Source organism: Protopterus annectens, chromosome 1.part2 (genome assembly GCF_019279795.1).
Source record: "Protopterus annectens isolate FY-2018-M chromosome 1.part2, PAN1.0, whole genome shotgun sequence".
Classification (NCBI taxonomy): domain Eukaryota; kingdom Metazoa; phylum Chordata; order Ceratodontiformes; family Protopteridae; genus Protopterus; species Protopterus annectens.
The window spans coordinates 1,082,956,753-1,083,028,841 of NC_056727.1; positions in this window are offsets into that span (position 1 = coordinate 1,082,956,753).

Here is a 72,089-nt window from a genome sequence, read left to right on the forward strand (position 1 = left end):
TTCTGAGGTGCAGCATGTACATTAATTCCGGGTTGGACATGGCTTTTATACGTCAGGCACAGATCGCCTCTGAACAGGCGGTATGCCACTGAGTAGAGCTGGAGTTTCTTTAACCGGGCAGCATATGGCATCTGTTTGAGCCCTTTGATCCTCTTGGTGAGGTACTTTTGGGGTCTTTCCAGTTGCTGCAGGTGTCTGGTAAGGTACATCCCAAAAGGGGCATTGTACTCAATTATGGGCCTGATGAGGGATGAGTAAAGAGGCACGATGACCTCCCCTGATCTAGATGTGAATCCCTTCATGATTAGGTGGGTTATATAAAATGTTTTTCTAACCACTTTGGCCACGTGGTTGTCAAATGAGAGATTGCTATCAACTTGGGTCCCCAGGTCCCTAATTACTTCTTCTGTACTTAATGGATTACCACCTATGTGGTAATTTGTGGGCACTTTGTTTTTGCCAAAGGGGATGACTAATACACTTTTTGGCATTTAGCTTGAGGCCATGGCTCTGGCACCAGTTGTCTGTTTCTATGAGGCCCTTTTGGAGGATGCTTGTGTCGGCTGGAGAGTCGATTATGGTGCCTAGTTTGCAGTCATCTGCGAACTTGGTCAGCCACAGTCCTTCCGTGTTGGCCTGTACCTCCGAGAAATATATACCGAACAAAAGAGGTCCCAGGACTGAGCCTTGTGGGACACCACTTGTAACTGGTTTGGAGTCTTGACATGGCTCCAGCAATTCTAACCATGTGGGTTCTGTCCTTGAGCCAGTTTGCAATCCATCTAGTGACATAGGGGTTTATATTTAAGCTGGTGAGCTTATCTATAATGCCCGAGTGGGGTATTGTATCGAAGGCTTTTGCGAGGTCCAGGTAGGCTGTGTGGACCACCTTCCCCTTGTCAATGGCCTTGGTGACTGTTTCAAAGAAATCAGCCAGGTTTAAGAGGCAGGATCTGCCCTTAACAAAGCCGAACTGGGTAGGATCCAGTGTTTGTAGGTCCCCAATATCTTTATTTATGAGGTCCATGATGATTCTTTCCATAGCTTTGCAGACCAAGCTAGTCAGGCTTATGGGGCGATAGTTTCCAGGATCCGTTGAGGCACCGCCTTTATGGAGAGGGACCACTGTTGCTGTACGCCACTCTTTGGGCACATATCCTGTAGTAAGGCTGAGACTGAACACTAGTTTTATGTTTGGGTTTAGCTCTTCTTGGAGTTTATGTAGGACGCAGCCCGGAACACCATATATTGATGCTGTGTTTTTTGCTTTGGAGAGGGCGGCTCTTACCTGAGCATCTGAGATGTCAGGGGGGCAGCACTCTGCTGGGATAGATATTTGCCCTTTTGGTGGGGAGGGGGGGGGAGAAGTTTGCGCTGAACCTGTCAGCTAGGATGTTGGCAATGTCTGTGGGTTCGGTGTATTTTTTGTCATTTTGGACTAATTCTGAGCATATCTGGGAATTACCACCCAGGTTCCTAACATAACTAAAGAAAGCCTTGTGATGATCCTTAGTGTCCTGTGCAATCTTTCTCTCGAAGCTGGCCTTAGACAATTTTATGTGTGCCCGTAGTTTTTTGCTAATACTGATCAGTGATGCCTTCCCTTTTTGGGATTTTGCTCTATCATTTAGTAGCTTCCTCCTTCTATTGTATAGTTTGTTTATGGCTGGGGTCCACCAGACAGGACGTCTGCCTTTGGAGGATTGGGTCTTGGTTTTATTTGGGATCGCATGATCCATGCATTCCTGAAGGTGTTCATAGAATGCGTTTATAAAGGATTCTGCGGTCTGGGACGTATTTTCCACAGGCCCGGGGGCTTTGAAGGATTCCACCTCAGTTTTGAGGAGTGTGAAATTTGCTTTAGAGAAGTTTTTCACTGTGGTTTTCTGGGCAGGGGGTGGGGTCGGGATGTGAATATCCAGTGAGATTAGTTTATGGTCTGATCTTACCAGTGAGGGATACACTTCAGGTCTGGAGCATAGAGTCCCCATGTTGGTGATGATCAGGTCCAGTATGTTTTCCCTCTTGTGGGAGTGGTAACAAGTTGTTCCATAGCATTTGAGTTTATAAATTCTAGGAACCTTTGGGCTAGGGTGTTGGAGCTAGAGTAATGCTCCCAGTCTATGTTTGGGTAGTTGAAGTCACCCAATATAATGGTGTTTGGAGAGACCTTCATATTTTCCAGTGTTCTCAGGAAGGCCGAGTGGGGTTCCTGGGTTTGGGAGGGTGGTCTGTAGCAGGCTATAAACTGGAAGGCAGTTTTACCCACTGTTAGTTGCACATGGATAGTCTCTGATGCTTCGTGCTTTGCCACCAACCTGGAGGTGTGGGTATCTTTGATGAATATCGATACTCCCCCTCCTTTTGTGGTTCGGTCCAAGTTTTGGGGCCGAAAAGCATGGTATGAGGTATAACCTGGTAGTGCTGGGATGCTCTCGGGAGCCCTGAACCAGGTTTCTGTTACTGCACAGATATCGATGTTCTCCATGCTAAGGAGAGTTTCGAGTGCGTGCTCTTTCTTGAGGTTTAGACTTCTGGTGTTGAGTAGCATTACTCTTAGTTTCTTATCCCTTGTGATACCTATGGAGGTGGGTTTGTCTTTTGAGCCTTGCCTAAAAAAGGCACTATGGGGGTAGCAAGAGCCTTTGCCAATATCCGAAAGCCCAGGGGTGACAGGTGCAAGCCGTCCCTAGTGAAGCATCGTGGCTTGTCGAGCATATCATCCCAAGCTGACAGGCATTGGATCCCCTTTGAATGACACCAGTACTTAAGCCAATTGTTGAAATTGATCATCTTGTCTTCATATTGTGGCATCATTCTTGGTGAGGGTAAGATGCTACTCAAGGTCAGGGTCATACCGGCCTGGGCTACATGCTCAGAGAGCTCCTTTATGTCTCTTTTCATGTAGTCCAGGGAGGTGCGTCTCAGGTCATTCACACCAGCATGGACAATGACTGAGTCATATTTGTACTTGCCTTGGAGTGACCTGAGTGCTTGTGTTATGTGGCGGATCCTAGCGCCCGACAGGCTGCTCACCGTGACCCTCTCCTTGTTCAACCTGGTGAGCGGGACGTCAGTGTGCCTGACGATAGAGTCACCTATTACAAGTGTATCAGGTGTGTTGTTTAGTCTTAAGGGCTGTGACTGTTTGGCACACTGGCTTTGTGAGATATGTGTTGCACGTGTTTTGTTTTGGGGTAGCGGCTGCTTGGGTGTCTGCTTTGGAGGTCTCTGCTGCTTCGGCAGATCTTTATTTAGAGCCTCCAAGTATGTTTTTGTGTGATTATGTGTTTGGTTTGCTGTCATGGTAGGTCTATGTGAGACTGGAATTGTAGTGAGTGTGGTTTCCTTCTCCTCCTGACTAGTTATGCCAGTACTGAGTTGAGAGAGCTTAGCCTCCAGTTTGGCTATATGGTTGCATCTCTCACATGTGTTGGAATTTGTTGGGAGGAGGAGAGGGTTGTCTGTGTACATGAGGCAGTTGTAACATTGCCTCAGGATTCCCAGATTCACCAGCTGGACTGGAGAGGAGATTGACAACTGACCTTTGGACATGCTAGAATAATATTGGGAATTCCTTAATAATTGAAAACCAGGGCCAGTGGGGAGTGAGGGTGTAGTGCTTTTAATTTTTAGTGCTGACTTATATAATTGCTTTAGTGAGCAAGTGCCAGGTAACTTAAGTGCAGTGTGTTACAGGTAACTTAAATGCAAAAACGACAAACAGTAACTTTCTTTCAAGTGAAACAAGGAAATAAGTACAGTAAGCAATGCAGATATCACTAGTGATCCACAGAAGCACTGAGAAGCCACGTATTAGGTGGAATTAGCATTCCAGGGAAATAACAAGCAAACAAACAACAAGCATATAAACAAAGCTAGATTCAGCAGGCCTGGATCTAGTCTATGCTACAGCAAACAAGGTGTACCAATTTCAGTAAGATACTGTTAAAATATTCAGGCACTATAAACCTTTAACCAGAAATTCCCAGCTCAGAAGGGCAGAGTCCAGCCTCTTCTCCCACAAGAGTGCAGACCACAAACCTTCTTAATGTAAAATAACTGGCCTGAAGCCCAAGTGCTTAAACCAGAACTAATACACTTTAAGAATAACAGACACTGGGCTCTCAATCAGCAGTTCCCAACTTAGAAGGATGAAAGCTACCTGCCCTGCCACCACAGTGCATGCCACAAACCTTCCTAATGTAAAACAACTGGTCTGAAGCCCAAGTGCTTAATCCAAAAGACTTAGAATGATAGCTACACTTTAATCAAGTTATTACCAAGCAGTAATAAATACAATTGAATACTTTAGAGAATGCCTGGATTAGTGCTCAAGTTACACAAACAAAGCTAGATCCAGCAGGCCCAAATCCAGTGTATTCCACAGCAAACAAGGCGCACCAACTTCCGTAAGAAGCAGTTCAGATATGCATGCACTATAAGCCTTCAACCAGAAATTCCCAGCTTAGAAGGGCAAAGTCCAGCCTCTCCTCCCACAAGAGTGCAGACCACAAACCCTCTTAATGTAAAATAACTGGCCTGAAAGCCCAAGTGCTTAAACCAGAATTAATACACTTTTAGAATAACAGACACTGAGCCCTCAATCAGCAATTCCCAACCTAGAAGGATGTAAGCTACCTGTTCTACCACTACAGTGCAGACCACAAACCCTCTCAGTGCAAAACAACTGGTCCGAAGCCCAAGTGTTTAAACCAAAAGGCTTAGAATGAGTTACACCAAGCAGTAATAAATACAATTGAGTACTTTTAAGATGATGCAAAAGTAAAAAAAGTAGGTAGAAACACAAGTACAGTAAAAGCAGATGAATTTTTTTTTTCTGAACAAGTGCTGAGATCAAAGAAACAGATTTGAGTGCTGAAACTAGAAAACTGGCTAGTTATAAGAAAAAAAAACTAGGCTAGAAGGCTTCCCTCCAACACTGAAGGGCTTGGGGGCTCAGAAGCCTACAAATAGTCTATACCACTTAACAGGAAAGGCAGGAAACCAGCTTAAATTTTTTTTTCTGTTTCCCAGATGCTCTCTTTGTACACAGTAGGAGTGCCTGAAATCAGAATATGATCTCACTGCACTCAGTTGAGTGAGCAAATGAGATGGGCCCAGAAGGAGTATCCAAACACAAATTTACAAGAGGGGTGGGCAGTTGCAAGGCCACTAAGATTAACACCAAAACAAAAACAGGGAGGGTGGGTGGGACTAACTGAAGAGCAGAGTGAAAACTTCCAGTTCAGCTAATATTCCTTCCACACAGTTAAAATCAATTTAAATACTGTATTTTTTGGAAAAAAAGAGAGCAGATAAAGGTACTTAAATTCTCTTATACGTCCAGTTGAATATAGCAAGTTCTTAGCCAGCCAAAGCTGAGGTTTTTAAGCAGAAAATATTTCACACTGTACCACTTAAATAGGCAAGGACAGGAAATCAAAGAATGTGACTACCCCCACACCTGTAATTACTAGCAAATAACAAAATTCAGCAAACACTGACTAACTTCCAGTTCAGCTAATATTCCTTCCACACAGTTAAAATCAATTTAAATACTGTATTTTTTGAAAAAAAAGAGCAGGTAAAGGTACTTAAATTCTCTTATACGTCCAGTTGAATATAGCAAGTCCTTAGCCGGCCAAAGCTGAGGTTTTTAAGCAGAAAATATTCTACACTGTACCACTTAAATAGGCAAGGACAGGAAATCAAAGAATGTGACTACCCCCACACCTGTAATTACTAGCAAATAACAAAATTCAGCAAACACTGACTAACTTCCAGTTCAGCTAATATTCCTTCCACACAGTTAAAATCAATTTAAATACTGTATTTTTTTGAAAAAAAAAAGCAGATAAAGATACTTAAATTCTCTTATACGTCCAGTTGAATATAGCAAGTTCTTAGCCGGCCTGAGGTTTTTAAGCAGAAAATATTTCACACTGTACCACTTAAATAGGCAAGGACAGGAAATCAAAGAATGTGACTACCCCCACACCTGTAATTACTAGCAAATAACAAAATTCAGCAAACACTGACTAACTTCCAGTTCAGCTAATATTCCTTCCACACAGTTAAAATCAATTTAAATACTGTATTTTTTTGAAAAAAAAAAAAGAGCAGATAAAGGTACTTAAATTCTCTTATACGTCCAGTTGAATATAGCAAGTTCTTAGCCGGCCAAAGCTGAGGTTTTTAAGCAGAAAATATTTCACACTGTACCACTTAAATAGGCAAGGACAGGAAATCAAAGAATGTGACTACCCCCACACCTGTAATTACTAGCAAATAACAAAATTCAGCAAACACTGACTAACTTCCAGTTCAGCTAATATTCCTTCCACACAGTTAAAATCAATTTAAATACTGTATTTTTTGAAAAAAAGAGCAGATAAAGGTACTTAAATTCTCTTATACGTCCAGTTGAATATAGCAAGTTCTTAGCCGGCCAAAGCTGAGGTTTTTAAGCGAGACACACACCTATGTTGGATAGTTTTCTAAGAAGAAGAGGGTGGGAGATAGTATCAAAGGCTTTGGGCAGACTGAGGAATAGGGAGGAGGCAAGATTTCTGGCATCACAAGCCCAATTGATAGAGTCATAGAAGAAAATTAGAGTTGTAGTGGTGCTATGTCCTGGTCTAAAACCATGCTGGGTGGGTGATATTTTGTTACTGTCAAGTAGGTAGTTAAGGAGTTGGCTGTGGAAACATTTTTCGAGGATTTTAGAGACGAGAAAGAATGGCAATGGGACGAAAGTTGGAGATGTCTATATTATTTCGTCTTTTGTGGAGTGGGAGGATAAATGCTTTTTTCCAAATGAAGGGAATATAGGACTCTTGGACGATCCTATTAAGGAGTATGCTGACAGGGTATGAAATGTAATTAGCTGATTTTTGTAGGAAGTCTGGAGGGAAGTTGTCAGGGGCATTAGTACATGGTATTAACTTCAGAAGCAGTTTCTTTACTATGGCTGTGGGAATAGGAGCTAGACAAAAGTTGTGTGTATCAGGTGGGGAGGTATTAGTAGCAGGAGTGTTGGGTTGATTAGAATTAGTTTATGGGAAGTTAGTAGTGAGATTAGCTATAATGTCAAAATAATTGTTGAAAAGTGAGGCAATTTCCATGGGTTTTTTTTATCTGGGTTTGGACAGGGGTTAGTTTTTGATCCTGGGTGTTGAAGGTTGTTGATGGAGCTCCAGAAGTATTTAGAGTTAAGTTTGTGTTGGTTTTGTAAGTATGGTAGTCTTTTTTTTTTTTTTTTTATCTTTAGTGACTTGGCGCTTTTACTTGGTTTCGGAGGTGTTTGAAGGTTATGAGGTCAGAGGGCTTTTTGTGCTTTTGCCAAAGTTTCCAGGCTTTATCCCTGGTGGCCATGTTCAATTTGGTATCTTTAGAGAACCATGTGGTATGGATATATTTTACACTTTTAGTCGGAGGGTGCAAGGCTATCCAAAATATTAAGGAATGAGGAATTGAAGTATTGTACTGTGTTGTCTAGAGGGAGAGTTTTTAAGGGTTCTCAGTTAATGCTTTGTTAATCTAGTAAATAACTGCCAATAAAGCAATATATGGAACTAAAGTCTTTTTTTCATATTTTATTGGTTTCATTGCATATGCACCATATGAGAAGCATTTTACTACTCCAGTGTACATACTTAGTGCTTGTATCAGCATTGCCATTATTACCGAGTTTATGGTATTATTTCTGTAATACACAATTGTTGAATGTTTGTTAAAATGTGTTGCAGATCCAGAACACTATCTTCTTCTTCTTTCGGCTTTTTCCCGGTTAGGGGTCGCCACAGCGGATCATCTGTCCGCTCATGATTAGCGGTGGAGTTTTACAGTGTCAAGTTGCCAGCCCGGCGCCCAACCTTCCACAGAAAGCACACACACACACACTCACACCTAGGGCCAATTTAGAGTGTCCAATTCACCTACTGCATGTCTTTGGGATATGGGAGGAAACCGGAGCACCCGGAGGAAACCCACGCAACCACAGGGAGGACATGCAGACTCCGCACAGAAGGCACCCCAGCCGAGGATCGAACTGGAGAACCTCTTGCTGTGAGGCGGCAACGCTAACCGCTGCACCACCGTGGCCGCCCCAGATCCAGAACACTATAATTCAGCTAAAAACAGCAGCAGAGCAGAGTACCGTGGTGACTTGAATATTCACCTAATGCATACTGCATGTTACTGCATTCTTGAGCCTGTGCTGGGATTGTATAATAGTGTAGGCGCTGTTACAATAAAAACAGTATCTGAGGATTTTAAGCTAATGCAGAGATCAGAACTGCACACATCCTGCTGAAAGGAAGATCATATAATGACTGGCCTATCACTCCTTTAACAAGGGTTATGGTTTAAGGGTAGGTGCTTTTAAGGTGTAAATGGCAACTTGTACAGGTAAGAGGAAAAGAGGAAGGCCTAAGATAACTGGTGCCCAGTTGCCTTGTACATTCTGTGACTCTCTGTAATGGGATAACTGTGGATGTAAAAGACAATGAAGCTATATTATTGAGTAGTAGTTCCAGTAAGTTTCCCAAATTACAGGTGAATAAAGTCCCCAAGCGTTAAGTTCAGTGGATGGGGACTCTAGTTTAATTATGCCTTGTGGTTTATGGATTTCATGGGGGAGGTTGTGTAGTTGGCTACGATACAATAAGAGATTTTATTGGTACTAACTAGAACATGGCGTAGCTCATTTTTCTAGTCTTGATGGTCTTGAAGTGATAGGATTTCATCAAAATATGGGACACACCACTAGCTGTACCACAGTCATTCCCAGACTTATGTCTGAAGGAGTAATAGGCTGTGAATCATGATATGAAGGTTATCATCACTGCACTGGATCCTTGTTTCAGTCATGATGCAAATATGGATATTTTTTAATGTTGTGAAGGCTTGTGAGGAGTGCAATTTGCGTAGCACTACCTTTGTATAGTCCTGATTTTGTCTGACTAGGCTGGTATATGGAGAAAACTGACAATATCTAAAACAAGGCACTATGGGGTGGAGAAAGTTTTGACCAATATATAAAAATCCTAAAAAAAGACACAGGCCATCTCTGGCAAAACAAGTATAACTGTCAAGCTTCTTCTAAGTTTACACAAACCAGACCCCCTGGAATGATACCAGTAACTAAGTGAATTGTTGGAGTCAATTATCTTCTGTTTATATTGTGGCATGATTAGATGGTAGGATGCTGCTCAAGACTATTTTTATGCCAATTTCAGGTAGATATTTGGAGAGCTCCACCATGTCGGTTTTCTTATAATCCGAGGATGTGTTCTCAAATCATTTACTCCCACATTAACAACAACCATATCATATGTATACCTGGGATGAGGAGACTTGAGTGCTCAGTGACCTGTTCAATCCTGGCACCTGACAGTCATTTCACCATTTCCCTTTCCCTTCTCAGTCTAGTAAGTGAGTCATCTGTGTGTCTTACTATGGAATCATCAATGACTAAGATTACCATGCGTAGTGGGACACCCAGGTAGCTTTAGGGGCCTTGGAATGCAAACTGAGTGCCAATTTATTTCAGTGTTAACGTTGGATGATGATGTTACCTGCAGCTGTCGTTTAAGTGTGATGCTGAGGAATTTATGGTACATCCTACATATTTGAGGCCTTTGTGCTGTAGGGAAAGATTTCTTCAGTACCTGAATGTAAGAAGTTGTTGTTGACAAGTGGCATGCTGGAGTGAGGTGGGTATTTACTACTGTACTCGACTCTGATGCAAGGACTGAAGTGAAAGCACTACAGGCAGCACAGTGGGAATTTCAACAGGTGTCAATAACGCTTATAGTGATTTCAACTTCAAATTTTTATCACTCAAAGAATTAGGTCCACAAGTTCACAGGAGGTACTAGGCTAATGGTCCTAGGGTCTTTACAAGCCATGTAATAACCCAAGTATCCTTATTGCCATAGTTAAATGGTTGTTAGCATCAACTGCTTCTGTCCATGAGGGACATAGGTGCCAGCCCCAGAGTGAATTTACAGTCACCCATCCAGTTGTCAAGGTTGTGCTTGAATAGTGTCATTGAGGAGCTCTGCTTCATATGGAGTAAGAGCTTATTCCAGAGGAGCAGCAATCGCTGGGAGATGCATTTCTCTCTCCAGCATATTCGTTAATGTCACAGGGGCTAGGGTGAGATTCCTGGAGTGAATTATTTTTGTCCCATTTGATTTATATATGTGCAGTATTTCCATTAGGGCAGGGCCCAAGACTGCTCTGTAGACCAGACACAGGTTGCCTGTCAGCAGCCTGTATGATGCAGAATACAGTGACAGTGCTTTCAGTCCTTCCATGCATGTCATGTTTTGGAGGCCCTGCATTCTCTTGGTTAGAAACCTCTGTGGTCTCTCCAGTAGCTGCAGGTGTCTGGTGAGGTACATACAGAAGGAAGCATTGTACTCAATTCGTGGTCTGATAAGGGTCGAGAACAGAGAGGCTGTAACCTCTCTGGTCTTGGATACAGTGCCCTTATTTATGAGATGCACCATGTAGAATGCTTTTCTTACCGCTATGGACATACGGTAATTGACGTTTAGATTGCTATCAACCTGTGTTCCCAAGTCTCACACTACTAAGTTTGAGCATAGAGGGGTGCTGTCTATATCATAATTAGCAGGGGCTACATTGCCAAAGGGGATAGTGAGACATTTTTTGCACTGAGTTTTAGTCCGTAAGTTTGGCACCAATCATATGTCTGAGTCAGCCCTTTCTGTAATATGTTAACATCACGGGGGACTCCTTGATCACACTCAGTTTACAGTCATCTGTAAACTTGGTAAGCCGCAGGCCATCTACCTTTGCCTGGACTTCAGAGAAATAGATTCCAAACAGTAGAGGGCCTAGCACAGATCCTTGTGGTATCCCCCACTGGTAATTGGTGTACTGATGGAGGTGGACTCCCCCAACTTTGACAGTGTGCATTCTGTCAGTGAGCCAGTTTGCCACCCATCTAGTAATATATGGGTTAATCCCCAGTTGGGAGAGTTTCTCTATGATACCTGAATGGGAGTGTGTGTCAAAGGCCTTGGCTAAATCAAGACAGATGGTATGTAATGTTTTGTCATCATCCAGGGCTTTGGTGGTATTCTCAAAGTTCTCTAGGTTTAATAAGCAAGCTCTACCCTTGACAAAACCAAACTCTGGGTCGGGTCAAGGGTTTGAAGGCTGCCTATGTCCTTGTGGATAAGATCCCTGATGATTCTTTCCATGACTTTGCAGATAAGGTTGGTTAGGCTTATGGGTAAATAGTTCCCAAGGTCAGTTGATGGACCCTCTTTGTGCAAGGGGATTACTGTTGCTGTTCTCCACTCTGCTGGGACAAAGCCAGTTCTCAGGCTATTGTTAAAGAGAGTGCCAAGTGGTTCCACTCGGTCTTGTTTTAGATTGTTTAGTAAGCAGCTTGGTATGTTATCTGGTCCAATAAAGGCCATGTTTTTGACCTTGGAGAGTGCTTGTATGACCTGTTCTATGGAGATACTTGGTGAAGGACTGATGTCAGGAATGCCTTCGGGTATGTCTGGTGAGGATGGGTGGGGTGAAGTTATTGCCAAATCTGTTGGCTAGCAAGTTGGCAATTTCCTCAGGTTCGGTGTGAGTGGCACCATCCACTATAAGTTCAGCACACAGCTGGGCATTCCCTTTCAAGTTTCGGATGTAGCTAAAGAATGCCTTATGATTGTCTTTAGCTAAAGATGCTAATTTAGTCTCTTTATACCTCCACCTCTGGTTCTTTCACACTCATTTTGGTGTCTGAATGTGTGAAAGGCGTTGTAGCCTTGTATGGCTGGGGTGCTCTCAGTATCCTTGATTAGCTCTCAGTGACTGCACAAACATCAGCATCTTCCAAGGTGAGGAGTGTTTGCAGGGAGTGCAGTTTACTGTTTAAGCACATAGCATTAAGCAGCATGACCTTGAGTTTGTCTTTCGTGGATTTCTTTTTGTCGGAAGTTTTGTTGTTTGGAATTTGCCTAGAAAAGGCACTATGGGGGAGGCAAGCATCTTTGCCAATATCTGAAAGCCTTGAGGAGACAGCTGAAGGCCATCTCTGGCAAAGCAGCATGGACTGTTGACCATGACTTCCCAGGCAGAGAGATACTGGATACCCATGGAGTGACACCAGAAGCTAAGCCAGTCATTGAAATCAATCATATTTTTGTCTGTATTGTGGCATCATCCTAGGTGGAGATAGAATGCTGCATAGGGCTAGAGACATACCTGCCTGGGACACATAACCCGAGAGTCTGGTCATGTCTCTCTTCATATAGTCCAGAGAGGTACATCTCAAGTCATTCACACCAACATGTACTATGAAAGAGTCATAACGGTACTTGTTGCTGAGCATCTTGAGTGCATGCATAATTTGACAGATCCTGGCACCTGACAGGCAACTGACTGTGACCTCCTCCTTGTTCATCCTAGTGAGGGAGACATCTGTGTGTCCCACTTTTGAGTCACCTTTGACCAAAACATTAGGTTTTGAGTTGTTTTGCCTTACAGGCTTATTGTTGAGACACTGATATGTGTGTCATGTATATTGGTGGATTCTGTTCTTGCACCAGTATGTGTATGTTGTTTGCACTTGAGAGGTAGGTCTCTGGTCTTTTGGTAGGCTTATAGTGAGTACTTCTGCATATGCGAGCTGGTGTCTTGACCTTATCTTGTGTGTGAGAGTAGTTGTTTGTGCTGACAATCTGTTGTATGTCTTGTATATTGTTATGTGAGAGGACTGATTCTAATTTCATGGTATAGTTACATCTCTCACAAGCTGTGTTTATTTGCATTAGGAGCAAGTGGTTGTCAGTATACATGAGGTAATTACTACATTTCTTCAGGATGCCCACGTCAATCAGGTTGGCTGGAGAAATTGTGGGAAACTGTCTGTCCATTATGTTAGGTATATGGTGTAGTAACTAGTGGGGATGGGCTAAATGGACCAGGGTTTGCTTGTGAGACTAACAAAGGTGGCTGTTCTGTGGTGGACTAAGGGTGGAAGACTGTGTCAATGCCTCAGAATGTGCAACCGAGTTGCTTGCTAGGTAGCAATGCACAACTGCATCACACACAGAAAGGCAGTGGAGCTAAGTGTTCTCTAGCAAATATCAAGGGAAATTGTGTTTCTAAGCATTTGTGTCTATACATAGCAGCGCTAAACCCCACAGCACAGTGTGCAGCTATGTACAAAAGCCGGGCTTAAACACAATTGAAGTTAAACCATTTTAAAATAAATTAACCAATAGGAATGCCCAAAACTGAGCCTTTTTTCAGCAATTCCCAACTCAGATGGGTCATGGGCTACACACTGCTGCCACAACAATATGTGAAAAAGTGAGTCTACACTTTGAAGCAGAATTCAGATTGTTTTGTGCCAGTTGCCAATAGACTGGAATTTATACAACAAAACAAAATCCATAACACTCTTAATTGAGCAACTATTTTGAAAATGTATATGAAAGCAGAATACACCTATATGTAAAGGGTTGAAGTATCACAAGCTGCACGATTTCAAAGTTAGAAACAAAAATTGAAATCAGCTTCATGAATTAAAAGGTCTTACATTAAGAAACTTAGAAACTAACTCCATCTTGTAATGGAAAACATATATTTTTAGCATGTTTTGACATTCTGTATACTAGTAATTCATCAGTTTGTTTTAATTTCTTATATCCCAAAATAGGTGTCCTAGAGACTGCCATACTGACATGAGTCTGTATTTAGATTTCCACTCCACAGAATGGCATTTAGGGCAGTATAATATGACACAGCCTAGACATCATAAATGATAAACAAGTTTTTTCCTCCATTTCATTACAATAATAGTGTTATGTGTCATTGGCTTTTGTAATGCTCTATAAAAGCAGAGTCAGTACGTTAACACAATTACACTGGTCTGTGCATATTCTGCATTTCTAAAAGCCATATGTGGTCCCTCTGGATTTTCTTCTGTACAGAATGTGCAGAAGTATCCTACATGCTGTTCTTTATATATGAGAATACATCATATCACAGTTGATCAACCTTTACTGCTTGAGGAAGTACTCGTCATGTGTTACTGCATATACTAGTGATGTCTTGCTGCTCAAATGGTATTTTTGTTTGTTTTCTCTGAATATGGAACCGAACAGAAAAGAGCTAGATAAGCTGTTCATTGAATGTTACTGATTATATCTTTCTGTAAAATACAGTGCTACAACTGCTAACAAGTTTAGACCAGGTTAAATGTGGTTTGTATGATAGTGTAAAGAAAAAGTTATTATACAAAGAAACTATGTTTATACTAAAATATGGTACCTTCGTTCCCACAGGGGCTTGAATCTAGAATGTAATTGAAAGGTTTTCATCTAGAGAGTATGGTATGCAATTATTTAATTAATTATTGGTTAATTAATGTTAATACTTTAATTTAACGAATGTGGGTATATAAATGTGATTTTTGTATGTGTGAGGTTTTATTACTCTGTAAAGGCTATATGCCGAGGTGCTAGAGAAGCCTGTGGTTTTAAAAATAAATCTGGGATTGCTGGCAGTTTGCGGTCATTTTCTTAAATTTTTCTTGGATTATGATGCAATATATTGTTGGCTGCAGTGTTATTATTTTTAACCAAGTGCAGGTGTTGAGTGGTAATACTTATTTTACCTATTTGTGATCTTAATTTGAGTGTTTAACAGGTGTATTACCTTCACTCTAGTTTGATATCTGCAATGAAAGTGAGACTCATTATCCTTATACTTATTTTTGCATATCTTCCCATCTGCAGTATAAGATGAATTGTAGACCCTTCTCCCATCTGCGGTATATGATGAATTGTAAACCCTCCTCTACTTTCTATCACACTTCTTATATTCTAATCTACCATACCCCCGTATATATATATATATATATATATATATATATATATATACACACATACAACAGTATCCTTTCCAAAGACTATTATTTATTGCATAATTCAGAAAAATTCCATTTGAATCAACCCTTTAAGGTAAATACATATTATAAATAATATGACATGTTGGTTTTTTACACCCTTTGACAACTGCATAACATCCATTTGCATCTAATAAAATGTCTTCGATCTGAAAGGAACAAATGGTTGAAACCAATAGAGCCATTCCCCTCTTTCTTGCCTCAAAAAAGAAATATGATAGTCCCCTATAACCTTCACCACCTTATCAACGTATTATGCTCCTGATCATCTAAATGTGTTCACTGCAGTGCAGCTATCTAACGTTTTAATCATTTGCAGTGAGTAAATACAAAACTCGTACATAATCCTTGGTAAAACATGGTTTATACATCCTTCCATACATAACATGAGACATTATTCTTTCTTGTATCTTCACACCTACTTGTAATGTGGTTTGGATTATTTCCCTTATCAAGACACTTTGAGAGTACTTTGAAATAATTGTTTAACATCTGAAATAGTACATAATCCCCTCCTTCTCCATCTAGTCTTTATCTGATCAAGTAACATTCTCATTTCTGACTTGTCATGAGAAAATACCTTAACCTCATTCATATTTTGAAATTGCTAAATAAAAACACTTTATAAATAAACTGGTTGGGTTACTTCTTTGTCTAAATTTCACACCACCTCCTAATCTATTATAGTTCATTCTTTGGGGAGGATACTTCTTCACCCCCTTTGAGACATAATTATTAATCTTCTTAATACTTAAAAAGCATCCAAATATAGATAAGTAACCAACATTTGTGTCTGACAATCTTCAAATTGTTAGTTATGTGTAACACTTTAATTTACTCATTGAGCAAGTAGGAACTCTTCCCAGTCAATGGCTGTATATCCCAATAGCATACAGAATAATTCCATTTAATACTACCATGCATCTTTACTGACCTAAGCAAAAGGCACTCTGCAATCACAACTTATAATTGTTTAACCCAAAACCATATTCAATTATATATTCAAATAAATGTTCATTTAAAGAGCAGAATCCCTGGATGAAACAAGGACTGTGCACCTTTATCATGTTGGATCCCGCCTTATGGAACAACCCTAAATCAGAGATAAAATGTCAAGACTCTCGCCCCTTGCTGGCCATCTCCACAATTAAATTTCATGCAATTGTTTTAAGGACAACGGATAGCAATTCTACTCACTACAGGAAGGATAAGACTAAATGTCGACTCGGAAGGAAGACCAAGTCATTAATCTGTTGTACATAGTGTATATACTGTATATGTAATCGTTCGGCTGGATTCAAAGTCAAATAAGAACCCATGCCTAGCACTTTCATCTGACAGATATATGAAATATAGTCTTGCAAATTCTAGATTAACAATCAATGTATAAACAATAATATAACTCAAGCATCATATATTCTGATAGGCAGACAAAATAATTCAGACTGTATACTTGCATATTAATAGGATTTCTTATTATATCCTTACTTATATATTTTATCACCAGTACATTAATCTTGTATTCATAACGACCAACTCCATTATAGCCAACTTGTTTTGCTGCAGTTTGCACGACTTTTTGTCCTCTGAAACATCTATATTTTTTCAAGCAGAAAGTTTTGCTACTTGATTTGTCTGTTACCCCTCCATCTCAATGTCTTTAACCTGCAGTTCATTCTCTTATCTATAAAAGTTTTAAATTCACAAGGAAAGTGCACTCTAAACACATCAGATTAGAACATCCAAAACAGCAGCTTTCTTGTTGACACACACTCCCTTAGACACCAAAAATTGTGATTTTCGTCATCTTGTGAAAGAACTGTAGCTGTTGTCAAAGTTGTTGTGTCTTTCGGCTTTTCCCGGTTAGGGGTTGCCACAGCGTAACTCCGGTCTGCTAATGATTGGCAGTAGATTTTTACATGCAGAGTTGCCAGCCCTGACGCACAACCTTCAACGAAGGTGCACCCATGTCTCCACACAGAAGACACTCTAGCTGCGAATTAAACAGAACGTCTTACTGTGAGGCGACAACGCTACCGCAGCACCACCACCGCAGTATTCCAGTTGTTGTCAAAGTATGCTTGTTTATTAACAATTTAACATATCTTTTCAGGATGCCAAAGCAAAGGCAAGATCTGACCTTTACTTTATCAGTTCCAAATCTAATAATGACTCTTGTTTGTTGATTCTGTTCCACTGGGTACAAAAATGTTCATTCTTTTAACTTTTTACTTGCGTAGCACAGTTCTATCCATCCTTTCTTGTCACCTCAGTAATGTGAATATTCTTCCAGTATGCTGTCAATTAATTTGCTTGTCTCTAAACTCCTCTAAGTCAGTAACATTGTAAACACATTTGTCTCATGGATCTTGATTTTTCTATTCTAATGGTTCAAAGGAATCTGTGAATTTATAGCTTCCACCAGTTCATCTTTCAATTTAACTTCTGCTATATAAGTTGCAAGTTGCTCACTTTCTGAATTCCAGTTTTAACTGCTTCTATAAGTTTATCCCAAGGCACATCCATTTCTGTTCTTTTTTCGTGAATTCTCCATATAGACATCTACCAATGTCATCAGCTGAACGTGTCATTGCAAATCTTCATTGTCAACAAATGTTGCACTTCTAATTTCTTCCGTTTTCTTCTTCATTTTACTAAGTCTGAACATTAAATTCTAAGGACTGTCCAAGGTGCCAAAGATTTATTTAGCAACCTCAAAAAGATACCATAATGTTTGTTGCTTATAAGGAAGGCAGCAATCAATGAGATTGCCAACCTTACCCTGGAGGGGAAAAAAATCTGAAAAGCAAATTGATACAGTCATGAAGCTGAACACGTGAACAGTGTTACAGAACTGCATACTGAACTATTTGGTATTGTAACAGGTATTTTGAAAGTATAAAAAAATGCAATTAATACATGTAGGTAATCGTTATACTGCACTTGCCTACCACAAAATTGGTTAGCTGTACAGATGTTGGACTGAGTAGTTAGAAGTACTGTAGTAAAAGCAAACTATCAAACCATTAAAAGCATTTACACATTCATGTCAGCAAAAAAGAAAGCCTAATTTCAAGGTGTCTTATTTTCTCACTTATTGACAGTGCTTTAGTTTACAAGTGCATATTTTGCACTGCATCCATGCTGAAACCCCTTATTCCATTGCTAATCTGCCACACCTGTAGTGTAATCTTATTTTGTCATTTCTGTTGCATTTACAAATTCCAGACTTTTGCTGAATGTGCACTTTAGTTTGGCCAAGCATTGAAGCAGAGATTTAAACTGATGTCTTAATTTTAGTATACCCAAGGACTTTTGCCAGCTGAAAGTCAGGTTCACAGAACTGGCATTTTCCAGTCTGATGTCATCAACACTGTATTTCAGGGGACGCTTTGCCTCAGCAGCTGTTGGATCATGTCTTTCTTCTGATGTTTGAGAAATTTAAATATTTTAACTCCTATGCAGGGCTGTGGGTATCTTGCATACTTTGTGGACGTTCTCTGGCAACATATTACTGAATTTTAGTGTTTCTTACAAGTCACCCAGCTATTGGGAAGAAACTGCAGCCTATTTTGACCTCATTTTCCTGGGAATCATAGCTTCATAGGTAGGTACTAGGTTACTGGCCCTAGGGCCTATATAAGCCTAACCAAAAAGGTACCCTGGCTTTCGATATCAAGAAAATTATTTTCCTGTGCCACTGTCAGAGTCACAGAAGTGATCCCCGGGGTGAATTTCCTATTTCCCATCCAATTATCAAGATTTTTCTTGAAAAGTGCTAATGAGGAGCTTTGTTTGATATAGATAGGTAGTTTGTTCCAGAGTAAGGGGAGTCCCTGGGACAGGAATCTCTCCCTCCAGCATGTTCTGTTTATTCTGGTGACCAGGTTTAGGTCCCTAGAGCGTATAGATCGCAGGGATTGGGATTTCTTTAAGTGGAGCCTGTCAAAAAGCTCTGGGTTTGACATAATTTTGTATGTTAGGCAGAGATCGCCTCTAAGTAGGTGATATGCGACGGAGTAAAGCTGGAGTTTTTTGAGAAGGTCTGCATAGGGCATCTGTTTGAGGCCAGTAATCATCTTTGTGAGGTATTTCTGCTGCCTTTCCAGTTGTTGTATATGTCTTGTGAGGTACATACTAAAAGGGGTGTTGTACTCTATAATGGGTCTAATGACTGACGAGTAGAGAGGAACAATGACCTCTTTTTTTCCTGGATGAGAAACCTTTTGTGATGAGGTCTGCCATGTAGAAGGATTTCCTGACTACTGTGGCGATGTGGTTATCAAAGGAGAGACTACTGTCCAGCTGTGTCCCAAGGTCTCTTATCACACTATCGGTGTTAAGTAGACTACCGCCTATGTGGTAGTTCATCGGTACAGAGTTTTTACCAAAGGGAATAACAATGCACTTTTTGGCATTGAGCTTGAGGCCATGGCTTTGACACCAGGCATCTGCATCAGTGAGGCCCTTTTGTAGGATGTCCACATTGTTAGGAGTTTCGATTATGGCTCCTAGTTTGCAGTCATCTGCGAACTTTGTTGCCAAAGACCTTCTGTGTTAGCCTGTACTTCAGAGAAGTAGATACCAAACAGGAGAGGACCCAGCCAGGACTGAACCCTGTGGTACTCCACTTGTCACTGGTCTGAAATCAGATCTGGAGTCTGCTACTTTCACAGTGTGGGTTCCGTCAGTGAGCCAGTTGGCAACCCATCTTGTGACATAGGGATTTATACCTAATTTAGTGAGTTTATCTATAATTGCAGAGTGGGGGATGGTGTCAAAAGCCTTGGCGAGATCTAGATAGGCTGTGTGAACCAACTTACCCTCATCTACAGCTTTAGTGACGGTTTCAAAAAGTCAATCAGGTTTAGGAGACATGATCTGCCTTTTGCAAACCCGAACTGGGTAGAGTCCAGAGTGTGGAGATTCCCAATGCCTTTGTTTATAAGTTCCAAGATGATAACATTCCATGGCCTTGCAGACCAGGCTCGTCAGGCTAATGGGGCAGTAGTTCCCGGGGTCCATGGTGGCTCCCCCTTTGTAAAGTGGGATAACCATCGCTGTGTGCCATTCAGTGGGCTCAAAGCATGAGGTGAGGCTATGATTGAACATGGTACTTAGGTGGGGTGCCAGTTCATTCTGTAGTTCGTGTAGAATGCAGCCTAGGATGTTGTCAGGTTCCATGGATGCTGTGTTCATGGCTTTGAAGAGTGTGGTTTTTACCTGTGCAGCCGTGATTACAGGAACTTTGCATTCTTCCGGTATAGAGATGGGGCTTTTAGGGGGGTAAAGTTAGCACTGAACCTATCTGTCAGGATCTTGGCAATATCAGTTGGTTCTGTAATTTAGTGCCATTGTGCTGTAACTCAGAGCAGATATGAGTGCTGCCACTGAGATGCTTGACATAGCTATACAATGCTTTGTGGTTGTCTTTAAAATCAGTGGCGATTTTGTTTTCATAACTACCTTTGGAGGATTTTATGCGGAATCTCAGCTTCTTACTGAGGCTGACCAGGGAGTTCCTCCAATCATGGGATTTTACTCTTTTTTGCAACAGTTTCTTTCTTTTCTTGTAGAGTTTGTTTGTGGCAGGGACCACCAAATTGGCTTCATTGTTTGGAGAATAGCATCTTGGCTCTGTTAGGGATAGCATGATCCAGGCACTCTAGTAAGTGCTTATAAAGTACATTTGTATAGGATTCAGCAGCCGTACCTCTATTGTCCATCTGCATGGGTGTCGTGAAGTTTACCACTTCTGTCTTAAGAAATGTGAAGTTGGCTTTGGAGAATTTTTTTAAGGTAGTTTCCATAGTGGGGGGCGGGGGCAGGATGCGGATTGTCCAGGGTGATTAGCTTGTGGTCAAATCTGACCAACGAGGAATTGACCTCTAGTGTGGAACACAGGTCACCCATGTTGGTAATGACCAGGTCTAGGATATTGCTGCCCCTGGTAGGGGTGTGGATAAGTTGATCCAAGGCATTGGAATTTATGAATTCCAGAAAACGTTGAGCAAAAGATTTGGAACACGAGTAGTTTTCCCAGTTCATGGTGGGGGTAGTTGAAATCACCCATTATTAGGGTGTTGGCTTGTACCCTAATATTTTCCAGTGTATCAAGAAATGAGGAGTGGGAATCCTGGGGCATGGTGGGGGATCTGTAGCAAGCTACAATTTGGATTGCGGTCTTGCCCAAAGTTAGATTGCACTTGGATAATCTTGGATGCATTATGCTGAGCAACTAGCCTGGAGGTGTGGATATCCTTAATGAATATGGACACACCTCTGCCTTTAGTGTTTTGGTCCAGGTTAGGCGGCTGAAAGGTGTGGTATGAATTATAGCCTGGTAATGCAGGGCTGCTTTCTGGAGCCTTGACCCAGGTCTCTGACACTGCACAGATGTCGATGTTCTCCATTTTAAGGAGTGCCTTGAGTGAGCGCATTTTGAGGTTTAGACTTCTAGCATTGAGTAGCAATACCCTCAGATTTTGCTTGCTTGTACCTGTTATGGTGGTGAATTTGTCCTTTGAACCTTGCCTAAAAAAGGCACTAAAGGGGTGGCAAGAGCTTTAGCCAGTATGCGGAATCCCAAGGGTGACAGGTGCAGGCCATCTCTGGCAAAGCATCGTGGTCTGCCGATCATGTCATCCCAGGCAGACGGATACTGGATCCCCTTAGAATGGCACCAGAAGCTTAGCCAATTGTTGAAGTCAATCATTTTGTCCTTGTATTGTGGTATCATTCTGGGTGATGACAGGATGCTACTCAGGGCTAGGGTCATATCTGCCTGGGCTACAAGATCAGAGAGCTCCTCCATTTCTCTTTTCATGTAGTCCAGGGAGGTACATCTCAGGTCATTCACACCAACATGAACAATGACAGAGTCATATTTGTACTTGTTGCGGAGTGACCTAAATGCATGCGTTATGTGGCGGATCCTGGCACCTGACAGGCAGCTGACAGCAACTTTCTCCTTGTTTAACCTGGTGTGTGGAACATCAGTGTGCCTGACTATGGAGTCACCTATGACTAGAGTATTGGGTACGGTGTTATGCCTTATGGGCTGTGGTTGAGTGGCACACTTGAGTTTGTGGGCTATGTGTCATTTGGGTTGTGTTGGGGGTGGAGGTTGCTTGTGTTTCTGCTTGGGCAGGTTTTTATTGAGAGCATCCGCAAATGTAGCTGTGTGTTTTGTGTTTCTATGTGTGTGTGTGTTTTGGTGGTGTAAGTTTTGAGGGACTATGTGATGAGTGTGGTGTGGTGCAAGTGTTTACCTTCTCCTCTTGACTGTCTAGTCCAGTCTTGGGTGAAGAGAGCTTTACTTCCAGTTTGGCTATGTATGTGCATCTCTCACAGGTTGTAGTCTTGGGTGGTAGGAGGAGAGGGTTTTCTGTGTACATTGAGGCAATTGCTGCATTGCCGCAAGATGCCCAGATTCATCAAGTAGAAAGGAGAAAACACCGGGAGCTGACCCTAAGACATGCCTGGATAGGTGCTATTTATTAAGTACTAAAAACTGTTTTCCTCTAGTTAAGTGAGGAAAGTTGAGTGTTGTAGTAATTAGTAGCTTATTTAGTGCTTACAAAGAGTTCTGAACAAGTGCTGAGCTCAAAGAAACAGGTTTGAGTGCTAAAACTAAAACTGACTAGTTCCAAGGGAAAATTTGAAGACCACACTTTATGGTGCCGGGAATAGTTTAACACTAACTAAGCGGCGATGCATAAAGTGTGTATGTATATATATATATATATAACAGTAGCTAATGAGCAAACTGATTTAAACAAATTAACCAATAAAAGCTAAAAACTGAGCCCTGTTCCAGCAGTCTTCGATTACACAAGTTGTAACTGTGCCCTCCTGCCACTAGGGTGCAGGGTACCTTCTCCAAAAAAAGATGGCCTGGATTAGTGCTCAAGTTATACAAACAAAGCTAGATTCAGCAGGTCTGAATCTAGTCTATGCTACAGCAAACAAGGTGTTCCAATTTCAAAAAGAAACAGTTCAAATAAGGAGGCACAATAAGCCTTTAACTAGAAACTCCCAGCTCAGAAGGGCAGAATCTACCCTCTCCTCCCAAAAGAGTTCAGACCACGAACCTTCTTAATTTAAAACAACTGGTCTGAAGCCCAAGTGCGTAAACCAAAGGCTCAGGTTACAATTTAATTGGCTACTAACAAGCAGTAATAAATGCAGCAGAATAAAAGCAATTAAGTACTTTTAAGAACCGGCAGCAAAAGCAAAATAAAGTAATAAAGCAGGAAAAAACACAAATACAGTAAAAGCAGATGAATGAAGTACAATTTCTTTTCTTTTTTATACATAACAATAGAAAATGAGCAAACTGATTTAAACAAATTACCCAATTAACCAGTAAAAATCTCAAACTGAGCCCTGTTCCAGCAGTCTTCAAATCAGACTAGTTCTAACTGCACACTCCTGCCACTAGGGTGCAGGGGAACCTTCTCCAAAAGACAGCATGGATCAGGGCTCAAGTTGTACAAACAAAGCTAGATTCAGCAGGCCTGAATCTAGTCTATGCTACAGCAAACAAGGCGAACCAATTTCAGAAAGAAACAGTTCAAATAAGCAGGCACAATAAGCCTTTAACCAGAAATTCCCAGCTCAGAAGGGCAGACTCTAGCCTCACCTCCAACAAGAGTGCAGACCACAAAACTTCTTAATGTAAAATAACTGGCTGGAAGCCCAAGTGCTTAAACCAAATGGCAGTTACAATTTAATCAGGATACTACCAAGCAGTAATAAATGCAGCAGAATAAATACAACTGAGTACTTTCAAGCATAGGCAAAAGCAAAATAAAGTAAGAAGAAACACAACTACAGTAACAGCAGATGAATAAAGTGTTTTTTATTTTCCTCTCTGTACTAGGTAGAATGAGCTAATAACACTAGACTGGGAGAAGTGTCACAGATCAAATATACAGTAAGGGAGGGCAATTACAAAGCCGCCAAATATAACAAGAACACACCAATGGGGAGGGAGGGTGGGGAACACAAGTTATTTGATTAGTATTTAACAAAGCAGGAATAAGGGTGGGAGAAAAATAGCACTTTCTGCACAGATCAGAAGCCAGCAAAAAAAAAAAAAAAAATATATATATATATATATATATATATATATATATATATATACATATATATAAATCAATCAAGCAAAAACAATTAGGATACTGCACAACTTTGAAAAGAAGCCCCCAGAAAATATACTTAGCACTTTATATTTTGAATTGTTTCAGTAACACTCTCAGTCAGAACTCAAGGAGTTTCAAGCAATGAATGCAGAGGTAACAAACAGGAAATATTAATTATACTAGCAAGTCTTGAGACAATCAGATAAAACACACAAGTTGTTTGACCAATATTTAACACAGCAGGAATAAGAGTGGGAGAAAAATAGCACTTTCAGCACAGATCAGAAGCCAGCAAATATATATATCAAAATCAATCAAGCAAAAACAATTAGGATATTTCAGAACTTTGAAAATAAGTCCCCAGAAAATATACTTAGCACTTTATATTTTGAATTGTTTCAGTAACACTCTCAGTCAGACCTCAAGGAGTTTCAGGTAATGAAAGCAGAAGTAACAAACAGGGAATATTAATTATACTAGCAAGCTTTGAGACAATCAGATAAAACACACAACTTGTTTGACCAGTATTTAACACAGCAGGAATAAGGGTGGGAGAAAAATGGATCTTTCAGCACAGATCAGAAGCCAGCAAATATATATATATATATATATATATATAAAACTCGATCAATCAAAAACAATTAGGATACTGCAGAACTTTGAAAAGAAGTGCCCAAAAATATACTCATCACTTTATATTTTGAATTGTTTCAGTAGCCCTCTCAGTCAGCACTCAAGGCATTTCAAGCAATGAATGCAAAAGTAACACACAGGGAATATTAATTATACTAGCAAGCCTTGAGATAATCAGATAAAACACACACATTGTTTGACCAGTATTTAACACAGCAGGAATAAGGGTGGGATAAAAATAGCACTTTCAGCACAGATCAGAAGCCAGCAAATATATATATCTAAATCAATCAAGCAAAAACAATTAGAATACTGCATAACTTTGAAAAGAAGTGCCTAAAAATATACATATCACTTTATATTTTGAATTGTTTCAGCAGCACTCTCAGTCAGAACTCAAAGAGTTTTAAGTAATGAATGCAGAGGTAACAAACAGGTAATATTAATTATACTAGCAAGCCTTGAGGCAATCAGATAAAACACACAAATTGTTTGACCAGTATTTAACACAGCAGGAATAAGGGTGAGGGAAAAATAGCACTTTCAGCACAGATCAGAAGCCAGCAAATATATGTGTGTATACATATATATATATATATATATATATATATATATATATATATATAAATCAATCAAGCAAAAACAATTAGGATACTACAGAACTTTGAAAAAAAGTGCCCAAAAAATATACTTATCACTTTATATTTCGAATTGTTTCAGTAACACTCTCAGACAGAACTCAAGGAGTTTCAAGCAATGAATGCAGAGGTAACAAACAGGGAATATTAATTATATTAGCAAGCCTTGAGACAATCACATAAAACACACAAGTTGTTTGACCAGTATTTAACACAGCAGGAATAAGGGTGGGAGAAAAATAGCACTTCCAGCACAGATCAAAAACCAGCAAATATAGATATATATATATATATATATATATATATATATATATATATATATATATATATAAATTCAATCAAGCAAAAACAATTAGGATATTGCAGAACTTTGAAATGAAATGCCCCAAAAATATACTTATCAGTTTATATTTCAAATTGTTTCAGTAGCACTCTCAGTCAGAACTCAATGAGTTTCAAGCAATGAATGCAGCGGTAACAAACAGGGAATATTAATTATACTAGCAAGCCTTCAGACAAACAGATAAAACACAAGTTGTATAACCAGTATTTAACACAGCAGGAATAAGGGTGGGAGAAAAATAGCATTTTCAGCACAGATCAGAAGCCAGCAAATATATATTTCTAAATCAATCAAGTAAAAACAATTAGGATACTGCAGAACTTTGAAAAGAAGTGCCCAAAAATATACTCAGCACTTTATATTTCAAATTGTTTCATTAGCGCACTCAGTCAGTACTCAATGAGTTTCAAGCAATAAAGGTTCTGATATTACACTGACAGCACTGGTTATCCTGTTTGTCTGATTAGTCAGTATTTTCATGTAGTAGGAATTTGATTGCTTGTTCTGCCTCACAGAGGTGTTCTTAGGAATATTCTGTGGTCATTTCTAGGATTATATGTCAGGACCTATTTTTATTTATTATTGCTTGTGCTTCAGTTAAATTGGCATTTGGTGGAGGGCAGTAATATAGCAGTGGTAAATTTAAAGTTACCAGTTATGTCTGAGTCCTTACATCCATGTTTACTTCTAGTAGCTGATCATTGTAATATTTAAAGTAGTCAAATGAATAATTGGAGTTTAAAATACCTCTGTGCTTCTCATTCACAATGTGTAACATGACAGCATTTACTTAAAACCAAGTTGCAAACAAGTATATATATATATATATATATATATATATATATATATATATATATATATATATAATTCCCAGATATAGATAAATGACTTCCTGCTGAAGTCTGGGCCCAGCAAAATGCAAACTTAGTCTTAGATTTCTATGTTTTTGTTAGACTACCTCCCCTTTATGAGATGTATATGTCAGCCACTAGGCACATATCTTTTTTTTTTATTCTACTTAATTTTTTTTGTTTTGTTTTTTTCATAGTATATAGTGTCAGTGGCTCAACAGGTAGCATACCCGCCTACCTGCCTTTTTTCTGGAAGTTCAGAAGGTTGTAGGTTGTATTCCTACTCAGGTGACTGGATTAATTTTCCTATTGCTGAAACTACAATGCAGTGGTAGGAGGTGCTGCACTCCTGAGTCTGCCATCCTTCGGATAAGATGTTGAACCAAAGTCCTATCTGCTTGAGCTGGTGGTAGTTCAGGTAGATGTAAAAGATCATGGCACCTATCAAAAAGAGTAAGAGAAGTTCTTTGATGCCCTGGCCAAAGTTCCACTAGTAGTATAAATACCACTTCAGATATCCCCCTTGAATAGTGGCCAGTAGCTTAGTGGGGCTAAACAATCAGCAAAAGATAAACAAAAATGATTAAACTGTGATGCAGATGGTTTGTCTTCTAAAATATATCTGATTGCCAGTTCTCATTGCAGTCTTGTTGTTCATTATTATGAAATATGAAGGCTTCCCCCATAAGAGATTTGTCCAGGTCTGTCTGCAGAACACAGTTTGAATTTAATCTTTGATTATTTCATAATTTCTGCAACATTTTATAAGAGCAGATATTTCTGCATTACGTAACTTTCATGAAGATAAATTGAGGTGAGTTTCTATCTTTGAGATCTGTCATTAAAGATCTGATAAGTAGAACTCTATATTCAATAACATTTAAGAATGATGCTGGAATAACCAGGACTGCTAGACTTTTAAAACTTTCTCACACTACCTGAAACTCTCCCTTACTTCATTAGTTCTTATTTGTCATGCTAACAGGTTGGTCAGAAGAAAATGGCCCCAGGCTGTCTTCAAAGAAATTATTTTTGTCCTTATTTGTGTGTGCAGCTGAGAAATTTATTTTTCACTTCTCTTTTTTTAAACACTTTTATTAAATGTATTAAATTATCACTTCAGACATAGGCACACATACATTAACAGAAAAGAAAGCAAACCACATGAACAATTATTTATGCATTATATATTACATATACGCTTTATTTACAACAACCATCATTCACCCCAATGTTAGATAAATTGATCAATTCCTGCCTTCCCTTATACCTCACTCTTCCCCGTACATTATTCTGCATTATTCTTCCCAAAAAATTCCATTTATTTCAATGTAATCTGCTCCATTCCTTTTCTAAAGATCCCACTTACAGTTTTTTATCAACAGTCAATACTTCAATTACAGTTGGCTAAGATTCTGACTTCCATTTTCTAGGACTTGCTTTTTTTGTGGTCAGTAGTATTAAACTTAATAAGGCCTCACTATGTCTGGGCAACTCAGATCCTATGTCCCAGATAAAAAAAATAAGTTCCTTAGTTACAGCCATTTGTTACCCCAATACTTCTGACAGAGGACTCTGTAGGGCATATTTAATATGTGCCAATCCATTATACTCCCAAAAGACATGTTTCCAGTCTCTTCTCTCTTTCCTATCATACCTCTAGCATTTGCTATCTACCTTAGGAAAAATTCTTTGAAGTCTAAAAACATACCTATCCAGACACTTCCAAGCAATTCTGGGATTTCTTGCAAACATTGGAGCCATACATATGCACTTTCATTGCTCTTTTGTAAACTGCTTTTCCATTCTTTCTTCCAAATTAATTCTGAGCTCATCTGGTAGATTCTTATAGTTATCACACGATATTTTATATGCCCTATCAATTATCCCTTTTTAACAACAGCTTCTGTTCTAGACTCAACTGAAACTTCTACCGGAGCTTGTCCTCCGCTTAGGACTCTCATATCCCTTCCTTTTTGCCTATACTCTGATATTAATTCATAGTAGGTAAGATAACCTTTAACTTGTAGTCCAAACTTTGGTTAGCCTCATCATGCCACTGTAATACCTCTCTCTACTTACTTCCCCCAATAGCATGGTTGTTTTGTCCACTAAATTTCAGCCCCCCTTGTCTATTATTTGTACCCCTACTTGGAGTAATCCTTACTAGCAAAATCTCCATTCTCCATTCCCATACTGACTTAACACTTTGAATACAACATTCTGTATGTTGTGACAATAGGAGGTACTGCCAGCCATGCCAGGAGAAGTAGGGCAGTGGATGTGTGACATGCAAGCACAGCTAGCTGGAATTTTGTAAATAATTATATATGTCATTTGTATATCAAACTGATTTGTACAGATGCTTATGCTGAAAATGTATTTATGAGGTTTGCTTTTGTTAAAATGTATCAACAGTGTGCCCTGCTGGAAAGCAAAGGAATGCACATGCATTATTGTAACTGAATTAAATGTATATGTTTCAACAGAGGATACTGGGAGAGCAGAGGATAATCACAATCCAGCTGCAGCAAACTTTAAAATATATCTAAAATTAAATTACGTTATGGGTTAAGCCATAAAGATGTTGTCCCACAGTTTTGAATGAAGCCAGAGATGCAAAGTCTGTAAGAAGCCTGGCTCAGTAGCTCTGTAGGTAGAATAGAAGTGCAAAAATGGTTTTATGACTTTCAGGAGATCTGAGCAAAGATTTATCTGTGTGTATGGTAACATATAGGTGCTAAAACCCTAGCAACTTCTAGTGTTGGTGAGTATGGGAAACACAGTCAGATGACCAGATGTGATGTCATTTTGTCATTTTATAATCAGCTCAGAAATAATATTTAGATATTATTAGAAGTTTCCTCTGAGCATTCTGTATTCTGTCTTGGATCTGACAAGAACCACTCACCCACATTATCTTGCATTGCTCTATTCAGTAAGTAATTTAACTATGGAACATTAATTCTTTTAGATTAGTCAGGAAAACATGGTGAGATTAGAAGTGTTGTTTTTCTATAACTGTGTGAAACTTTCCATCAGTGTTATTTTTAATATTCCATGTGACAAAACTCTGGTGTTTACTGTAAATAGATATTTAGTATTTTCTTGCTCTTTTATTATTTATTTTTAAATATATTTAAACTTTTCATTGTGGCTCATCCTTTCAGAGAAGATTTAAGCTTTGAGAGTACCTGCATATATTTGCTTGGTGTTAACTCTGGCCACTCCTGAAAGCCTAGCTGTTTGGTCAACATTATCATTTGTATTAATATTACTTTCACTCAGTATAATTGGGTATCCTTGCAACAACCTTTCTTAGCTGGCTTTGTAGTGCCTGGTGGTGATAACTACTTTATAGTCTGGGCAGAAGGGGGCATAGCTAGTAAACCACTGCCAGCCTTTCCCAGGTGTGTGTGTTGGCGGGCGTGTGTATGTGTCAGCTAGTTGGAGCAGGGACATAAAGTACTGGTTTTCACAGAGAGGGTGCTGGAGGACTTGGCTTGGGCACTTGGCTGAGGATCTAACCCTACAGCTGTACCAGTGGGAAGTCTTATTGGGGACCTGGAGGGTTCCTAGGATCATAGGAGGTTATTAGGCTATTGGCCCGGAGAATCTTATAAGCATAGCCAAGAGTTTAGCCCATGTTTAGACAAATCATCACCTAATGCCCCTGTCCAGCAGGGACACGGGTGGAATACCAGGGGTATATTTTCTGTTTACCATTCCATTATCCAGGTTGCACTTAAAAAGGGGTAAAGAGGTGGAGAGGGAGTTTATTACATAGATGGGGGAGTCTCTGGGACACAAACCTGTCCCACCAACAAGTCTTGTTGATGTCACAGACCAGGTTGAGGCCACACATGCAGGTTACTTGAGTGGAGCTTGACTTGCGGATATGCAGCAGTCCCATCAAGGTAGGGTCCATGATCGCCTTGTATGCCAGACAGAAGTCACATCTAAGGAGTCTGTATGAAACTGAATGGAGGGATAGGGCTTTTAGTCTATCTGTGTATGGTAGATGTTTGAAGCCCTGGATTCTCCTGGTGAGGAACCTCTGTGGTCTCTCCAACTGCTGCATGTGCTTTGCGAGGTACGTGCCAAAGGAGGGTTGAAATCAATAATGGGCCTTATAAGGGAAGAATACAGGGATGTTATGACTTCCTTATCCCTGGATAAGATACCCTTACTTATGAGGTGGGCCATGTAGAAGGCTTTCCGTACAATGGAACCAACATGGTGGTCAAAAGCCAGGTTGCTATCAACCTGGGTGCCCAAATCCCTCACAACTGATTGCGTACTTAGGACATTGTTATTAATGTGATAATTTCTGGGGATGTAACGCTCTCCAAAAGGGATGATGATGCATTTTTAGTATTCAGCTTGAGGCCATGTTTCTGGCAACAGTCATTTGTCTAAGTAAGACCCTATTGGAGGATGTCCACATCACTAGGGGAATTGATGACAGCACCCAGCTTGCAGTCATCTGCAGACTTGGTCAGCCATAGCCCAATGGTTTTGGCCTGCATCTCAGAAAAGTATATCCCAAATAAAACTCAGAAAATAAGACACCACTTAAAAACAAAACACACACTGGAGCCAGAATAAATTTAGCGCTTTTGTCCTGTTTATTATAGAACTTCTTCAGAATTACATCCCAAATAACAGATACCCCAAGACTGAACCCTGGGGTACGCAGCTTGTTACGGGTCTACTGCTTGAGGTGGCTTCCCCTATTTTGACTAAGTGGGTTCTATCAGTGAGCCAGTTTGCTACCCATCTAGCAACATATGGATTGATGCCTAGTTGAGAGAGTTTATGTATTACGCCCAAGTGGGGAATAGTGTCAAAGGCTTTGGCCAGGTCAAGGTAGGCTGTGTGCACCATCTTCCCCTCGTCCATGGCTTTGGAGACTGCCTCAAAGAAGTAAACCAAATTTAGCAGACATAACCTCCCCTTGACGAAGCCAAACTCTGTGGGATCAAGTGTTTGGAGGTTGCCAGTGTCCTTGTTAACGAGGTCCATGATAATCCATTCCATGGCCTTGCAGATCAGGCTAGTTAGGCTGATGGGTCTATAACTTCCCGGATCGGTGGATGCGCCACCTTTGTGTAAATAAATGACAGTGGCTGTCCTCCACTCAGCTGGGATGAAGCCAGTTTTCAGGCTTTGGTTGAATAGGATGACTAATAGTGCTGCAAGTTCCTGCCTGAGTTCATGTAGGATGCAGCCTAGAATGTTATCGGGTCCCATGGAGGCTGTATTTTTGCCTTTGAGAGAGCAGTGATGACCTGTTCCCTAGATATAATAGGAGGGGGCAGGTACTGGGGATGTCCTGATTTATTAATGTGGGGACAGAGGGGTAAAGTCTTTGCTGAATCTGTCAGCCAACAAGTTTGCTATATCTACAGCATTTGTATATGTGGTGTCCTTGACCACCAGTTCTGAACAGATCTGGGTGCTTCCTTTGAGGTTGCGGACATATGTGAAAAAGGCCTTATGACTGTCTCTACTAGATGTGGCTAATTTGGACTCAAAGTTTGCTTTGGAAGATTTCACTAGTGCTCTTATTTGCTTGTTCAGGCTAAGGAGACATTGCTTCCAATTGGGCACCTGCTCCTTCTTGGTCTTGGACAGCAATTTTTTCCTTTTTTTATAGAGTTTATTTATTGCAGATGTCCACCAGACAGGTTTACTCTTCCTTGCGGAGGATAATTTAGTCCTGTTGGGTATTCCTGATACCATGCAACTATATAAATGCTTGTTTAGTGCTTTGGTGTAGTTTTGGATATTGGTCCCAGTTCCTACAGAGGGGGAGGGGGCTGTGAAGCTGTTTATACCATCTCTCAGGAGGCTGTAATCAGTTTTGGAGAAGTTTTTATGTCTAATCTTAGCTAGAGGGGAGTTGGGGGAGATGGTGACTTTGAAAGTGACCACTTTGTGGTCGGATCTTACCAGGCAGGATGATACTATAGGGATGCTGCAGTGGTTTCTCAAGTTGGTAAATACCAAGTCCAAGATATTATCACCTCTTGGGGTATCGACTAGCTGTTCCAAGGCATTTGCATTGACAAAATCAAGGAATCTCTGGACATTTCTGTTCTGGCATGAATAGTTCTTCCAATCTATGTTTGGAAAGTTAAAGTCACCCAGGATCAGGGTAAAGGGTTGAATCCTGATAAATTAAAATGGGTCCAAATAGGCGGACTAGGCATCTTGAGTCAGATTTGGGGGACGGTAGCTAGCTATGACTTAATAGGGGTCTTGTCAATGGTCAACTGCACCTGGAGTCTCTCCTGTGTGTCATACTGTTTGACTAGCCTGGAGGTGTGCATGTCTTTAATGTATATTGAAACTCCACCTCCTTTGCCTTTGCTGCCCACAGTTTAGGGTCTGAATGTATGACAGGATGAGTAACCAGGTAAGACTGGGGTGCTTTCCGCAGCTTTGAACCAGGTTTCTGTGACTGCACAGATGTCAGCATTTTCCAGAGTTAGGAATGCTTGCAATGAATGCAGTTTCATATTTAGACTCCTAGCATTTAGCACCATGATCTTTAATTTGTGTTTTGTTGAAATTTTTATGTTGGTAGTTTTAACCTCATCACTTTTCCTAAAAAAGGTACTACAGGGGAGGCAAGAGCCTTTGCCAGAAGCCTAAAGCCCAGGTGAGACAGATGCAGTCCATCTCTGGCAAAGCATCGTGGTCTGTCAATCGTATCTTCCCAGGCTGTCAAGTACTGGATCCCCCTGGAATGACACCAGAAACTAAGATAATTGTTAGTCAATCATTTTCTGTTTGTATTGATGCATCATTCTGGGTGACAGCAGAATGCTGCTTAAGGCTAGGGACATACCTGCCTGGGACACACAATCGGCAAACTCAATCATGTCTCTCTTCATATAGTCCAGAGAGGTACGTCTTAAGTCTTTCCCACCAACAGGGAGACAGAGAGATCCAGACCGCCGACTAAATGTGTTCCCTGTGTGCTCTTAAGGGAAATTGTGCTTGATGCAGAGAGGTCTGCATCTGGAAACACTGAGTGTATCCATTTGAATTCAAAGTGCATATCCCTCTCCAGTGTCAGTGGTGAGGATTCAGGCTCCTTGATTACTAGCCCAATGTGGGGAAGTCACAGTTGTTATTCTCCTTAATGATCAGCATAGAGAATCATACTCTTTCTTTATTTCTTGACACCCCCCACACTTCCTCATTATCCTTTTCCACTTTGATTTACAACCTTCTGTAAAATATGGCTCTAGGTGATTCAATTGTGTTGACTATTGTTGCCAAATGTCTGGCCAACTTCAAGTATGGCAGGGACCCATGCCAATGGTGGTAGGAGTGTATGTGCCTCTACTGGCCAGTGTGTGTGCACCATAAAGCTCAGCAGCCCTTATTCACTAAGCTACTGACTATGAGGTATCCAGTTGCCCAGCTTGGGTTACCTGGGATAGTTCTGTTGAGTGAAAGCTGAACATAAAACCAATCAAACTTCCAAATATAAACTAAGAATTGCTACACTCAGGTTAGGATAACCAAGAGGATGGAGTCTGGAAGTGGATGGCACAATGGTAAGGAGGAGGCTGGACATCCTTGGTATCCAGGAGACAAGATGGATGGGCACTGCAACAAATTCATTTGGCTTGGGATCCACAGTCTACTACTCAGGAGGAGGTCAGGCTAGAAATGGTGTGGGATTGTCGTGAGGCTTCAGAATACAGTGAGGGATGTGATCAGAATTAGTGACAGACTCATGGCAATAAGACTCCAATGTAATGATAGGGCAGTATTCATAATCTCAGTCTATGCTCCATAGCAGGGTTGTGATAGTGAGGAAAGGAGTGCATTCATACAGCAGTTGCAGGACCTAATGGATAAAGCAAGACAACATAAAGTGTTGTTGGCAATGGGTGACCTGAATGCACATACTGAGACAGACAGAACAGGATATGAGGATTGTCTTGGTCCACATGGGTCGGTCAACAGAAATAAAGAAGGAGAGGCCATTCTAGACTTCTGTCTGGCAAATGGCTTTATGGTGACCAGCACATGGTTCAGGAAGAGAGATTGTCACAAGATCACATACAAGAATGTCCAACATGCAACTGAGGTAGACTTCATCCTAATAAGGCAACGGCAGTGGGTTTAAATCAGCAATTGGAAAGTCATCCTCAGTGAAACAGTCAGCCCACACAATAAACCACTGGTTGCCACAATCAACTTCAAACAGTGTTCAGAGAAGACTTTAAGGTCATAAGTGACCAGGCTGAAGACCTGGAAGTTAAATAGAGAGAAAGCACTGTATTTCAAGGAATTGCTCAAGGATCTAGTACTTCAAGAAGAAAAGAAAACAGGTGGAGTTGAAGAAAAATGGCAGCATCTTAAAGTAGCATATCTGAGGACTACAGAAAATATATGTAACCGAGACAGGCATGCAAATAAGGTATATAAGGTAAGCTGCTAGTGGAATGCAGAAATCTAGCAAGCCATCAAAAGAAAGGAGCGCAGGAAAAGTGGGAGATAAAAAGATGGACCAGGCTAGGAAGAAATGCTGGTTGGCTAACAAACAGGCTAAGAGAGGAGTTTGCAATTGCAAAGAACAAGGCATGCAAGGCACTCTCCCAGCTTCTGGAAAGTGATTCAGTAGATGGCACAAAGAAACTATATCAGGTTGCAAGACAAAGGGCAGGAAGATAAAGAAGGCCACTCGCTCAGGTTCTCAGTTCTTTCTTTGTGGGAAAAAGCTTTTGAATTCTCTAATTCAGAGCCTCTAATGAAAAGGTCTAGAAAAACTCCAATTAGAACAGAGAATATTAAACCTCCCACAGAACCTTCCAGAGAGAACCTTGAAGAAGAAGGGGCTAATTCTCCTTCTTCCATAAAGGCCCAAATCTGAAGAATATTTACAGATGATGTAGTTGGGGTTAGGGAATGGTCTTTAGACCTTGTTCCATCTTATCAAATCTCTCCCTTGAAACCTCCTGAGTATTGCCCTTTGGTTGATATTTTGAAAGACACTACTAAAATAGAATGGGAAACCCTTAGTACTGTAGCACCTGTATTAGGAAAGGTTGACTGAGTTTTCCAGTCTCCAAGAGAACATTCAGTTTGGATGGGAACTATAAAACCAGGCACTGACATCTTTAAGTGGCCCACTGTGAGGTTCCAAACCTACAGAATCCAACTGTCCATCCACAAGAAAAGAAGTCCAGAGTGATGAATATGATTTTAAAGCACATGCTCACATGCACCACTTTATCCCTGTGAATACCTAAATACTTGACCCTCATAATGTATTTTCAAAGAGACATGGCAGATAAAACGCAGGATGTAACAGAATAGTTGCTTGAGGTCCTCTTGAAAGTAAAGATCAGGCCCATGCTATTGCCTCATCTAATTTAAGCAGTCTCATAGACGGAATCATTAGTAACGTGACAGATATTGTTGTATGTCAGCACTCCTGGCTGTGTTTGATCAAATTTGCTATGGACATCAAGACAGCTTTTTATTTTAGAGTACCAGTCTATATGGTTCAGACCAAAAGGTCTTCCAGCACCTTAAAAGTATGAAGATGGAGTCAGTCCCTCAATGCTGTGAGTAGGAAATCTCACCTTTCACTGCGTATCCTTAAAAGGTTGCAGCTTCAACTCCAGTTTTATTTAGCTACTAATAAACTAATGCATCATTAACAGTAGAATAAAAACATAAATAATGGCCAACATACAATTTAAACAATGAAAGATAAAAAACTGGTATAAATATAAAGTGAAATCAGTATTAGTCAGACAGCAATTGATAACGTAATTTCTGGCAGTAAACAGTGATTAGGTTAAAACTGAGAGCAACTAAAAATGAAAATGTAAGCCAAATCTAAGCAAAGGTAACTAAAAGAAATCTTGGGATTTATTGACAGCAGTGTCATCGAAACCCAGTTTAAACAAGAATGCCTTTAGTGATTTGCAGTAGCAAACACAGGACCAAGCATGAAGGTATTACTTTCCACAGGTACAAGGCTTGACGTGCAAAAACATGGTAACTAGAAGTTTCTAAGTGCACCTTCTATACTACTAACAGTCCTTGGGAGGCACAACAGAATGCCTTCACCGGGCATTATGGTATTATAAGCTCCCCAGGTAAGTGAAATTAAAGTTGTGCATAGACATATAAACCAATGTCAAAATGTTATAAACAGTGCAGAACTAGACTAGGAGCCAATGCAGGCTTCCCAGGACAGATGTAATGTGACACTAACAAGATGTACAAGGTATTAGCCTTGTAGCAGAGTTTGATACTAATTATAAATGTTCAGTCTCTCTGTCAAGAAGTCCTAGATATTAGGCATTTCAGTAGGGTAGGTGGAATGAGACGAGTATCAGGAAATGCTAAAACATTCATGTAAGCAATAAGGTACTTGGTTCTGGAAATATTTTGCAGGTGGAACTATGATGATTGAATGACACCTGAATTTGGCTCCCCACTGAAATGCTGGCACTCGAAATGCTGAGTGCTGACATGCCAAAAAAAGGATCAGAAATCCAGGAGACCAGAGAATCTCATACATTGTTCATCTCTTTTAAAACTTCCTATTTGCAGGAGGTCAGCCCTCCTGCACCCCTCAATATGGGGGAACAAGCCCCACACAACCCATGAAGTTATATATACTAAGTCCAAGACTGCCATACCTCAGAGAAAAGGGAATATTCAAAAAAATGAGCATCTTAGACTTAGTATATGTGCATCTATTTTTTCAGCCACTCAATGTTCGTGTTTCGAGACCCAATGTAGAGGGTCCCAACATTTCAAATGGCTTCTCTGAATTCTGGTCCCTGAATGCAGCTGATTATCCAAGATCATATCTAGGTAATGCAAAAGAATTGTCATGGCCTCAGTTTTGGCAATATTTAGCCTCAGTCAATTATAAATTGACCACTGTTGAGTGACCTTCAAATCATCACCAAGAGAGTAAACATTTGCCATATTTTCCTGAGGGAAGGAGAGGCACAGCACTGTAGTTGTATGCTAAGTCTCTCCTGATCATATTTCTTTAGTGGGAGCACAAACACTGTGAAACGTAAAGACTGCAACAGCAAGCCTTACTGTACTTCAGAATCCACAGGACAGGGAACAGAAGGGTTTAAACAAGGTACTGCACTGTGAGTATTGAATGCTGTAGACAGATTCAGCAGGACCAGAACAGTAGAAACACTGTTCTCTGGTCATCATGAGATTTCTTGTTGCATGAATCAGAGCAATCTCACTACTATGGTGAGAATGAAACCCTGACTTATAAGTGCCCATGAGCCCATCAGTAGTAAAATCAAAAACTGCATCCAGGCTACACATAGATAGCTTTTACAATAAGATTATAATAGAAAGGAATTGTAAAGATTGGGTGGAAATTATTAAAGGTATTGGGGTCTAAATATGACCCGCGGTGGTGGTGCTGCGGTAGCGTTGTCGCCTCACAGTAAGACGCTGTCCGGTTCGATTCTCAGCTAAGAGCGTCTTCTGCGTGGAGACATGCGTGAATGGGCTACTTTCGTTGAAGGTTGTGCGTCAGGCCTGGCAAGCCGGTACGTAAAAATCAACTGCCAATCATTAGCGGACCGGAGTTCCACTGTGGCGACCCCTAACCGGGAAAAGCCGAAAGACACAAACATTGGGGTATAAATATGGTTTCTTTAGCATCAGGGTGGTTGGAAAGACCCCAGACCTCAAAGAGGACTCAACATCTGATAAATAGGATTCAAGTCTATATATCTATAACACTTTTGCTGAATGCACTTTCAGTGTAAACATTCAGTTGAAAACGCACTCAGCAAACCTCTGAGAAACTTAAAGATACCTACTCTGGGGTCGCACAACAGTTGAGAAAAGGGAATTCTCCACTATCTCTGAAGATGTGATTTTTGCTAAATATTTTTTTGCTGAAACTGAATTCAGCAAAACTAACTTTGACACAATGAAACATTCCCAATAAATAGCTGGACCTAGCACATCAAGGCTGGTCTGAACCACACTTGATGGGCATAAAGCAGTTGCCTGAAATCATAAAAGAACTATCAGAATGGGAACAGCAAACAACAGTCAAGAGGAAAAACAAACCCTGCTGGAGACACAGGTAGAGCCCATGGTGACATAAGAGGCAAAATATGCAAATGAGCTAAATAGAGGACATGCATCGTCCATAAGAAAAGGGCTAATTATGCAGGAATTAGGAAACTCATACTGACAGATAAAACTTTCCTAGACTGCTTAGTACCTTCTATATCCCATAAATCACTATGGTGCCAAATCTCCTCCAATCTTTTTTTGCTGAGGTTCAATGCTTTTGTCAAAGAAAATTGACTCCATGCTGCATGTTTTTTTTTCTTTTTTTTTGTTTCTTATGAAAATAGTGAGTTTAAACCTTAAGATTTTAATTCTCTTCTTTTTTTCTCCTGCTTTTGTTTATTATGACTTTCTATTTAAATGTCCAAACTTTTTCTATAACAGTATCTTCCATCTGTTTGTGTCCAGGCCCAAGTCCCACACAGAGAATGGAGGTAAAAATTCCACTTGCTGACAGGGAAATCATGTGTCTTTTCCATGTAAAGGTCACACACCTCTCTAAAAATGTTTAAATTTGTGAATATTTTATAAAAGGTATGTTAAAACAAACAGAAAGCAGTTGATTTACCTAACATGAGTGTCTGTTTTCAGCTACGGAGTCAGACAAACCATCTGGTTCACTCCCTGCAATCTACAATCTAGATCTAATCTACAATCCAGATTGTAAGCAATCTACAGCAACTGACATCTCATCCTATATTAAAGCTGGGAGAAACCTGTCTAGTCCTACTACTGTCATTCTGATTGCCTGCTAGGTCACCCCCCTTTCAGTCTCCCCTATAGCAAAACCTTCATCGAATTTTTTTGTCAAAGAGCCTGCATCAAAAATTTCTGTAAAAATTGCTGACTCGTTAGCAGACAGCTGCATGACTTAGAAGGATAAAGCCCTTACTGCATTAAAGTAGTGACTGGGATGACTGGAGAAACTGGCCAGGGAGGACTGCAGAGTGGAGCTGTTGCTGGTATACCCATTCTGAGGGGAAGATATAGGATTCTGGCTCATCAGAAGGGTGACACCCAGTGGGAGCACTAGGTGTTACTCAGGGAAGTTTGAATTGGACAAATCTGCAGTCATGGTGAGTAGCAACAGTAAAGCCAAGGGGAATCCAGCATGCAGGGATATGGTTTCCTTCAGAAGACAGCAGTAACAGGCTAAGCGGAGCCACAGATAAGATGGGGGTGCTCCCAATGGGGGGAGGGTAGGCCAATTCTCAGGACCAGCAAGCTGACTGTGTTCCTACTACTGAAATCTTGATGGGGAATAGAAGGGCTGATCAAAATTACCAGGAAGGAAAAGGTTCTGGGGATGTGTTTGTATTTTTGTTTGAGGGTTTTCATTAAAACAAAAAGTCTTGTAAGATGTGACATATGTTCAAATTGGTATGACAAGATACACCTGTATAAAAGATCAACCTGCTAAACATTACTGTATGCATGTAACACAAAAGCTGAAACTAGACGCTGTTATACGTAACAGGTGGGGATAATAACTTCTTATCACAATGACAACATTTTCCATCTTATATTTAAATGTGAATGCTCCCACAGATATAAACAAGAAAGAAACAGTAGTGAACTATACTAAACAATGCAGATTGCAATTAGCTATGCTACAGAAGACGTATTTGGAAAGAACTGAGCATGTGAATTTGATAAAGAAAGGATTTCAGGATGGTTATTCAGCAGAATATTTGGGACAAAGTAAAAGGGGAGTACTTGGATTAATTGCAGGAAGAGCTCCAATAGTGATAGAAGAGGGAAAAACAAGATAATAATAGTAGATATGTAGTACAATGGGGCTACTGGCAAGGAAGGAGGATTATGCTAGCATATATTTATATTCCACCTAAAACTGCTACCATGGAGCTTAAGAAAATTCTGGGAAATAATCAGCCTTCAGCAGGGAATATTACTTATAGGTGGGGACTAGAATTTGATTTGCAACATTGAGGATGTATGGGGGGGGGGGTAGAAGGGGAAATATAAAAAAGGGTAGATTTTTGAAGAAATTTATAAAAATATTTGGTATGGAAGGTATGAATACAGTAGGAGGAGTTCATATAAAATGTACACATTATTCCCCAAGGTACAAAAACTGGGCTAGGCTAGACAGAAATTATATAGGTTCATAGGTGTATACTAGGCTAACGGCCCTGGAGCCTATATAAGCCTAGCCCAAGAAGATTCCCTGGCATAATGCCGCCCAACGTTAGTTTCAGGTTTCACATGAACATATGCATTTAACTGAAAGTTTTTTTTTTTTTTTTAAAACAAGTTTATTGTTTTTAACATACAAAATAAATATCATAACAATTTTATACAAGCAATTTAAATAGAAATAGTTATAACATTCAATAAAATAACCAAAGTATTTACAAAGACATCCACTACAAATCAAATCAATTGATTAAACTATAATGTCATGCTAGTGAGACTAAGATTTTTTTAACAGGTTTTGTAAAGTATCCCATATAATATAATAAGATGTTTTTCTAGTAGTTCTTGATTTTATTGTCATCAATTCCATATGACACACTTCAGTCATAACATTTTTAAATTCATTAAATGAAGGAGGGGTATCTGAAATCCAATTTCTGGTTATTATTTTTCTAGCCACTGCTAGAATAGACCATAATAAGGGAAGTTTAACTTTTTTTAACACTTTTAGGAACAGGTGTGTTAAATAATATAAGTGATTTAGAAACAATGAAATTATCTGTGAAAAGGGCCTGCAAAAATCATTGATTAATTTCCAATATTCCTTCAATTTTATACAGTCATAAAACATATGTGCCCAATCAGCATTTATTTCTACATTACATCTTTTACATAAGTTGTCTTTATTATTTATTTTATTCATCATTAAAGGTGTATAGAAGGATCTATGTAAAAATTTCCAAGTAAAAGTCTCCAATTAATGGAAGAAGTAGTTTTATAAGCAGATTCCAATATATATTGTTTATCTTGTTGTTTTGGTGATTCACCATTAATGGAAATGAAATAATTCCAATAGGTATCTGAACTGTAATGAGTTTCTTCTCGGATAATTTTATGTATGTATGAGAGCTTACCTTTATCAGAAACTCTATGTTGTAAATTTAATATCAAGTAATCAATCAGTATTGGAACAGATTCTTTAACTGTTAAAGACATTAAATCAATTTTATTAATAAGATGTTGTCTAAAAGTCTGAATTTCTAACCAACATGTTTCTCTCAAATCAAATTCTTGCTTTAAGAAGTCTAAATTTTTTACTTTATTATCAGACAGCAACTGATACCAATACTTTAGATCATTCTCTGTGACTAAAAGAGTTCTTTCAGAGGTGGTTGACAAAAGCATACCTTGTGTATACATTATAGGGAATAGAATAAAATTCCATTCCTTATACTTAGGATGCATGAATATAAATTACGATAACCGATAATAATGTTTAATGGGTAACTAACTACATATTTTGGTGTAATGGATGAAGTACAAAATTCTTTTAGTAACCATAACATGGGGTTATTTACAATAATATTTTTATGTATTAAAGAGATTTTCATGAAGTGAATGCTAATTAGTTCCCAGTAATCTTTCCATCTTGCAACATATGACTGATCTATTAACAAAGTAATAACTTTTATAATAGAAGAGATAGTATATAAATTAAAGTCTGGAAATGAAATGCCCCTTGAGACCAGCTATTAGTATGTTTCTTTAATGCAATCCTAGGTCTATTAGGTGCCCATAAGAAATTTAACATTAGTGAATTCAATTTCTTAATAATTATTTTTGTAGGTGGGAGTATTATTGATTGTATTAAGTATAATATCTTAGGGAATACTATCATTTTAATAATTGTGAGTCTCTCTTCCATGGTAAAAAACATATTGTTCCAGCTATTGAAAAGATTTTGTATATTAAGAAGACAGGTACTATAATTATTATGTAGAATAGATTTTATATCTTTAGTTAATATTATACCTAAGTAAGTTATCTGACCTGAGTTGGGTATATATTTGTTAAAATCATTAATGAGGACATTTATTTGTGTGTATATTGGTAATATTTTAGTTTTTTTCTTCATTGAATATTCAACCAGAGATATTTTTAAAATCCATCATTTTATCAAATAAGGACTGCATAGAAGAGTTAGATCCAGCTGATGTAATTAGAACATCATCTGCAAAAAGTTGAATTTTAGATATTGTATTTTCATCTATATCAAATCCTTCTATATCAGTACTGTTTCTGATCAAATTAGCCCAAGGCTCTATTATTAAAGTAAATAATAGTGGAGAGAGTGGACACCCTTGTTTTGTACCTTTTAAAATGGGTATTTTTTGTGAGACATATGTTCCTATCTTAATGTAAGCCAATGCTCCTTTATATAGATGTTCAATTAGATTTACAAATGCATCTGAGAAGTTTGTGCACTTCAGTAAGATAAACAAGTAGTCCCAACTTACTGAATCAAATGCTGAACTTATATCGAGACTAATAAGTGTTAAATCTTTCTTTTTCCTATTTGCAAAATCAATTAACGTTAAAGTTCTCCTTATATTATCAAAAGTATTTCTATTTACAATAAAGCCTGTCTGGTCTATATCTATAATGCCTGGGATGATTGTCTTTAATCTATCAGCAAAAATACTCATAAACATTTTATAGTCAACATTAAGTAATGAAATAGGTCTATATGAAGTGCATCTGGTTGGGTCTTTATTGGGTTTTAAAATTGGTGAAATAAATGTGTATTGCCAAGATGGGGGAGTTGTTAACTCATTTTGGGCCAAAATAAAACCTTATGCATTAATGAGTAAGTACTTTTGGGTAGAATTTTATAGATCTCTGGTATAATACCATCATTACCTGGTGCTTTGTTTGATTTAAGCTTGTTTATTTGTGTAATAACCTCTGTATATGAAATATTTTTATCCATTAGTTTAGTCTGTTGTTTATTAAGTTTTTGTTCATGTTTGTAGTTATAAATTTCTTTATTTTATCTTTAGGCTCCATGTTAATGTTATTATGATTAATTTTGTGAAAGTGATTTCTAAATTCATCTAATATTTCTGGTAAACTAGAAACATTCTTCTTTTCCTTGGAGAGAAAATTTCTTTGATATGATTTTGTTTATTCAACCTTTTTGTTTTATTTTTAAGTCTATGTAAGTATTTGGGACTTATTGAGTAAGACAAAAACTTATATTTCTCTAATGTTATTTTAACTTTATGAGTTAAAATTTCTTTGTATTTCTCATTTAATTTATTTATTTCTTCAATGACTTTTTTGTCCATAATATTTTCTTGATTATTATGTTTGTATGAGTCTAATTTGCTTTGAATATCTAGTAATTCCTTGTCCCAAGATTTCCTTTTATTATTATACCATCTGATACTTTGTCCATATAAATAAGATTTTAAAGCATCCCAAACATAAACAATGGAGACTTCAGGTGTATTGTTTAAGTCTAAAAGATGTTGCACTTCTGAAAGTATATAATCTTTATAGTCTTTTAGTTGAGTTAAGTATGCTGGTATCCTTTTGATCTGAACATTGTAAGTACTTTTTATCATAAACTCAAAGACAATTGAATTATGATCTGATATAGGACACAACATGATTTTAGAATTAATTAAGTCTGTAACCATCTGGTTAGAAATAAAGACTCTATCTATTTTTGAATAAGTTTTATATCTGTTAGAAAAAAGTGTATGGTAATGATTTTGAATCTATCTGATTATTAATATCATTCAAATGATATAAATTAACAAAATCCTTTAAATGTTTTGCATTAGATGTAATTTTCCTTTTTCCTATAGTAGCAGTATCTTTTTCATGTAGGATACAATTAAAGTCACCTGCTAAAATAATATCTCCTATAGAAAATGATATGATCTTATTGAGATGGTGTTTCACTGTATTAATGCCAATTCCTGGTATCCAATATACATTGATTAATGTATATGTCTTTCCATTAATCTGTATTGTAACCATACAAAACATTCCTTTATCATCTTTATAAGACTTAATAGTTTTAGGTATGGGCATACTTTTATTCCATAAAATAGCCACTCCTCTTTTTTTCTGAGTGTGTTCTGAACTAACCAAGACTGTATATTTATTAGTGGCTAATTTATCAATATCCTTTTCAGGAGATGTGTTTCTTGAAGGAATACTAAGTTGGCCCTATGCAAATTAATGTATCTCATTAAACTTGCCCTTTTACATGGGTTATTCAGTCCATTAATGTTTAAAGAAATTCCTTTTAGAGAAATCATTTAGCTTTTATAAACATATAAAACATATAATCAGAATAACAATTAACAAAATAAATGATATTATACCTCCTCCTTTAGGTGTACCATTAATTATAGCTGTGTTTATTGAAAATCTTATGGGATTTTGTGTAAGCTTCACTTTTATTTGTAGTGACAATAAGTTTATAAAATATGTTGTGGATGTCAGAACTATATACAAACAACAATAAACAGGTGAAAATAATATTAGGATTAAACATTGCACCCAGCCTGGAGTTAAGAACTCCAACTTTGAGTAGCACATACCACTCAAGTTATCCCCCTATCCTAAGCAGCAGTACCTCAGCTGCCACCATATCAATTCAATACTAACTATTATTAACTAAAGTTAACCTCATTTAATTAGATTATCTAGTAAGACAAAGCTAAACAATTTATAAATCAGCTTCATATAAACAAATAAGAACATTTAGAAACAGCTCATATTACTATGTACATCTATTTTGTAAAATACACTCATAATCAAAATAGCATTCTAATAAACTTGATAATGGGAACCGAGAAGAGAGAGAGAGAGAAAAAAAAAAAAAAAAAAAAAAGGGCATATCTATACATTAGTTTATTAAAAGTTTGTAAAAATAAGTTCTTATGTTCATTTGGATTCAATAACTTAGGCTATAATGGTTCAGACATTACATATATTAGGGTATTCCTACTTTCTGCCATAGAAATGCAGTTAACAGTTTTAAAAACTTTAAATTACTTGCACCAAAGCTTTCTTCTCATACTTATTATTGCCAGTAAATAAAATATTTATACTCATACATATGTTTACAAGTCATATTGCACAGCAATGTAAATTCCTAGTTATACATAAATCATTGTGAAGAAAGCCATCTGTATTTTATATATCTGAACTGCTGCTTTAAAATATGTCACATGACAGTTTCTTCTAAGATATAATCATAACGATACTTGTGCTTGTCAATTAGATAAGTCAAATGATTTATAACATTATATATGTTTAAATCATAAGTATTTATATACAATAATATGTTGCAGTCATGTAAGCTTTCAAAAACATGTGTATATATGTTTTACCTTCTATGCCTTCTAAAATATCTCACTTGCTTACTATGGCATACTGAATCATTTAAAATCATTATAACTTTCATATTTTACAAATTACATCTTAAATAAGTAAGTTGTTATAAAGAATAACTCACATTTAGATGTCATAAAGTTCGTTTTTCATCACAAAATCGCATTTACAGCAGTTCTACTTCCTGGAACAGTGTTCTTCTTGAATCTGCAATGTGTCAGTGTGAAATCAGGGGTCAAAGTTCAAAATGACTGCATTCAGCTTCTCTGCGTGTATTCTGAGTGTTGAAGCTTTTAAAACAACTCGAGGACACTATTCACGAGGTAACCCACATCCCAAATTGTCTCCCTTAACATTCTGGCGGGAATTTTAGTAAATACAAGTGACTGACATGCATTTAGTAATACAAATGAAACTAAACAGTGCAAAACCTTCGCGAAGTATTTTACAAGTCATTACAGTCTCTATGACAGTGAAACCAAGCCTACAGTTATTTAACATATTATACAACTTATTTTTATATGCCCCATTTCATTTTCTCATACAAATCTTATTATATACATATATCAGTATTATCAGAAGCATATAACTGTACTTATAAGAGAGAGAGAAAAAGAAAAGGAAGAGAGTAGAGAAAAAAAAGAAAGAGAGAGAGAGAAGAAAAAAAAAGGAAGCTACAAAGAGTATCTACAAAGAAATATTACTTGCTGTTTGTATTACTAAAGTTAAACATGAAACATATTACTTACAACTATTTTAGTTCTAATTATTTGCAATTATATCATGACATGTTATTTGTAATCATGTATAAGCAATAGTCATGATATAATATTTAGCAACAGTGTTTAAACAGCATATATAGTTTTAAAGAACTAATAAGTTATTATTTCACTTTTTCCATATTTTACATCATACTTCTCTCCTTGACCTCCCCCACCCCTCACTAAATGCATAGTTTATAAAGAATGCCATTATTTAAAACAAGAAGAGAAAGAAAATGTATCAAATTACTAACCTTAGGTCTCTTTATCACAAAGAGAAACAAGTTGATTGATAGCATGTTATTTGTTCCTCAGAGAGTTTGACTATTTATGAAACAAAAACAGTTCTTTGCACTCAGAAAAATAACTTTGAATAAATCTTTAAAATATTTGTGGCTTTCTGGAGATGCAGTAACTGTATTTGAAGAGATTAAGAGAGAAGGAAAGAAAGAAAAAAAAATATAGAACATGTAATTTGTTTTTTAGTCTTTTTTGCTTCTCTGAAGTCTTCCAAGAAGTTCCTGTTGCCATCCTCTTTAACGAAGGACTTGCCCATTCCATATCTTCTATTTTATCTAATATCTTATTTTTTAATATACAGCAAAGCAGAGTCCAAGTCTTCAAAAATTCTAGGGCCATCAGGTAAAAAGATTTTTAGGTTGGCAGGAAATAAAAGGTAAGTTTTAAACTGTGCTTTCTTAAGCTCTCTTATTAATGGCAAAAAAACTTTTCTTTTAGTTATTACCAAGGAAGAATAGTCATTGTCAAAACACACAGTTGCCTCATTAATTTTAATAGGTGCTTTAGCCCATGCAGATTTTAATACCATCTCCTTGTCATAAGATGATAAAAATCTTACTATAACTGATCTAGGATACTTTTTGTTAGAGTTAAAATTAGATAAGGACCTATGGGCTCTTTCAATACCAAAAGAAAATGCTTCTGACAAGTCTAAAGTTTTGGGAAGCCAAGTATTTAAAAAGGAAGTAATGTTGTTACCTTCTATATTTTCTGGCAGTCCAAAAATCCTAATATTATTGCGTCTAGATCTGTTTTCCAGGTCATCAAGTTTGGATTGTAGGTGTGTGTTCTGCTTCAGCAAAAACTCAATGTTAATTTCTTCTTCTTGGATTCTGTTCTCCATATCATTAACAGTCTCTTCTATGCCTGTAATCTGAGCCTTCTGTTGTTGCAAGTCTTGATGTAACAAATCCATTTGTTTTGTAGTTTTTTCTATGAAGTTATCAATTTTAGTATCCAGTTTGTCCATTTTGATTGTTAGTTGCTGAATAATAGATATCAGAGACTGAAGCTCTTTCTTGATGCTGGAATCCTGACTGTTTGCCTTACTGGAACTCATTTTGAACAGAGGTGATGAAAGAGAAATTTCCAAGATGATTTCTGACAGGAAAAGTATTGAAATTTTCTTTCTTTTTTAGATATTATTCAAGAAACTGATATTCCAAACGTATTTAGAAAGAAAATTATTTCATTAGTTGATTTTTAAAGTAATTATTTCCTGTCAGTGCAGTTAAGTTGGTAGAGCTGAAGAAATCTGCTGCTATCCTGTGTTCATCCTTGGCCACGCCCCCCTTTAACTGAAAGTTTTGATACGCATCCAATAACTATTTCAGACCATGTACCAATAATAACTAAAATAAAAATGCAGGGTAATGGAATAAAAACAAGACACCAGCTTTTCCCCAACTATCTGTTAAAAAGAGAGGAATTTAATGAATGGGTAGTGGAAATTACTTTAGAATTATTAGGGAAGATAGAATTGTGTTCTAAAAATATAGCTAGGGAGTGGGATGAAATTAAAATGGAGTTTAAAATGGGGTGGAAAGAAGTCATAATAATTATTTAGAGGGACTTGACTAAGGTTAAAGTATTGCAGAATAGAGAAAATCTCACAGAACAAAAAGAAAAGCAATTGCTACCACAATAATATGAGGAGTTTAGAAAGACAGCTGTTAAGCAACTGTTTTTTTGAGAATAAATGCAGAGCACAAAAACTTTTAGCACAAAGGCTCAGGAAACAGAAAAAAGAAAGGTTGCTGACAAGCTCAGGGAGCCGATAACAAGGGAAATAACCAGAGATCCTGTAGAGATATCAGAAATATTTTGGAAATTTTATGAAAATCTGTTTAAAGCAGAGAAATGTGAAAATCAAGAAAAAGTATAAGTGGGAATGTTTATGGAAGAATTAAATATGCTAATGTTAGAGGTAGATGAGGCTCAATTACTAACAGGATAGGAGGAAATGAGATAAAAATGGTGATGTATAACCCAATCTACCAGAAAGTCTATAGGAAGAGGGTATTCCTGTGGAAGTTTGGAAGCTAGAAGGGAAGAAAGTGAAAAAGATCTGGAAGGATTTAACAGTATTTTAAAAGGAGGAGAAGCATCAACATCCTGGAAGAAAGCTGTGGTGACTGTAAGACCTAAAGATGGTAAAGACCCATCAGATTCAGATTCATACAGGCCCATTTTGATTCTAAACCATGATCTTAAAGTGTTTATGCCTATAATGGCTATAAGAATGTCAAAGGTGATGCCAAAATTGATAGATATGGATCAATGTGGTTTTGCGGAGGGGGAGGCAAACATTTGACAACATTAATGAAACAATGACGATCCAGAGGGAAGCAAAATGCAAGAAAATGTCACTGTTGTTAGTAGGACTTGATGCAGAGAAAGCATTCAGTAGAATAAGCTGGGATTTTACGAGTAGGGCAATGGAAGCATTTGCATTCCTTGAAAAAATTATAAGGTTGATTAGGAGGATAGATAAGGGATTGGAGGCAAAAATTAAGTGGGGGGATTCTTCTCTGATAACTTTGGTTTAAGCAGATGAACCAGGCAGACAGGGATGTTCTCTTTTCCTTTTATTATTTGCATTATATTTAGAGCCATTGCCAAGAAAATAAGGGACTCAGAAATTCACCAATATAATTGGTATGATAGTCAAATAAAGTTGGCTTTATTTTCAGATTATATTATTTTATACCTGATAAAACCAGAAAAGGACATTTCAGTTTTGTGGAACATTCTGAGACAGATTAATTACTTTTCGGGATACAAAATTAATGAAGATAAAACAAAGGAGCTAGCTGTAAACAATGTACCCACACACAAATTGGTTCAGCAATACCCATATTTGTGGGGATATTATAAAATGAATAACTTAGGAGTATGGATTAAAATGGATTATGTTACGGCAGCTAAGGATATGTGGGAAGAGACTAAACAAAAAAATAATAAAAAAACTGAGGAATTGGAAGCTGTGTTTTATAAGTATGAATAACAAGATACAAGCAGTGAACATGTTTTCAGTCCTTTTAGTTTTTTCACAGGTCAAGCATATTTTTATCAACCAGAGGAAAAGTTGTGGATAGCAATTAATAAAGAGTTGAAGGATTGTATCTGGGAGGGGAAGAGGGCAAGAGTCAAGTGGGATAAGCTGATCCATCCAAAAGAACATGGTGATTTGGATTACCTGATTTGAAGGGGTATTTTAGAGCTACACAGTTAAGGCTCCTATGTGTAGCACAACTAGAAAGCTATAATTCAAAGTAGAAAGGGATGATGATGAAACAGGAGGGGGAGCTCAGGAAACAAGGACAGACTGGAATTTTTGATGCAGATCTTCAAGGAGAATAATAATAATAACCTTACAGAATATTATATTCATAAAGTAGCAGAAAGTATTCTAAGAACTAAGCCAACACGGGGATAGAGAAAGGAGATTCTGCCAATAGGTATGACTGTAATTAGAGAATAGACAAGAGGGGACTGGAATTTACTGGAAAACACGAGAAAAAAAACAAGGTATTAGGAGCAAATAATTAGACAGGGAAAGGTAATAGAGTGGGGAAAAAGCCAAGAATGCATTTGGACTGTAGGCTACAGACTAAATCAAGGACTAATATCAAAGAATAGGCAAAGAGAAAGAAATAGAGGGATCTTAAGTGAAAGACTGACACTGGTAGAGTTTTTAGTAGTATCTAGAAGAAAATTTGCTGTTAAAAAAGGGAGAGAGACTGGAATAGCAATTCACATAATATGGCGGGATATATGCATGGCTCCCAAATATGCAAGAGTCTAGAAGATTGAGCATCTTTGCTTGGAAGTGTTTGCACATTATTTTTATACTGTAAGCAGTCTCCAAAGAATTTTTCCTCAGGTAGATTGCAAATGTTGGAGGTGTGATGGGGAAGAAGGGCATAATTGGGAGCATAGTTTTGGGGAGTGTAATGAGTTGGCAGATTTTAAAAATTCTTTGGAGACTACGCTATCAGAAATACTGGGTAAGCAAATCAGTGTAACTAAGGAGATTATTTTTTTGAGCTAACACTGAATTGGAATTGCCTAGACATAGTAAGGCCTTGCTGAGTTTAATTCTGGTAGCTGCCAAAATGGCAATTACTAGAAAATGGAAATCGAAGTCTGAACCAACTGTACTAGAATCAGTGAATGTAGTCACATAGATAAAATAACTGGAAATATGATAAGGGTAGCAGCAAATTGTATAGAAAGAAATGGGAATTGTGGGAACAATACATGCAGAATAATGTTTTGGAGAAGGAAAAGAGGGAAGGAATTGAATGAGCTATGTAATGTCTGAAAATGACTGGATACATTGTAAGTGATGTATAATATTTGCAAATGAAAATATGTAATGCAATTTATTTTCATTTATATAAATATATGATTATGTGTACCATAAGTGATTATTTAATAAAGATTTTTCTTGTTTAAAAAATAAGACTATGAGGCAGGAATGAATGGGCCACAGGGATCTTGCCAAGCCCGGGTATGCCCAGCTCCTACGTCCTTGGGAGTTGATGGTGAAGCCACTGAGCAAGGTGATGGGAGGATGCAAAAAAAAGTCACCGACTCTTTTTCCTGAAGTAAATCAGCCTCCTCCTTTGGTGGTGGAACAGACAGCCATATGGGTGCTTTTCCTTATGTTCAGCACTGTTGGTCACAGATGCTCATATCTGCCCCCTCTCTTGCCTTCCCTGTCCATAACTAGGATAGGGTTGTCAGAGGCCAGTGGTGACATAGGACAGACATTCTGTTATCCTACTTGTTTTTGATGCAGGAACTTGCTCTTAGCATTTTCACTCCATTCTGGAATTCCAGCAGTGCATTCTCTGGGACCAGAATTTTCCATTTGATCCTGGCCCAAGGTTGCCATTTCCTGTCATGGCACTCCTGATATTATGGCCCATTTTAATACTATTTATGACAGTATTGACTTCAATGCTGTGTTGTTGGGCCTTGATGCTTGTAGCGCTGGGGATGCCTTTGATGTCAGTGCTATCAGCATTCCTTATATATGCCAATGTTACTTTCATTACCAGTGCAAGGAGTTAGATTCTCCTGGATGAAGTAGACAGCACTCTTTTTAGTATCTGTGTTGATGTCAGCCTACCCACACCCCGGGTTCTTCATCCCAATGTTGTAGACGTCACTGCAGCCTTCTGCTGTCTACCTCAGCACTGACCTAGGCCACATCAGTTCCTTGGTTTCCCTCGATGCAATACATTTTAACCCAGTTTTAGCTCAATCTACAAAACAGGCTGCCTCTGAAATCTTGATCTTCCAGCTGGTTATATCATAGCAGGGTAGAGGAACAAACCATACTGCATCTCTCCAAAAGGGTCTTTCTCATCCATGTTTGGCTTCCTCCAAGAGACCCAGGAAAGCCTTTATAAATCCAAGCACATTGAGCCCCCAGTGCAGTACCCTGTAGAGAATGCTGAATAGGAGAAGGGTACCAACTCCCTGTCATCCCTCAAATGACCCATGTTTGGGGAGTACTTATGCTTAATGCAGCAGTATGCTGCCTTTGGTAGATATATTTTAGTATTCCAGAAAGACTGAGTGTAAAAATGCACACACTGTGGCCCAATTCCTAAAAAGGCTGAAAGATCCATCTGACTTTCCAGATTGTGGGGTTTCTCGGCTGACCAAGCCTTGAGGCCTTTACCTATCCAGTAGCCCTTAGAAAGACCCATCTCTCCAGAGATCCACTATCCATCCCTGGACAAGGAATCAAGAAATATGGGCAGGTTCAGAAAACATGCTTACTCATCTGCTGCCTGTGCTATATGGTCAATACACTGTCTTACACAGAGAGTAGATTTTGAATGATAAATCACAGATGAAATTCACCAAACTATTAAAAGGTTGGCAAGTGGGCCAGTTAGAGACAAACTTCCCTACTAATTCTTAACCACTTCAAACATGGCTTGATGCATGTGCTTTATAACATTACTAAAGAGACTGCTAGAGACACTGTGTCTAGCACTGCCATTCATTTGCCTGAATAGGTCCACCTAATCGACTCTACTGATGGACTTCCCCTTAGAAGGCCCACTTGTTTCTTCACCAGTTGTTAAACAGTACATATAAAACATGGAGAAGGAGGGAAAGACCGCCATGGATGGGGGTGCTAAGCTTCACCTGGCTCAATATACCTTCTCTAGAATGCAGAGGAGCCATCATCAAATGCAGTTTAGACATGATACAGCCCAGGTCTTAACAACAGGGAGCTGGGACAAAGTCCATTTCCCAGGCAACTTCCAGCTGAGTCATGAACCAAAAGGTAAAGTCCCTCTGCAAGACAAAGGAGAATGAGGACTATCCATAGACAGACAGAAGCAGTCACAAGGCCTTGCCTGCCTGTCATCCGCTAGAAGCAGTCATTTGCCATATGTCTCTACAGGTCTACGTCACATGGCTAAAATTTAATTTGACCGAGACCATAATACCAGATTTTCAAAATACTGAAAACTCATTTGATTGAATTGCATTATACTGAATTGTAAGCCATAGATATGATGTGGGTTTCCATTCTCCTGTGACTTGCTTGTGATAAAAAGAATTACTGTAACTTATAGTGCTTATTGTCAGAATACCGATAGGCATGTAGAAAGTAGTGTTGTAGTGTTTCTAAATGTGGGTATATCTGTTTACATTTTTATGGAAGCTATCTCAAGTAATATGGCGGATGTTTTGTGTGTTCCCAGCAGTAGTGGCAGAGTGTACACTACTGTAAGGTAAGTAAAATGTATATGCCCTTTTCCCCACTGTAGTGCAATCCTGGAGTTAGTATATATAGTAAGGGGGGGGGGTGTGGGGGCTGTGTAAGGGTGTGTGTGGTGGGCATAGCCCCCCCACCTAGCTTGGTTTTACATTGTTCAGTTTCTGTTAAGAAGATATGAAAGTAGATTTTAAGCTCTGGAAAGAGTCAGTCATTGGTGTCGTAAGTGTGCAGGTCTATGGTTTGCAAGTTAGTATTTTGAAATGTAGCATTGTAAGGCTTCAGTATTATGAGTTTCAGTCAAGTGAGTTTTCAGTATTTTGACAATTGGGTATTTTGGTCTCGGTCAAATGAAGTTTCAGTCATGTGAAGTAGACCCGTCTCTCCAAATGTTTGGCTGGAAGTCCATCCTTGTGACCAGTGGATTAGAACACTAATACTTAAGAGGATACAAAATCCCCTTCCAAAGCCAGCCAAAAAACAAATTTGCTACCCTTGTCCATTGTCCTATCCCATCAGAAAAAATCTGCAAGGTTGGACTCCTACAAAAAAGAGCCACCAAAGAGGTCTCACCAAAGCAGGAAAGGTTAGAATATTATTCCAGATTCTTTTTAGTGTCCAAAAAGAGAAAATACTTCAAGCCAGTATTTGACTTGTACTGTATAAACACCTTCATGCCCAGGGACACAATTTGCTTGATTATCACACAGCCAGGTCTTCCTCTGTATCTGAAGGAGACATGATGCGCACTGTGAACCTTCAGGATGCCCATTTGCATACCAAAATCACTAAGAAGTCAAGTAGATTCTTGCACTTCCAGGTAGGAAGCAGTCAGTTGTTAACAAATCTAAATGCTCCCATTCAGTCTCACTAAATATAGGTCCGCAGGTGCAGCCCATCATATGCTGCAGGAAATCAAGATCTGGCCATACCTACATAACAGATTTCTAGATACTTCATCTATTCAGGCTCTGACTGCTCCAAGGAGGCTGCTCAGAACATTCCACTCTGTGGACAGGAAGGTGAATCTTGCAAAGTTGCGATTGACCCCATCTTAGTAGCTGACATTCACTGACTTCAGAAGGGACACACTGTATTATTCTGGCCATCACATGGTTGCTTTCTCTGCAGAACCTGCTGATAAAGACTGTAAATTTTAGTCATGCTTGTGCCTAGCCCTATGGTTAATGCATGCTGCCATTCCTGTGGAATCTTACGTCAAACTTCACTTGAGGGTGCTTCAGTGATCAGTCAAGTTCGAATGGTCTCAGAGTATAGATCACATATCCTGTCAAATCAAAATCTTCAAACTCTGTTAACAGAACCATCACTACTAAATGGACACAGACAGTGTTATAACAGGGCAGCCTTTTCAGCTACCAACCTCAGTCATTATGTATAATCTGTCAGGGGGGGGTAGATGGTCCAAGGTATTGGGGCCTCTGAATCAAACCTCCACATTGCTGTTTTGAAAATGACGTCAGTTTTCCTGTCTCTTGTCACTCTTTCAGGACTTCCTGCCATAGGGAAATTGCATTTCACATGGAAAACACGGCAATGGTATGGAAAATCAACACACAAGGTGAGAATGAGGTCTTACTGCCTATATTGAGAAGCCATGAGAGTCTGTGTCTATGCTATCCAGTCTAGCTGCTTTCTGGTAGTCGACTGCATTTCAGGGGGTTGCCAGTTCCTAGCAAACAAATGAGTGTTTATTTCTTAATGCCCCATGAATGGTCCCTCAGCCTCTCTATGACTCACAAGCTGTTTCATCAGTTTCATCAGTTACTTGAATTGCCAGTGTGGGTTCATGCAATAGAGCAGATTACTTTTCCCCGACTCCTCCGTTAGAAGGATATTCCAAGATTCCTGTGGTCCACAAGTGGTCTATTGAACTGTTTTATACTTTTCCACCATTTCCTTTAATAACAAGATCTAGCCATAAAGCAAAACTACCAATGGAAGAGTGCTTCTTATAGATCCCTAATGACTTCTACCAAACTTGATCTCACTGTGTCTGCCCTGTGTTCTGGACAAATCTCTAAGACTATCCCCCGGATTCACAAAAGCTTGCACGGAGTGCAAGATGAGTGTAGGAGCTCATCTTGCTAATGGAGTACATTTCTGCAAACAGCTAAAACGGAGCTATGACAGCTCCAAATAAAGGATGCATACAGTTGAGGAAGCATGTCAATGGCCAAATATAAGGCCATTGGCATTGCAAGATGTTTAAAAACATACAAATTAAACTTTTTTTTCCCTCTATCTCCGATGTTTAAGCATAGCACAGCCCTGCTAAAACGTGGGGCACTTTAAAAACAAGAAAATCATTTAAAAAAATCCAGAACTAGGCATTTTCACTAAAAAGCTTATTCTGCCATGCAGGTGAATGGCAGGCTGATGACAACATGGCTACTGACTAGTGGTTGCTAAGGGGGGGAAGCTCAGTGTGAGAGATGCAAATCAGGATAAGGATAGTGAATCCCAATTTTCCCCAACATGTGAGGCATGTCCCAAGAGTGTAAGATTAGGAGTAGGTGAGTAGAAGACCAGAATATAAGTGACATCATGAGGGGGGATGTCAGACAAGCTGTAAGCTAATTGGAGCACAGTGGCTCGTTTTTGCCCTGAGTTGCTTAGGATTGCAAAGAGACGTGTCTACAGTTGTCCTATTTGAAAACCTCAAACCCAAGGTGCACACTGTTAAAAGATAGGAAACTCCTTGCAAACATGCACACAGCGTGTGCGCGCGTTTGGACTTGTTTACGCGGCGCTGCCCCGGGAGGAAACAGAAAGGCAAAAGGAAGGAAAAGAAGTAGTAGGAAGTTAACCAAGGAGAACTAGCAGAGCTGCCAGGTAAAATATATCAGAATCAGCCAATTACACAGGCAGCAGACTAGCCCAGCCCAGCACTTTAAACTCTGCAAACACCATACCCCCTGCTTTTTCTCAAGAACTCTGCAACACTGCAGTATACAAAGAGGGAAAGTCAGACAAAATGTTAGGGGCTGCTCTTGCTATCACAAACCAACATGTGCAAGGTGCGGAGGGTGGTGATGTTGTGAATGCTGCTGAGCAGCCCACAGTGAGGAGACAGAAAAGAGTGTACAGACCCAGAGTAACCTACCAGGGGCTACATGAGCTGGAGATAGTGGAGTGCTATAGGGTGGACAAGGACCTCCTACAGCAAACTGTTGAGCTATGCCGGCCATGCCTCACACAGAGAACCAAAAGAGGGGAACCCATCCCAGTGGATACCAAGGTATGTGTTGGCCTAAGAATACTAGCTACAGGTACCTTCCAAAGACCAACTGGTGATATGATGGGGATTTCACAGGCATCAGCATCCAGGGTACTCCACCAGTTCCTGAATGCCATGTCAGCACATGTCGGTCACCACATATATTTCCACAATTCCCGTGAGGCATTGGCCAGCAATATGCATCTTTTCCACAAAACAGCAGAATACCCCGAGGTAGTGGGTGCAATAGACTGCACGCACATGTGCATCAAAGCACTACTCGGTGAGCGGGGTACGGTCTACATCAACCGCAAAGGCTTCCCCTCCATCAACTGCCAGTTCGTGTGCGATGCCCAGGGCATAATAATGAATGTGTGTGCCAGATGCCCTGGAAGCTATCACGATTCCCCACATTTGGCATCTGACCCAGCTGTACCAGTTATTTGCCAATGGGGACATTCCCTACGGTCACCTAGTAGGGGAGGCTGGATACGCACTGGAGCCATGGCTGATGACACCCATAAGAAATGGATGTACACACACCTGAACAAGAACTCCATAATGAGGCACATGCACAAACAAGAATCATAATTGAGCGTGTGTTTGGGATGCTCAAGTCATGGTTCCGGTGCCTGGACACATCTGGTGGAGCCTTGCAGTACTCGCCAACTAAATGTACCCAAATTGTTATGCTATGTGCCATGCTACACAATATGATCCTGCGGAAACAGCTGCAGCAGGAAAAGCATGGGGTAGGGCCAAACAGCCCCCACCATTGCCAAGGCCTGCACAGGCACAGCGTGACTCGGAGGAGGAACAACCTGAGCCTGCCCCAGTACGCAGAAGGAGGCGTGCCCAGTATGACCTGGCCTTGGCAAAGAGGCAACGCATAGCACATACACTGACTCAGTAGGAACCCTGGAAATGACACCTCTCTCTGATTCGCACATACAGTAAAAGGGATGCCTAACTTGACACTACCTGTTTTCAAACATGTATAGGGAGTGTACTATGTGCATCCGACAGCAGCCCTGCAGCACCACCCTCAATACTGGCACAGACACAACTTAAGTCACTCACACATACCAGTTGGGGGGGGGTCACATACCTAACAGTCACAGCCGGCAGGACAGTTGTAGACAAACGCAAACACAAACAAATGCTGTATCATGCCCTCTGAAGAGGCATATGGGTAACCTCCCCCCAGGCCAATGCAGACAGATAACAGTAGGCCAGGCAGTGTGATTTGGGTTGGGTAGGCTATGAAGTCACAAACTAATATGCGTGTAATTGGAAGCTAAGGTCTATACTACAGTGGTATGCCTCAAGCCAGTACAATAGGCAATAGTACAGACTGACATGGAGTACCTGACATAGCAGTGCAGGCCTAGCAAATATGTATAAGTGTCAGATGTACCCCTCATTCTATGTACATCCACAGTAACAACCATGTGTGCCCCCCCGGGTAGAATGTACAAATAACAACTGTCCCCCCTGTATGTAGAAATGTTGATAAGTCTATGCAAATTGACTCATGGAAGCCCTGCAGGCACAGTGTGCTTCCTGTCGATGTACAACACAAAGGTGAGCCCTGAAGTAAAAACCAACTTGATTTTTCACATACATATAATATATATGCCCATAGTGGGCATGCTCACACACAAACAAATATAGCAAATTTCAGTCAACAACATACTGAAAGGTCAAAGTGGGCATGCTCACACACAAACAAATAAAGCAAATTTCAGTCAACAACCTACTGAACGGTCATACTGATCATGGTCACACACTTAGGCCATGTCTGAGTACAGCAGTGGGCCACACATATCTGGCAGTTGCAGTTCTTACTCCAGACACATGTCACTATTCACCAATCCTGCCTTGTGCACACAGTGATATGAAAACAGACCCATATAATATATTGGACCCCTGTCATAATCAAACTTTGTAATACAAGTACTTAAGTTGTTCAAAGAAAGTTAAAATCCAAAGAAGATCAACAAAGCTCCGATCAGTATCATCAAGAAACAATGAGCACTCCTAACATTATCCAAGCCAAGCTCTGCCAAAAATATTGCCAAAGACTCCATAGAGAACCATGAAGCTTTCTTTAGCTATGTCATAAATATCAATGTAAACTCATATATGTCCTGAGTTAGTGCAAAGTGTAAATGAATACATGTACATGACTGACATTGCCAACATCTTGTTAGACAGGTTCATACATATTTACCCCCTCTCACTGTCAAAAGGGCCCATTACCATACCTGGAGATTGTGAAAACCCGGAATTCACATATACAATGGTTAAACAGCTCTATCCAAAACTAAAAACGCGGCGTCTATGAGATGACATGGTGTCCCTGGCTGTGTCATATGCGAACTCCAAAACAAACAGACCCTGCACCTAAGCAGTCTGTTGAGACTCGCCCTGTGTACAGGATATGAAACCGTTGAATGAGTTACAGCAACATTTGGCACACTCCACAAGTGATGGTGCACAACAGACCATGGGAACTATTGTCTTATAAGCCTAATAAGCCTGATCTGCAAGGCCATGGAGTCCATCATTATGGAACTTATAAACACGAGCTATTGGGAGTCTACAAACACCAAACCCTACCCATTTTGGTTTGGTCAAGGGCAGATCATGGTCCCTAAACCTGCTAGACAGTTTTCAAGGCAGTTACCCAGGACATACATCAATGCAATGAGCTCCACACGGCCTACATAGACCTTGAAAAGCCCTTTTCCAACATCCCACATGCATGTCATATCCACAAAATCAACAACCTGTGCATAAACACGTATGTCATCTGATGGATTGCCAACTGGGGCACAGATAGATACCACAAGGTAAGAATTGTGGTCTCCCTGTTGGACTGTAAGCTGGTAACAACTGCTGTCCCCCATGGCTTAGTCCTGGGAACCCGCCTGTCTGGTGTATACTTTTCAGAAGTACAGTCAAACACATGAGGGCTACGGTTAGCAAGGTTTGTGGATGACTGCAAAAAGGTTGTCATAATTGATATTTTGGACAACAGAGACATCCTTAAAAAGGGTCTCAGTCAGACAAATGTGGTGTCAAAATTATGGCCTCGAGGGCTATGGTTAACAAGGTTTGTGGATGACTGCAAAAAGGTTGTCATAATTGATATTTTGGACAGCAGAGACATCCTTAAAAAGGGTCTCAGTCAGACAAATGTGGTGTCAAAATTATGGCCTCGAGCTACAGTCATACAAATACTACATAGGTGCCAACACCCTAAACATGGAGGTAATAATAAGGGATCTATGGACACATGTAGATAGTCATCTCTACCTTCAGAAACACATTCACAAAGTGGTTAGAAAATCATGCTGTGTGTCCCCACAAATTGCTAAAGTATTTGCATGTAGGTCAAAAGAGGTTCCCCCTACTCATCAGTCATCAGACCCATCAGAGAGTACCACAGAACACTTGCGATGAATCTGACAAGGCACCTTCAGCAGCTGGAAAGACCACTGAAGTACCTCAACAAGAGGATTACTGGCCCCAAACAGTTGCCCCATGCAACAAGACTGAAGTAACTCAATCTGTACTCTGTTGCATATCGTCTATTCAGGTGATATCTGCCCAACATACAGGTTCATGTCCAATGCAGAACTGATGTACATGCTCTAGCTGAAGTAAACCCAAGCTCACTGTGCCACATTCTCTAGGGATATAATCATTACAACAATAAATAGAACATGTTGGAGGGATACATTACTAACTCACAGACTTCCCTTGCTTTGGAACAGGCTCCCAACCTACATTAAGCTGAGTCCCTCACTGACACTCTTCCAGAGGGGCCTTGATGAGTGTATGTGAAACTGAACTGTCACACCATGGATCATTTCATCAGCTCTACTACACAGAGGCATAGGGAACTAACCCCAGGTGTGGTGATGGCTGCACACTCTGGCCATACTAATATATGCCTTCAGGCAGATAGCCTATTACCTACCTATGTACCTATATATGTAGGGGGAACACAGTATAATAAGTCAAAGATGGATGGGCAGAGATGTGTGTAAGAGGGTGACCATGACAAGGAGCCATCCAGGACTGTCCCACCAGGCACACATCCCAATGGCACAAAAGACACGAGGTGCACATCTCACCCACTGTACATAATAGCCACCAGTATCTATATGCATTACAGTGTAAGTGGCGCATGTGCCTGCTGTACAACATGACTGTACAATGAAGTACACATCTACTACCTGTAGACATGTACCTGTCACATAGTCTACTACATAGCTATGAACCTATCTTCACAAAGGCATATATTAGCCTAGGCAAGTTGTGCAGCTTTCACCACCCCATTGGTTAGCCTCCTAAGCCCTAGTTCTAATAGTTAGTCCCCTAAGCCCCTTTCTAGTGGGGCTGCTGATGTGATCCCTGGCGTGAATTGTCTGTTTCCCATCCACTCATCAAGGTTCCTATTGAAGAGTGTCAGCGAGGGGCTCTGTCTGATGTACACTGGGACTCTGTTCCACAGTAAGGCAAGTCTCTGGGATGGTACTCTATCCCACCAGCATGTTGTACTCATTGTTGTGATGAGGTTCATATCCCTGGAGTGTGTTGCGACTCAGTTTTGTTTTCCTTAGATGGTGCATGCTCAACAGTTATGCGTTGGACATGGCTCTGTATGTTAGGCAGAGTTTGCCTCTGAGTAGGCGGTACATAACAAAGAACAGATTTAGTTTTTCCAGTTGTGTTGCATAACACAACTGTTTGAGGCCAGTAATCCTCTTGGTGAGGTACCTCTGTGGTCTCTCCAGCTGCTGGATATGCCCAGTCGAGTACATCTAAAATGGTGCATTGTACTCAATGATGGGCTTGATGACTTAAGAGTAGAGGGACACCACTACCTCTTGTGATCTTGATGCAAACCGTTTGTTGATTAGGTGGGCCACATAGGATTTCCTAACCACTTTGGAAAAATGGTTGTCAAAGGAAAGATGACTATCTACTTGTGTCCCCAGATCCCTTATTACCTAGTCAGTGTTCAGGGGGTAACACCTATGTGGTAGTTTGTGGGTACTTTGTTTTCCCCAAAGGGGATTACTATGCATTCTTCCACACTGAGCTTGAGGCCATGATTCTGACACTACACATCTGTCTCATAGAGTCCCTTCTGGAGCATATTTGTGTCATCCGGGGAATCTATTATAGCACACACTTTACAGTTCCCAGCAAACTTAGTCAACCACAACCCTCCTGTGTTGGCATGTACTTCTGAGAAGTATATGCCAAACAGAAGGGGCCCCAGGACTGAACCCTGGGGGACACCAGTTGTTACCGGTTTAGAGTCGGACATGTAGCCAGCAACTCTTAATTTGCGGGATCTATCTGTGAGCCAGTTTGCAATCCATCTTGTGATGTATGGATTTATGCTCAGGTTGGTGAGTTCATATATGATACCTGACTGGAGAATGGTGTCAAAGGCCTTAGCGAGGTATAGGTAGGCTGTGTGGAGCTCCTTTCAATCATCAGTAGCCTGGGTAACTGTCTCAAAGAAATCCACCCAGTTCAGGAGGCATGATCTGCCTTTGACAAAGCCAAACTGGGTGTGCGCAACCGTGTGAAGGTTCCCAATGTCTTTATTGTTGAGTTCCATTATGATTGGCTCCATTGCCTTGCAGATCAGACTCGTCAGGCTCATACAGCAGGAATGCCAAGGTTCTGTTGTGGCCCCACCCCTGTGGCGTGGGAAGAACGTTGCTGTGCAACATTCTATGGGTACATATCCTGTAGGGAGAGGTGTAGGTATCCTTGATGAATATGGATACATCCCCACCCCATGTGCTATGATCCAGGTTCCGATGCCGGAAGGTATGGAATGAGTAGTATCCTGGTAGTGCTGGTGTGCTCTCTGGAGCCTTGAACTAGGTTTCTGTTACTGCACAGATATCAATATTCTCCACACTGAGGAGTGCCTCGAGTGTGTGCATTTGGAGGCTGAGACTTCTGGCAATGAGTAGCATTTAGCTCACTCATTATTGTGGTTATATGTGTTGGTTACGGGGGTTGGTGTGTCCTTTGAGCCTTGCCTAAAAAAGGTAATATGGGGACAGAAAGAGCCTTGGCCAGTATTCAGAAGCATAGGGGTGACAGGTGCAAACCATCTCTAGCGAAGCAACAAGGCTGGTCTATCATGTCATCCCAGGCAGAGACTGGATCCCCTTTGAATGACATCAGAAGCACAGCCAACTGTTGAAGTTTATCATCTTTCTGTTATACTGCAGTATCATGTAGGTGAAGGTAAGATGCTACTCAAGGTCAGGGTCATACCAGCCTGGGCTACATGATCATAAAGCTACTATACATCTCTTGTCATGTTGTCCTGGGAGGTATGTCTCAGATCATTCACACTGACATGTACATGTTCTGGAGTGATGTAAGTGCTTGTGTTATGTGGCGGATCATAGCACCTGACAGACAACTGACACTAACCTTCCCCTTGTCCAGCCTAGTGAGTGGAACATCTGTGTGCATGACTATGGAGTCAACTATTACTAGTGTGTTGGGTATGTTGTTTTGCCTTAGCGCCTGTTGTGAGGCAGACTGTTTTGCTGTATTATGTGTTTTCTGGTGTGTGCTTGGAGGTGCATGCTGCTTGCTTGTCTGCTTAGGAGGACACCTCCTCTTTTTCAGATTAATATTTGTATTCTCCGAGTATGGTAATGTGTATTTATGTGTGTGTTTTGCTGGTGCTTATATTGTAGGTCTATGTGAGACTGTTGGTGTTGTGCTTGTATGACCCTACTCCTCTTGACTGTATTGTCCCGTATTGGGTTGACAGAGCTTAACCACCAGTTTGACCCTGTGTGTGCCAGCATGTGGTGCATCAACCCATATATGATATGGTTATGGCCTATGCATACAATACACTCACAATACACCTAGTATGATAAGCCTGCTGAGGTTAGCAAATGTGAAAAAACCCTTTGGGCAAACTGTCAGCGAGTAATGTCTGTATTGCACCCTGTAACTCCATATTGCTTGCTGAAGTGTAAAAAAGTACTTAGTTTGGAATAAAAACCCCGTACTTGCCTACTGTGCGTGTGTGTGTGTCTGTCTCTCCCTGGGGAGGGAGCAACCTTTTTGGAGACTACTCACACCCCTTAAAAGTGATACACTCATCTTTGTCAAGTCTGATGATGTCACTATCCTACAAATACACCTGTGGGAAGGTAAAATCCCAGTAATGTGTATAGCGCGTTGTGTAAATGCGTACTGCTGTAGTATCATGAGGTAGGAGTTTGAATCCTGCACTTGCCAACTGTGTGTCTGTCTCTCTCTCTCCTGGGGGAGGGAACAACCTTTATGGAGACTACTCACACCCCTTAAAGTGATATACTCATCTTTGTCAAGTCTGATGATGTCACCATCCTACAAATACACCTGTGGGAAGGTGAAATCCCAGTAATGTATATAGCGCATTGTGTAAATGCGTACTGCTGTAGTATCATAATGTAGTTAGGTAGGAGTTTGAATCCCGCACTTGCTAACTGTGTGTGTTTTCCAGGTGTGTGACACCACTGGTCAATGTGGAGTGGGTTTTGATTTTTCTAGTGTATTACATATCACAATGACAACTGTATGTGCATAACACATGTAAGGTAGCTGTGGGGCAAAGCCATATACATACATGTGACCTCATTTTTTTTCATAGGTGGGCACTATGCTTTCTCCATGAAAGCATCTGTTAGCCTTGCCAGAGCGTGCTGGCACTTTCCAGACCTTAGGTCACTTCTGTATGCTTGCGACAAGCTTAGCCATTGCAGTGATCCCTGGGCTACGTCTTCTGTTTCACATCCACTCATCACGGTTTCTATTGAAGAGTGTGAGTGAGGGTTTATGCTTGAGGTATATTTGAATCCTGCTCCAAAGCAAGCAAAGTCTGGCAAAGATGACTAAAAATTATAGGTGTGCAACAACCTCTGTTGATCTGCATGCAAACCCTTTATTCCTTATGTGCTCCACAGAGGGATTTCCAAAACCCTTTGGTAATGTGATTATCAAAGGAGAGATGACTAAACACATGGCTCTATGTATACATTAGTACCTGTTCCACACTTTGGGGGCTACTACTTATGTGGCACTCTGGGGATACTTTGTTCTCTAAAAGTGGATAACTATGCTTTCTTTGGCTTATGGCTTTACAGCATGATTTTGACACCAGGTATCTGTGTCTATGATACCCTTTTGGAGGATGTGTGTGTCATCTGGAGAATAAAGTATAGCCCACAGTATGCATTTTCATCAAACGTGGGCAAACATATCCCTACTGTTTTCCTGTACCTAAGAAAACTATATGCCAAACAGGAGTGGTCCCAGGACGGAGTGCAAGTGAATACCACTTGTTACTGGCATAGAATTGTACATGGAGGCTGCAAATGTTACTATGAGTTCTACATCTGTGTGTCAGTTGTCAATCCATCATCTAACAGTAGTTTATGGTCAGTCTGTTGAGGTTATGTATAATACCAGAATGGGGGATGGGTATGAATTGCTGGGTGAGCTATAGCTTGGCTGTGTGGACCTCCCCACCCTCACCCATAGCCTTGTTAACTGGCTTGAAGTCTACTAGGTGTAGGAGCCATGATCTGGCCTTTAGAGAACCTAAGTGGGTATGATGCAGTGTTTGCAGGTTCATAATGTCTCTGTTAATGAGTTCCATAATGCTGTGTTCCATAGCCTTCCAGATAACATTTGTCTGGCTTATAGGGTGAGAGTTTCCAGGATTTGTTGTAGCTCTACCCTTAATCAGTTTATGTTAACATTTGCACTGGGTGTGACGAGCGTGGACAGGATTAGGAATAAGTATATTAGAAGGTCAACCCAAGTTTGAAGGTTAGTAGACCAAGCCAGATAGGCAGGATTACATTGGTTTGTACATGTGCTGAAGAGGGATGCAGAGTATATTGTGAAACAGATGCTAAGGATGAAGCCGCCAAGTAACAAAAAAAGAGGAATGCCTAAGATGAGGTTTATGGATGTGGTGAGAGATGACATGCAGGTGGATGGTGTGACAGCACAAGATGCAGAGGGCAGGAAGAAATGGAAACAGATGATCTACTGTGGCGACCCCTAATAGGAGCATCCGAAAGGAAAATAAGAAGAAGTTCTAGCTCAACCCTTGTGGACTGTGAACACCATTACTGCAAGTCATTCCACAAGTATGTAACCTGTATAGAGGCTGCATCTGAACAGAGTGTTTAGGTGAGTGGTTACTTCATATGTCAGTTTGTGTAGGACACAGCCAGGGACACTGTCCAGTACCACTGCCACTGTGGTTTGGATTTTGGTAAAGAGATGTTTTAACTAGAGTGTCTGTGAATCATCAGGTTTTTCATTCTTCAGTTCTGGAAATGTGGCCCTTGTGTAACGACAGGGTGGTGAAATCTGCATTCAAACTGTCCAACAAGATATTGGCAATGTCATTCAGATAAGCGTACTTTGTGACCATTTACATTAACTCTGACACGATCTGAGATTTCCCCTCTAGATTATAAACACTAAAGAAAGCTTTAGTGTTGTCTTTGGAATCCTTGCCAATTTGTATTTTAAAGCTTGCCTTGTATGATTAATGAGGACTTGTATTTTCCCAGTGATACTGACCAGAAAGGTTATCCCTTCTTGGTATGCAACTCTTTTTTGGTAAAACTTCACACCTTCTATTATATATTTAGTTTATGGCAGGGGTCCATGAGACTAATGTACTTTTACTGTATAAGTGAGTATTTCTTATGTTTGTGATAGCACGGCCCATGCAAACCTGTAGGTGAACAGTGTGCATTACTAAAGGATTATGCAGCTGGGACAGTGTTAACCTTAGTAATGCAAACCAATGAGAGATAGCAACAATAGCATCACCCACAGCACAGGGTCAACCCATGTCATACACACACGTGTACTCAAGTTCCAAAATGTGTGTAGTACAATGCATACTGGCCACCAATAGACACTATGGAGTATTAACACTGGCCAATACAGGGCATGGCACCCTGCCCATGTGTCCAATATGCATGTACATGCAGACAATGCACCTCCACCATGTTCACAAATGGACACCTGTAAACCTGTGTTGCACACACCCCACACTTACTGTCTACTGTATAATGCATGCTGACACAACTACACACATCAGTCAAGTGGCACATGGGCAAACAAAACACAATTGGAATAAACACTGGTGAAAACAATACAACATTGCTAATTACAGCTTTAATGCATCATGCCTGCTCAGCTACACCTTCAAGGATATCATTACACTTTACTGCTGACAACATGCTACACATCCAACCATTGCTGTACTTTATTAAAGTCAGCCTGTGCATCAGTACCATGTTAGCCTGTTCCTGCATCAATGTTACAGATGACAGGAGGTGGCACAGGTTTCATCATATGCACAGGGTGTGTTGTTGGCTTGCCAGAGGCCTACACTGAGCCATAAAATCAACATGTGTGTGTGAGGGCCATGAATACTGTTATGGGCCAATGTTGATGTCATGCGTGCGGGTATGTGTTTGCCCTAGGTTTCTGGTTTATGTGTGTGTGCTTGCATGCACACAGTTCCACCATGTGGCTGCCATATATGGGGATTTGTGAGGCAGCTACAGACTGTACCTGGCAGGCTTTACAGATCACCGTCTCTGGCCACAGATATGCAACCTGTGCCTGGCAGGGGTGCTACAGACAATATCAGGTACTAATCCAGATTGGGTACTATCCTCAGAAGTTGACAAATGTCCACTGGATCCAGGTCCATGCTGGGACTGGCCAGAGCCACGTGCACATGGTCTGCTAGGACTGTCTATGGAGAGCCCCCCCCAACATTGCTGGGGCTGGTACTGGCACTACGGGAGCGACTGTGACTTGCTGGACGTCCACGGTGACCTCCAGCGGTGATGTTGCTGGCATACATCCACGTTGACGTCTCAACTGTCCCGCACTGTCCTGACACATGTACATGACATTGTGGATGACATCCAATGTCTCACCCCAATGTCTATCAATGACCTCAGTGTAGTTACGTATGGCACCTGCTAAGTCATGGATACTGTCATTTACAGAGGTGTAATGAGCCCTCTGTGCCCTTAGCCCCTGTCTGGTGTACTGCTCCATTCATGTCTGTGCCTCCATGACAGCCTGGAACATGCATGTGGTAGAAAGAGGTGTGGCACGGCCAGGGGCATGATGACCAGCAGTGCTCTGATGAGAACCCCTGAGCATCTGCTTATGTGGTAACGTTCCAGACATTTGGCTATGGCTGCTGTGTCCTGACACTTGTGCCATAGATACCACACTGTCGTGGCCAGTGCCAACCATACACTGTCCCTCAGCTAAGGGCAATGGTGATGATGGATGTACAGGCAGTATGACTGTGTGCATGGATGGGGTGGAGACTTGTGTACTGTCAATTTGTGGCCCAGCAACAGACCCTGACAAACCTGCCTGTGCCTCAACACACCTATCCTCATGATCACTGTCTGTGTCAGTGACATCAGGTTCCCTGCTGTACTGAACAAGCCCCACCTCGCCACCTGTGAGAGGAAAACAGGAAACACACTTTAAGACCTGAACATGACTTCAGACCACATACACACACACAAAACTACACTCCTCCTGAAAGCAGACACACACAACACCAGCAATCACAGAACATACACAATAGCAGGTGATGGTGGAGTACAGTATTACAAGCTAAACAGTCATATCACACCTGTCAGCATGCAAGACGTGTTGCTCAACAGCATGCAGTACAAGTGTAGTCAATCCTTGTTACTAACAGTATACATGGCTTTGATGCATGTGTTTTGTGATTTGGTGATGGCCCTCCCCCTGGAACACAATGCATACATGGACACAACATTGCTGTGCAGGTATTCATAACCCTGTGATGTACTGTGCACCATAACTCACAGGTGTACATACCATTGCTGGTTGTTCATCTGTGTGTCAGATATGTATCCAATGCTGATCACAGCCTCTGTGTCTTTAGCAAATAATTGTGGACACGTTTTTAGCACATGCATGATGAGTATTCACACATCATCAGTGGTGCATGGATAACTGATAGAATACCATTCGGCCACATACCCAATGTACAGTACTTATGGTGAGTGTAGATCATATTGTGGACATGCCAGTCTCATCCATGACATGGCATGCTAAAACACGACTGCATATTTAAACACTACACATACCCAATAACTGTCATATGACCTAGTCACTCAATAGCATCACAAGACATATATGTGTCAGTTGTGTAAATGGTGATTGGTATGCATACTGTTTAGAGGTGCATATGTGTGCACACACACATCATTATGGTGTGTAGCAATAACAGTTATGTGTAGTACTGTGGTTACAATAACTGGATGGGGTATAGTACCATAGGCCATCATCATGAGGCATCAAGGGGTCACTCAAGGCTACAAATATTTCACAAACCAGCACAAATCATGCTGTGTCAGAACTGTACTACCTTGGCTAAATTCACCATTTCACAACCAGTTATGTGATTTTGTAAGGAGGCCAATAAGGAGCATTCCCTGCCATGACTGTGTAGTGTGTTGCAAAGTGTTAGGATAGGCCTCTACTCCTTAGGTATATTCTGTGTAATGTGTGGATGAGATTTTGGATACCGTAGTGTGTCATTATAGAGGGTTTGGGAATCCTTTATATGAAGCATGTTAAAATGATCTGTGTATGACATAGATGTGTATGTTATGTGCATTTTGAGTATCAACTGTGCCTATCCAATGGTCACTACAGTCTAGCCACATTTCTTTGAGATGGTCTGGATATTGCATGTGTTTGAGGCTGCTAATCACATTATGAGATGTGAGTGCTCTTACACCAAACATGCACAGCATGCATTATGGGTAGGTGTGTTATATGTGTACATGGCTTACACCTTAACTATGACATGCACTTTTTATTTCCAATAACAAATGTAGAACACACTCACTAGCATCTGTCCACTGCCTTGACGTCACCTCAGAGGTACCTACATAGAGATGAGACAGTTTGTCAGTGGCCACAACTGTGGCATTGCTACTGTGCATTTGCAATCTTACAGTACAACAACAGTTTACATTCACAGGGCTACAGCTTATGTTCCAAATGATCAGTATTGCACAACAGGCTCCACATTTTTGAACGACACACTCCACATCTCACATATGCATGATCTACCAATACAGATAACAGTAGTCTGCTGCTGTTGTTGTTGGGCAGATGCCACCAGGTTCATGAGCAGCTCCTCCACTCTGGTGAGGGGGGGATGGATACTAACACCACCCCCTGTTGCAAGCTGTTCTGTACACACAGCAGCGGCACGCTGATGGACGTGTCGGAAAAGATCACTGCAGTGGTGGCGCACCCGCTCATATGTGCGGTTATGCAGGCCTACCTCATTGACCCTGCGGACAGGATCTTGCCACATTGCAGTATGCTCCTGCTGGTCCTGGCTGGTTCGTGAAAACAGTAAATGGTAGTGCTGAATCATAATGCTAGTGATGATATCATCTTCAGCCCTACTGTACGTTGGGTTCCTGTGGTAGGCCATGATCCCTGGAAGACATAAATACAAAAATATAAGCAAGTCATATGGCACATTTAACATCATTATACAGTACAGATATCACTGAACTGCTATATATATATATATATATATATATATATATATATATATATATACACATATACTTACATACATAATACAATATGTTGTACCTGAGCACAGATTACAATAATTACTCACACACATACATCTACATGTTGGAGTACATTTTCTGTAGTGTTATATGATTGCACTGGATGTTATGTTTGTGAATACATAAATGATATGTACATCTGAGTTGGCTTAGTGGCAAATCACTTATGCTGTGATGTGAATGGTTGTGGGTTTTTTCCTAGTAAATGCTTTTCATTTTGTTACTAGCCAAAACAAAGGTCAGGGGCTACAGAGGGAATAAGGCACATTTCAGCAGTTGCAAGTGGGTTTTCAGAAGGGTAAGCACAGCTTATGAAAGTTTAGCAACCTATACGCTAACCGAGAGTGAAACACTGTAACTGCCACTTATCACTGCTCACCCCACAACTGCTTGAAAGCGCCTTGCTCACTCTCTATCCAATGAACCATGTTCTGCAAAGCAACAAAATAAAATCACTATATAAGCTATAAAAGAGTACCTGACACACTGTATGCAACATGATGCACCACCTAGCCACAGCAGATATACATCAAGCTGATGTGTAAAGAAATATATCATCCATCACAATCAGTGTAAGGACCAGTAAATATATTAATATTATACCACACAACTTGTTAACGCCAAACCCGTGGCCAAAATATGTGCACAATTGGGAATATAGGTCACACACTGCTGTAGTGCACTATGAATGTTGCTAGATACACAGTTATATGTATTACCACACATAAGCTTTCAGTGTGTACACTATACAGTACTGTGTGTAAGTACTTACACAACCTTAATATTGAGAAATGTAATATGTGATGAATACAGGGACCACACAAAACAGTAGATGCAAGCAATGTGGACATAAATCATACTTTGCTGTACAGGTCCAGAGCTTCAATTAGTACTACAGTACACACAGGATTTGCTTTCAAGATCGGTACCAATCAACAATCATAGATGTAGTGCTCTAGCCTCTAATGACACACCCTAGTTAAAACCAAGGGACTTAATCACACTGTATGCAATAGCACTTGTTCTGCCTAACAACAGAATACACAGGTTTTGCTAGGATCAAAGCAAGGACCCAGAATACCATAAAATAAACAGTTTCCCAGTAAGCTATCCCACAGATACATATCTTTGACGTATTCACAAACATGTTGAACATCACAGTCAGTCAACAGTACAGAGAATCTATTGCAACAAGTAGACATAGGTGTGTGTGTGTGTGTGTGTGTATATATATATATATATATA